The 72089-nt window shown below is 44.6% G+C and overlaps 1 protein-coding gene and 1 long non-coding RNA gene across 3 annotated transcripts; one reads left to right on the top strand and one right to left on the bottom strand.

Moving 5' to 3' along the window:
• Positions 1-14649: 14649 nt before the first annotated feature.
• Positions 14650-39732, bottom strand: SP3 (Sp3 transcription factor; the record flags this gene model as incomplete). Of its 2 annotated transcripts, XM_081164355.1 has the most annotated exons (7): positions 14650-16373; positions 17245-17441; positions 17770-17962; positions 26927-28280; positions 38312-38416; positions 38652-38812; positions 39306-39732. In XM_081164355.1, 7 exons carry the CDS (start codon positions 39310-39312, stop codon positions 16057-16059), a joined length of 2334 nt encoding a protein of 777 aa, XP_081020481.1. In that variant the 3' UTR covers positions 14650-16056. The 2 variants fall into 2 exon arrangements, with proteins under 2 accessions (XP_081020481.1, XP_081020480.1); XM_081164354.1 differs by lacking the exon at positions 39306-39732 and having other exon boundaries at positions 38652-38822.
• Positions 38272-47301, top strand: LOC308581803. Its single transcript, XR_014005293.1, has 2 exons — positions 38272-38378; positions 45986-47301. It is a non-coding gene; the product is annotated as an uncharacterized lncRNA (long non-coding RNA).
• The last annotated feature ends 24788 nt before the right edge of the window (positions 47302-72089 follow it).

The following is a 72089-nucleotide window of genomic DNA, read 5'->3' as shown; positions in this document are numbered from 1 at the left end:
GCTTTCTTTCTTTTTGCAAATAAGCATTAAATTTGCTGAGCCACTTAATCAAACAAATCTCATTTTAACTATTCAGCAAATATTTGCTAGCTGATGACCTATATTTGCAGGTATAGCTAATTTTGGCAAGGTAGCCGGAAAGATGAGATGGCCCTCTCAGCATTCTTTATAATGAGCTCCTCTTATTTCACCAAAGACACCTCGAAAGAATTTAAGGAGCATTAAGTAGATAATGTAAGTTCCAGTGGACCCAATAGTTAGCAACTCACCTTCCAAGCCTGCTACCCAATTAAATGCAGGTATGTGGAATATGGAAACACAGGGAAACAAAAGTCATGTTGAAATTTTTGAATATAATCAGTGGCATGCAGTCACATCTTTTAGATTACCTGGCTGATGAGAATGGGAACTTGGTCAAGAAGTCGAGATGAGACCTCTCCCAATTCTATCTCCTGCTTGTAGCCAAACTGGGATACTTTGGTTACTGTCCTTTTCCGCAAAACATAGAGAAGCTTTGTTTTCCAAGAAATCGATGTCTGGGGGACAAATAAAACAAGAAATACCAGCCCTTAAAAAATTTAAAACATTCTGTACACATTTAAGAAAGCTGCACTGTTAAGTCTGCCCTTGTTGTCATAATCATGAGAAAGTGGAGCAATCTATCCAAAGCTGGGAAAACCCAGATTGTTGTTGTTGTTGTTGTTGTTGTTGTTGTTGTTGTTGTTGTTGTTGTTGTTGTTGTTGTTGTTGTTGTTTCAGATTTCCCAGAGTTGTGCAGAGTATCAGATGAATTATGGCGATCTTACTGCAGCAGGATAATAACACAAACACTAACTTGACTTAATAACCCTCCAACAAACAGCAGAAATAATGTGTATGCATTGTTCATGCACAACAATTTGGTATAAGAAAGTAGGAATACACAAATGGACATTTCCCAGTCCCCAGTTTTGCTGTATTTAGCTGGTGGATTAATACATACATTTGTCAAAAGCTGCTGTATATATCAGTCTCATCAGCTTTTTTATGTCAGTGTATTTTCTTGACACCCAACTCCTATAGGACCTATAGGACCACCATAGTCTTTCAGATCAATGGAACAGGACTGTGTTTGCTCGCTCAGACATGTGCATAGGCAGAGGGCCTTCTCGGTAGTGGCGCCCACCCTGTGGAACACCCTCCCATCAGATGTCAAGGAGATAACTAACTATACAACTTTCAGAAGATATCTGAAGGCAGCCCTGTAAAGGGAAGTTTTCAATGTTTGCTGTCTTACTATGCCTATATATTTGTTGGAAGCTGCCCAGAGTGGCTGGGGTAACCAAGTAAGATGGTCAGGGGGTATTATTATTATTATTATTATTATTATTGTTGTTGTTGTTGTTGTTGTTGTTGTTGTTGTTGTTGTTGTTGTTGTTGTTGTTGTTATTATTATTATTATTATTATTATTATTATTATTAGATACACACCCTTTGTGTATAGCAGCATAGTGAAGGAAACTATTTACCTTCCTGCTGAGATATGAAAAATGTTATAAAACAGCAGAACAATCCTAACCATGTCTACTCAGAAGTAATTCAATGGGACTTACTCCTCAGTAAATGGAGTTAGGATTCCAGCATGATTTTATAGGGCCCAAATTCATTTTTTCAGAATTTGGCACCATGCCATTCACCTTTTTTTAGTTCAGTTAGGGCATCAGAATCACACACACACAAATAAAGGTTTGGAAAGAAATCTTCATAATATTTCTCCTCTATATCCTGGCCAACATTTCAGCAAAAAGCTCACTTTATTCTTGAGAGCTGCCTCCTCATAACCACCACATACCACAAAGTGGTATGAATTATTCCTATCCTCCTCTCTGAGCTTCACACATCTGGAAACAACAGCACCACCACGTCCTTTAATATTTGACTCCTAAAGTGAATGACCTGTCCTTAGCTCCCCAAACCCACAGGTCTTTCCACTTCTGAACACGCCAACACTTTATGTATTTTGCTCCTACCTGCCCATCACCTGCATACAGATTGCCCCCAGGGCCGGTGAAAAGGACCAGCGATGGATGTTGACCTTCATCCAAGAAATCCAATAAAAGTCTTTGGTTCTCCTCTGTCGAGATGAAGCGATTCCACTTTTCAGCCTTCAGCTTAAAGGACTTGAAAGCCTGCTCCTTGATGAGATCGATGCGCTCATCTTTGGTCAAAGTAGAATTCAAGTTGAGGGGAAGGTTTAGGGCAGTGTTGGGAAAGGAATCAGAGCTGCTGTGGGCTGCCGATCCCAACATGCTGGACCTTTCTAGCCGACGGCTGTGGCTCAGGGGAGAAGGAAACATTGTACAATGGAGGCGCAGCGAGGAGTCGTTCTCTCTCTGCAGGACAAATCCCAAAAGCCGGCAGGTCAGTAGCTTCCATGACAAGGTCTACTGGTAGGGGTTATAAATGCCATGCTGTTCTCAGAGGCTTCCAGACAGCAAAAGCAAGCAAATGGGTACAATAGCTTTCAAACTCCTAAAAAACCAAGTACGATCCTCTTTTGCCCACCTATGCAGTGTCACCTACTCCAAGAAAGGCACAGCAGTAAATGGATCTTCCTTGTGCTTGAGAGAGAGTGACAGCTGAAATGCGAAAGGCCTTTTGGTAACTGCAACCTGAGCAAAACAGCCGCCTTGGGTTGCACTGTTTCTTTTATAAGTATGGGGTCATTTGTTCATGAAAACAATGGAGAGGCCTTCTGCTTGACGGTGGGTAATTATTGCAGGATCTTCCTGCAAACAGAAAGCCAGGACCACGCTGAACCCATCGCTCAGAGAGCTCGATAAAAGTTTGAAAAACCGTCCTGTAATTAGGTGAATCGGATGCACAATGCGGCAGCTAGACTGGTGACTGGGAGCGGCTGCCGAGACCACATAACAGCGGTCCTGAAAGACCTACATTGGCTCCCAGTACATTTCCGAGCACATTTGAAAGTGTTGGTGCTGACCTTTAAAGACCTAAACGGCCTCAGCCCAGTATACCTGAAGGAGCGTCTCCACCCCCATCGTTCAGCCCAGACACTGAGGTCCAGTAGCAAGGGCCTTCTGGCAGTTCCCTCACTGAGAGAAGTGAGGTTACAGTGAACTAGGCAGAGGGCCTTCTTGGTAGTGGCGCCCGTCCTGTGGGACACCCTCTCTTGAGATGTCAAAGAGATAAACAACTATCTGATTTTTAGAAGACATCTGAAGACAGCCCTGTTTCGGGATGTTTTTTATGTTTGATGTTTTATTGCACTTTCAATATTCTGTTGGGAGCTGCCCAGAGTGGCTAGGGAAACCCAGCCAGATGGGCAGGGTATAAGTAATAAATTATTATTATTATTATTATTATTATTATTATTATTATTATTACACATTTAAAATAGGTTGGAGAAAGGTTTGGGGGGCTAACAGGGCTCTGCTAATGAGGGATGCATGCAGCTCATGTCAAAATGTACGCTCTTAATCTTGGCTATTAAGCCATCAAGCATAACTGCTGGAAACCAACACAGACATGAATATTTGCACAGGGGGCAGAAATTCCAGGACCCATTTCAAAACAATTATTTGTCACATGCGTGTCAGTCTTTGCATTTTCATGAGCAAAAATGCCTTTCATCAGCAAGAACTCACACATGTCCAACAGAAAAATATGCATCCCCATTCAATAGTCAAGTTACAGATCCCAGAACAAATTTAGGCTGCGATCCTATATCACTTCCCTGAGAGTAAGCCCCACTGAACTCAACAATACTTCCTTTTGAACTGACTTGCACCATAAACCAGGCATTGTTCTCTTTTCAGTATATTGTTCTCTTCTCCCCAGCCCTGGCCTGAATGCTTTTCCTGAACCTACAACCTGAGTGCTTTCTCTTTTGAAATTTCACACAAAATTCCAGAATTAGGTGTTTTGTGTCAAATTATAGGTTCCTCAGCAAACACCTTACCTCTTTTTTTAAAAAAATGCCAATTAATTTTTATTAGTTTTCCAAATTTTAAACAAATTAACAATTTGAGTTGAGCACCAATTTAAAAATTGACTTTCCGCCCCGCCTCAAAAAATGCTTTTTTCCCCTCCCTCCTTTGCTGCTCACAGTAAAATACCTTTTCTTAATTTCAAATACTTTTCCATCCATTCCTATTTCCATCGACTGTGCATGTTCAATTCCTGTTGAAACGTTTACCTGACCATTTCCTCAATTAATCAAATAGAATTAATCTTCCTTCATTGATCCATCTAAATCATTATTCATAATTTTAAATCATATATCCTCTAGTACAGCTTAAGTAACTTAATTAAGCAAGTGTCTTATCTCAATGGTTGCAATCATGTGAATACAATTGTCACAGAACAGGTGTACATGATTGTATAAAGGTAAAAGTGCTCCCTGCACTTAAACGCTTATTCCTACTTAGTAAGGCACAGACCTTTTGGAAAGATACTTACATGGGGTAACATCTTGGGGGATCCTTCAAACTAGTATTTTGTGTGAGGGGGTATATTCTGTAACATTTCCTTAAAAAAAGAAATTAATTGATTTTTCAAATATTATCATATATTAAATGTATGTCACATTTATGTCACATTTATGCCACAGCAACTCAAAACCTAACAATATTTTAAGCAAAAACCAACCATTTAACAATAACAAATAACCTTTGTTGATTTTCAGATTTTAGAAAAGAAAATGAAAAAACTTGTAAAATACAAAACATAATGCAATGAAACAAGAGGAGGTCATAAGCATATTGTACACCTTTCATATTTTTCAAGGGCACCAGTAAAGCCAAATAAATAATATTGTTCCGAAATGTTATTTGTTTGTTGTTGTTTTTTACATCAGAACCATATATTCCAAATGTCCAACAAAGATTGTTGTAATTGTTCCAAAGTGGTCTATGAAATAAAGTCTCACCATGTTGCTTGAAATTAAACTGCTTTTGCTGTATCACATAAGAGTTTGAAGAAGAAGAAGAAGAGTTTGGATTTGATATCCTGCTATATCACTACCCGAAGGAGTCTCAAAGCGGCTAACATTCTCCTTTCCCTTCCTCCCCCACAACAAACACTCTGTGAGGTGAGTGGGACTGAGAGACTTCAGAGAAGTGTGACTGGCCCAAGGTCACCCAGCAGCTGCATGTGGAGGAGCAGAAATGCGAACCTGGTTCACCAGATTACGAGTCTACCGATCTAACCACTACACCACACTGGCTCCACATAAGACTCTCGCATGCGGTGTTACTTTTTCTAGTGTCCTGAACTGCTGGCCTACCTGGCAAATAGTCAATATGTCAGTCCAGTATGTCAGTTCAGTCAGTCCAGGGTCAATCCATGTTTCCAAAGCCCAAGCCGAAACACAGTCCCACAGAGATGCTGGAAAATCCAAGCTGAGGCCTATCAACGTGAGCAGTTGAGGAGACACAGCCCTCAGCTCTGCTTCCCTGTTGGACTTTGCAGGCTGATTGCAGCACCTGGGCCTGATGAGGCAGGTGACCCTCACCTGCTCCAAGGGAGGAAACACACCCCTCCTGCCAGAGCTAGCGAGCTCCACCTGGCCAGCTAGGGAGATGGGCTGTGGGCCTTTGTCTGCCTCAGCCTCCTGGAGCACCACTGCTCCCTACGCCCCTCTGGCTCTGGTGATGGGTCCTGCTGCTCTGGTTCCTGTGCACTGACCCCCAGCCCCTCACCATCCTCCATCATCCTATGAGTACTTCCTACTCCAACTTCTCCTTCCCCGTCCCCAGCTTGCCCTGGTATGTCCCAGTCACTACACCCTTCACTGCAGTCCTTTCCCTCCTCCCCATTGTCCTGCCAGTTCATGACATGGAGCCATATTCCAAACAGTATGCAACCAAGAAGAAACAAAGTTTTTCATTTTTGTACAACTGAGAGGCATGCAGCCGCGAACCAAAACAAGCCTGTTTTGGGGATTTTATGTCATTATGATCCCAATCGTGCAACATGCCACTGTTGCAAAAGATAGTGCATTCGTGACGGATTTCTACTGGACTGCCCATGTTATTGTTGTTGTTTAGTCGTGTCCAACTCTTTGTGACCCCATGGACCAGAGCACGCCAGGCACTTCTGTCTTTCACCGCTTCCCGCAGTTTGGTCAAACTTATGCTGGTAGCTTCGAGAACACTGTCCAAGCATCTCGTCCTTCGTCGTCCCCTTCTCCTTGTACCCTCCATCTTTCCCAACATCAGGGTCTTTTCCAGGGAGTCTTCTCTTCTCATGAGGTAGCCAAAGTATTGGAGCCTCAGCTTCAGGATCTGTCCTTCCAGTGAGCACTCAGGGCTGATTTCCTTCAGAATGGAGAGGTTTGATCTTCTTGCAGTCCATGGGACTCTCAAGAGTCTCCTCCAGCACCATAATTCAAAAGCATCAATTCTTCGACGATCAGCCCTCTTTATGGTCCAGCTCTCACTTCCATACATCACTACTGGGAAAACCATAGCTTTAACTATATGGACCTTTGTTGGCGAGGTGATGTCTCTGCTTTTTAAGATGCTGTCTAGGTTTGTCATTGCTTTTCTCCCAAGAAGCAGGTGTTATGGATCCCCTTTATTATTATTCTGCTTTATTAGTGGCTCTTTGATACATCCCAAGAGTTATTGCATTATTGCCTTCTGTAGAGACTACAGTGCAATAAAAGCAGAACTGAAACCAACAACGATCCAGAACATTTATGGTATCAAGTTACAAGGTTTCAGCAAGAAGCTACAGGATTGGCACTGACTGGAAAGGAAGCAGCTGTCCCTCTAAAAATATTGGGGTGCACATAACAGTACTGAAAGCAGGATCATGTCTTAGTGTGCCAACAGCATCATTAGCACATCTCCTCATTTGTTCACAATAAACATGATATATGGAGAACCCCTTATATTGTTTCAGGGCCGGATTTAGGTTTGATGAGGCCCTAAGCTACTGAAGGTCATGGGGCCCTTTACATGTCCAGCTGTCCTTTGTCAACAACAAATTGTCGCTGTTTTTTGTGTTGAATATATGCTATATGGTAAGTTATGGACCTAATAGGTATCCAAAGCCATTTGCACATAACAAAGTATGTATTTTATCAAAGTAATTGTTGAACTGAAATACAATTAAGAAGTATATTAATAGTGAAATAATTACCAGTGATATTTTTGGGAGCAGGCTAGCAGGCGGGGCCCATTACTTACATCATAGGAGCTTATACAACACAAAACACTGTTGCTGTATGTAGGTTTTATTTTTTTATCTTATACAGTGGTACCTCAGGTTAAGTACTTAATTCGTTCTGGAGGTCCGTACTTAACCTGAAACTGTTCTTAACCTGAAGCACCACTTTAGCTAATGGGGGCCTCCCGCTGCCGCTGCGCCGCTGCAGCATGATTTCTGTTCTCATCCTGATGCAAAGTTCTTAACCTGAAGCACTATTTCTGGGTTACCGGAGTCTGTAACCTGAAGCGTATGTAACCTGAAGCGTATGTAACTTGAGGTACCACTGTATTTTGGAACTGTACTTCTAGTTTTTTCCCCTTTAATTTTTTTGGGGGCCCCCAAGAGAGTGGGGTCTTAAGCTATAGCTTGTTTAGCTTATATGTAAATCCGGCACTGTACTGTTTAACTGAAATGGATCCCGAATTGGTTTTGTTGCATGGGATAGAATCCAGTCATCCCCTAACCCTGCACAAAGCCCTGTTGCGCTGTTTATTTCTGAGAGCTTGGTAAGCAGCTGGAAGCAACAGGAAACTCTGAGTCACAAAGAAAGGATGTCTGAAGTATGAGATGCTATGATCATGCACAAAGTGACTTGCCATGTCTGTGACGCTAAAATTCAGAGAGGAACTACTCTTTTCTAGAATCCTTGTACTGATTATTGGGGATGATTCCCTAAGGTTGTTTGATTGCAAATCCATGTAATATTTTGCCTTTTCTTTCTCCATATTTCTGTCAATTATATATATTTTTTGCCTTCTGAGATCTTTATTAAGCTGAATATTTTGTGAGTTGATCTAATTACCAGCCTGATTACCAAACTGCTGAATTTCAGTGTGTATATTTATTGTCCCTATTTATCTGAGTCACTAACTTGCTGCAGAGAATTGGAACAAAGATAATTTTAACAGTTTGCCTTATAACAATACAGTATCTGTCCAACAAGTTTTTCCACTTCAGCTCAGCATTTTGAACTATGTACGTTTGTGGGTCAGTCTGCATGTTCCCCATTCAAAAACAAACCTAATAGAAAAAGAGTTAAATTTGCTGCAAAACAATGCTCAGAACTGGAAAACTTAGTTGGAAGAAAATGTCTAACATATTCCATTCTGAAGCCATCTGCAGGGCAAGGAGATCTTACTTATTGTGGTGGCTTTCAATCAAAGCATGTTGTTTGTTTGGTTTAAAAAAAACCAGAATGGGGGACTGGCATTGCAAAATGTTCAAAACAGATACGGGGTTTTACATTATTATACATAGTTCAATCCAACAACAATAACAAAAACTAAAGAAAGGAAAAGAAAAATTATGCATATTAATCTTCAGAGTTCTTTTTCAGCTGTTTCATCTTTTTCACAAGGTTCAGAAACTGTTTCAAGGGGAGTTGCAGATAGGTAGCCGTGTTGGTCTGCCATAGTCAAAATAAAAAAATTCCTTCCAGTAGCACCTTAAAGACCAACTAAGTTAGTTCTTGGTATGAGCTTTCGTGTGCATGCACACTTCTTCAGATACACAGTGTGACCATAGTGACTGTAAGTCTGTGTTCTCTGGAAATCACTCGTTCACAGGCCTAGCAGTCTGCCAGAGCATTCATTTTGCACAACCGATCAACTTCCTGTCCAAAGTGTTGCATAATAATATGAAAAAGCAGCGCATGTTGATCTGTTCCCTTTGCACAGCTGCCACTATGTCTTCACCCTGCTGATGACACAATATGTTTGGTGAATTCCCCAGAGACACAGGCAATTTTATCCTAGCTTTTAAAAAAACAATCAGGTGCTTTTTTCTTCTTCTGTTTTCCATTATTCTGTGACCCAAAAGCATTTTCTGAAAATGGCCGTATAATAAGTAATACTATATGTAATATGTTGTATGAGATCTCCTACAAATATCACATTCCCACAGTAATACAGAAGCAGCACTCCGGTGTGCAAATCCATCTTAAATCGCCATATTGATGTTTGCAAGTGTAAACATCAGCTATTCTGCCACTTAGGAAACTCACGACTTGCAGAGTGCATAGCTATTTGGCTGGGTATTGCAGACTCCATGAATAGCCAACGTTTACACAGTACTTACAGTGCATAGAAAACAGTCATGCACCAAGACCCGTGACCTACCCTCTTCAAATAATTTCTCCTTTTATAAACATATGGCTCAGCCCAATGCCACATCAGAATGTGTATTGCAAGCTACCTCTGTGACTTCTAGATTACATTTGCTCGGCATCTTCTAAACTTGGCTCAGAACTTATTTCAAAAGGTTAGCTTAATTCTCAAGGGTGATGTTGCAAAATGGCAGCCCAACCTCCTTTCAAAGCTTCTCACAGTTATCAGCAACTCTTTATAAAGAATTAGCACAGTATGGTGTTGTAGACTAAAAACTAGCCCAAATAAACTGTCCATTAAACTTTAATTAGTTTAATGTTAAGTAAACGTCCAGTGTGCTTCCAACGCCATAAGTCTTATCTCAGCAGAGAATTTCGTGCAGCGGTTGAAGAAGGCAGGAGAGTCAGTACCTTTCAATGAAGAATCCTGGAGCAAGCAACTTTGGAACTCAAAAAAAAAACTTTATTTACAAAAGAAAAAACCCTGGCGATAAAGCACACATGCTTTTATCTCCGGCATAAAGAAAACTTTACTCTAAACTTAACTCATACTAGCAAACATGCCCATGGCCACAAACTGAGTCTGCGAGTCAGGTCAAGGGGGGGGGGAGAGAACACACGGGTGAACTGACTATTTATACAAACTAACTCACATTCCTGGATGCTTAATGACTTCCAGCTGCTCAGTGATTAGAGCGACTTGTTACCTCGTAACCCTTTAGTACCAACATAAACCAAACTGAGAGCTACATAGGGAATTAGCCTTCTGATCAGTAGATCTGATAGGCTGTTGAAATTGCACTATGTTTGTTTTTAAATCAGAGAACGTTACAATCGAAAGAGGCCTTAAAGGGCATCTCGTCAAACCCTCTTGTCAATGCAGGATCTCCAACGGATGATGAAAATATAGCATCCCTCATGGGTGCTTGCCCAGTTCCTGCTGAATTGCTCCCAGCGAAAGAGAGTGCACTGCTGAACAGCTCTTATCATTTGGATGTTTCTCCTAAGGCAGAGATGGGAAAACTGTGGTCCTTCAGGTGCTATGGGACTTTCTATCAGCCTCAGGCAGCATCAGTGATGGCCAGGGTAATAGAAACTCTGGAGGGCCACAGATTCTCCACCGCTGCATCAGGTTTTGCGTCTGCATCCGGGTGCCCACTGCTAACCATTTTTACTGTACCATTTCCAGGAGTTCAAAACTGAGTGCAAAATAAAATAATAAAAAAAGGAAAAGCCAGCTCCCCTAGTGCAAGTTATTGATTGAATGGCTCTGAGATTTTAACATTTTAAATTAAACCTATATAATAATGTCATGGACTCAGTCTGAGTAAGTACATAATAACGTGGCTAATTAAAAAATTAGAATTAATTAACCTTTTCAAAAAAAGTAGCCCATTTCAGTGCCCCAGGTAAATATTCAACTAATTAAAGTAAAAATAGGGCAAGAAACAAAGCTATTATTTGCAAATGCATGTTTTGTGCAACGGGGGCTCCTTCAGCGCCATTCCAAGCTGTTAAATAATTATATATTTAGGACACACTGCCTACATCAAAATTGGTATGAAAACATATGGAAAATCTGACAACGTACCACAGTGCAGTTAATTATTAATCACAGCACCTCAGCTATTTCACTCCTTTACCTTTTTTCAAAAAAGGAGGGAGGGAAAGAACAATCATATTAAGGACTAATCATCAGCCCTGTTTTTCTTCGTTTTTTGTGGAAACCAGGATCACTTTAACACATTTTAACATTGTTAGCACCATTCAGCAACGCAAATTCCTCACCCGTGTTCCTCTCTCGAGATCACAGGCTGCTCAGCAGTTTAAGTACTATAGAATCCTAATGCACAACATGACAGAGAGGGATTGTACACCGAAGGGACAAAATGTACCTTCCCTTTGCACTGTGTGTTTTGTGCTTCCGCCTGACTCACAAAGTTCTGCTTGCCACCAGCGCCGCCATTTTGTCTTCCTGTAGAGCACTCTTATTTATTTCCCCATTGACAGCAACTCACGCACTTTATTGGCTTTCTGATTTTGGGAGGTGAGAGTCCATTTTGCCTCCTCTCCCCTTGCTGCCTAAAGCTCATTTAAAAAGGTAAAGGGACCTCTGACCATTAGGTCCAGTCGTGGCCGACTCTGGGGTTGTGGTGCTCATCTCGCTTTATTGGCCAAGGGAGCCGTACAGCTTCTAGGTCATGTGGCTAGCAGCGCACAGAAACGCCGTTTACCTTCCCACCAGAGCGGTACCTATTTATCTACTTGCACTTTGACGTGCTTTCGAACTGCTAGGTTGGCAGGAGAAGGGGCCGAGCAACGGGAGCTCACCCCGTCACGGGGATTCGAACCGCTGACTTTCTGATCAGCAAGTCCTAGGCTCTGTGCTTTAACCCACAGCGCCACCCGAATCCAAAGCTCATTTACTTCATCTTATAAAACTTGATGGGAGATATTAACAACTGTATCTGCTCCCAATTGCACAGTCGGCTTTGATTTCTTTATCCCATTAGAATACGAGGCAGGAGTGTGACCTACGTGGAGCTAAAGAACAAATCTTATTATGGCGGATGGTTGGGTGCATGGAAGTAGGACAGACATTATCTGCTCACATGCATACTTCCCAACCTTCTGGGATGCCTGTTGGCCAACACTATTCCATCTATGGTTGGGAGTGTTGTCTGTTGCCCCTGTGAGCACTTTTAACAGCAATACACCGGTTCATGTTCTTACACAGAGCCTATTTTTTTTTTACTGTAAGCACCTCAGGACTGGTAGTGATTTCTGCTTAAATAGAACAACCTCCTGAGCATTTCAGCTTCCAATCAGGCATAGAACCTGGACAAACGATGCAGATACCTTGATGAAATTGAGGGTTCAGATCTGGCCAGTGCATCAATATGAGGCCACCTGAGAGAAGGTGGCATAATAAGCAGAGACATCACCTTGCCAACAAAGGTCTGTATAGTTAAAGCTAGTTTTTCCAGTAGGAAATGAGAGCTGGACCAAAAAGAAGGCTGATCACCTAAGAATTGATGCTTTTGAATTATGATGCTGGAGGAGACTCTTGAGAGTCCCATGGACTGCAAGAAGATCAAACCTATCCATTCTGAAGGAAATCAGCCCTGAGTGCTCTCTGGAAGGACAGATCCTGAAGCTGAGGCTCCAATACTTTGGCCACCTCATGAGAAGACTCCCTGGAAAAGACCCTGATGTTGGGAAAGATGGAGGGCACAAGGAGAAGGGGACGACAGAGGACAAGATGGTTGGACAGTGTTCTCTAAGCTACCAACATGAGCTTGACCAAACTGCGGGAGGCAGTGGATGACAGGAGTGCCTGGCATGCTCTGGTCCATGGGGTCACAAAGAGTTGGACACGACTAAACGACTAAACAACAACAACAATAATAATCTCAAATTATTTTAACTTCCTAGAGATTTATTGCTCAACAACCAACTTGGCTTGGGAAATTGTGGAGTCATCCTGTGATTGGACAGGCCCAAGTGGGAAAGGTCCTAGATCAGAATGTAGACACAATCAATGGAGATAATGTGCAACATCCTGGAGAAAGCAGCCAACTAGAAAACCTACCTTAAGTGTATCTCAAAAGGTTTTCAACCTTTTTGTGTCCACGGCTCCCTTGACCAACTACATTCTTTCTGTGGCACCCGTGGGGCTCTGGAGCCCAGTTATGCCACCCCTTGCCTACAGAGCTGGCAACTTCTAACCCTTTTCCAAACACCCACCCTTGTGGAGTGTTCCCTCAGCTTCCTCTCCTCTCTCAGGGCAGCCGCAGCTGTCACCTCTGGTCTCTGAGCTGTCCCACAGGGTCTTGGGAAGCACCCCATCGTCAGCCCACGGGTACCATTCGCGTCGGGGAGTTTGAAGCCAGGGCTGTTGCAACAGACAGCTGTGCAAGCCTTTGGGAGGCAGAAGGCATCAGAGAAGCGAGGGAAAGAAAGAGGGAAAGAGGCCAGTGTTGCCTGCGGCAACCCTGACCATCATTCAAGGCACCCCAGGGTGCCACACGGCACACTGGTTGAAAACCACTGGTGTATCTCATTAGTGTTTTTGGCTTGCGTAAAAAGGTAAAGGGAACCCTGACTACTAGGTTCAGTCGTGGCCGACTCTGGGGTTGCGGCGCTCATCTCGCTTTATTGGCCAAGGGAGCCGGCGTACAGCTTCCGGGTCCTGTGGCCAGCATGACTAAGCCACTTCTGGCGAACCGCAGCAGCGCACGGAAACGCCGTTTACCTTCCCGCCAGAGCGGTACCTATTTATCTACTTGCACTTTGACGTGCTTTTGAACTGCTAGGTTGGCAGGAGCAGAGACTGAACAAAGGGAGCTCACCCTGTCGCGGGGATTCGAACCGCCGACTTTCTGATCAGCGAGTTCTAGGCTCAGTGGTTTAACCCACAGTGCCACCCGCGTCCCTTGAAATACCATTTCAGTTAAGATACGCTGCTTTAAAAACATTCAAAACGCCTATCAGGAGTGAACATAGACCAATGACACCAAAAGGTATGGGAAACTGCCCTACTAGAAAAGTTAAACAAACTTAAATGAGCATGGGGACAAGCAAAGGAGGATACAGTGGTACCTCGGGTTACAGGCACTTCAGGTTACAGACTCTGCTAACCCAAAAATAGTACCTCTGGTTAAGAACTTTGCTTCAGAATGAGAACAGAAATCTTGCAGCGGCGGTGCAGCGGCAGCAGGAGGCCCCATTAGCTAAAGTGGTACCTCAGGTTAAGAACAGTTTCAGGTTAAAAACAGACCTCCAGAGCGAATTACATTCTTAACCTGAGGTACCACTGTATAAGCAAAGGTTATATCCAGACCTACTCCCTCCCTTTGCAGATAGGTCACAGATTCTGGTAAATATCATTACTGGCTCAAGCTATTTCACCAAGCATTTTTTATTTTTATTTTGCCCAGAATGTATGTATCATGGCATGTCAGAGACCGTGTGACGGTGCCAGTTGTATGTACTGGTGCCCCCAAAGTGATCCCTAAAGAGAAGCTAAAGAGGTGATCACCTTAGGGACATCAAATTTCTGAAAGGGTTTCAATATTTTGTGGTGAAAGGCCCATTGAAAACATGAGTAAAGAGTTCATTCCAAAGCAAAGTATATAACAGGAGTCCATATGGCTACATTTGGCAACACTGCTTAATTCTCCAAGTGAATAAGGTGTGAGGGAAGAATTGTGTGGGTCTGTTGTCATTTCAGAGATTAGTTCCGTTGGAAAACTGCAAACACACATACCGCAACAGGTCATTTTTCATTCTTACGGAAAAGGCCAAGAAAAACCAGAAATCCCAAGTCAAAAGGAAAAAAAAATAGTGTTTTATTAACTACCACACTGTTATAATACATTTTAAACGTACAATAAGGTAGCCTTTAAATTTGAGGTGGTTTGAACAAATAAACAGATTCCCAAATGTTTGTAAATAGTGAACAGGTGTTAATTATTGTTCTTTTCCTTGTAAAATGGGTAGCGCACTTACAGACTGGCTATGCAAATTATGTGTGTACATATTTTTTTCTATTATTGAAAATATAAACAGTAATTAAAAAATAAAAAAGAATTCAGCGTAATAAAAAACATATATGTTTATCACTTAAATGTACTGGATACATACAATTTAAGGAAGAAGCATAAAGGAAAGATGTGGACATTTAAATGTAGAGCTAACCAAAAGCTTGGCAGAAGAAAGCGTTGTAAAAACCCTTATTTCACTATTGACTAATATTAATATAGTTTGGAGTACTGTCCCTGTAGGACTGATTTCTATTATTTGCATATGTTTGTTTTTTAACTGGAAATTTACATGATGGCTTTTAAGGCCCTGGCAGACAGATTTTTTAGAGACAAGATTAGATAAAAACCAATGTTGAAACGGACACCCCTTAGTTTTTGGTCCTCCAATATTCAAGAAAAGGGCACCTTTAATTTTTGCTTCACCACCCAAAATGCTGCAACCTATTTTCTTTTAAGCCTTTGAATAATTTTAAATATTGGTTATATTGTCCAAATTAGTTACTGAAAGAATATTAACAATACATTATTTTGGCAAAATTAAACCTTTAAACATGGCTTTTCAACAGGATTTAAAAGGTAACTATCCCTAGAGTTCCATGTTAAAATGTACTTCTCAAAATCTTACAAGAGTTATGCTTAAAATATTGTACATAGTTAACCTAATTAAAATAATTAGCTTCAAAATGACAACTTGATGAGCTAAGTAAAGCCTATACAATGAAACATTTGCTTGGAAACTTGATTTGTCAGTTATGCATAATAAAAATTCCAGTCATCAAGAAAATTACAAAATTTCTTTCTTTATCATAACATGATTTCTTTCACCAATCAACTTTTATCTTACAATAGATAAATACCAACATGTTCTCATTTTTACACTAAACCACAAAGGATTGATGCATTTGATTAGACTACCATTTCCATCGTTAAATTTTTTTTTTATACAAGTTGGTAAAATTTAATCTCTTCTAGATTCCAAAAGTACCTACAAAACCCATGCAATTTTACCATTTTAATATACTATGGAATATCATACAAAGTAAGGCATTTCAGTGTCATGTATAACCAAGTTACTGTCAATCCAAAAATTTTTGCACATCAATAAAAAGATATCTAAGAACTTAGGAACAATATTCTTCTCACTACTGTATAAAAATAACCACAATTAATAGGTATCTTGTGTAATATTTATTCCATTGTCTCGTTTCCAGAAACAGTAACAAGCTGTAAAGGTATTTCAGCGTTGGTAAGAATATCTTGATTGCTGGTGCCAGAAGTGTTAACAGTCCCTATCCCTGAAACAGAACCTTGTTGAATATTAGCAAGGATAAGCGTTGTTCCGCCCGCAGTAATCAAAGTATCCTCCGGCGTTGCTTCTACTGAGGCCAGCACTGTACTGCTAGCGTGAATAGCCTTTTTATTTTGATGCGTTTTAATATGTTTGGCAAGATGGTCACTTCTCATGAAGCGCTTTGAACATTCTGGGCAGACGAACTTCTTTTCACCTGTTGAAAACATAAAAGTCAGAAGCATTCACACAAAACACACAAAATACCGTAGGGCACATTGTAGCCAAAAGCTTCAGCTTATTTCAGATTTGCTTCTTGGGTTGAAAACTGTGCACTGATTTAAATGCACCGTTGCGAAAAGGAAGCGACAGTAGGCTAAATTTTGACAGGCAGTCAGATGTTAGCAGCAGTGCTTACAAGCCATATTTTAATCTGGATTGGTGTTTTGCTCTCCCTCCCCATCCCTGCTGACAGGTGCGAGTCACACAGAGTAAGTGAAGCAAACTCTTTATTAGAAAAACAGGATCTGCACAGGGCTGCCAGGTCTTGCCCCATGAGGCAGTTGCGTAGACTGAAGGTCCCTGCCTTCTCACAGCTGCCTAAATTCCCTCTTCTCCAGGGTTTTCCCTAAGCAATCTGAGATGGTGCTTGCATGACGCTAATTTATCCTCCGCCCTCTTCATGCCTCTCCTGGTTCTGGGGCACTAGCAGGGACGGGAGCTTGTCACAGCCGCAGGAGGAGGCACCTGTGCCTCTTCACCAGCCAGACTCATGTCTCTTGGCCTTCCTCATCCCACTTTCCTGTTTCAGCTCCTGCCTCTGATTCCGGACTGCTCTCTGCCACAGACTCCCCCTGCTCACTAAGCCCTGTTACCACTCCAGCTTCTGACACCTCCTCCTCCCAGACTTCTCCATCTGACCACTCATGGTCATCCCACCACCAATTCCCTGGGGCTCTGAGCCGTCTTGCCATGGGGGTTCCCCAAAGGGTTCCTTCACACCATTCCTCTGCATCCAACCAGTCCACAATATCCACGCCCTCAAAAGGAGCAAACAAACAATTGTAAAGACGCCAAACGTTGGTAACCTGTATGTGTCCTCCTGTGCCGCTGTAGCTCATCACTGCGGGTGAACCTTTTCCCACAGAACATCCAAGTACAAATGAACGGACGCTCTCCAGAATGCCAGCGAAGGTGAGCTCTCAGGTGCGATGTCTTCCCGTACACTTTCCCGCAACCAGGTATGTGACAGATGTGCTGTTTCTTCTTCCCCAGATTGGTGCCTCTGTTAAAATACGAACCGACACAAAGGTTCCTCAGCATAGGCAGACGCATAGGGACAGTTTGCTGAACTGTAAAGAGGCGCATTCCAAACATCTTGGTACACACATTTACAGGGATCAATGGCTCAGAAGCCGCAGGGGCTGTCGCCGCTGAAACTGAGAACCGTAACACAAGCCACACCCCTCAGTCAGTCATTTGTCTGCTCGCACTGAAAAGTACCAGAAGCATGCATTCCCCACAGCTACAGGTGCTGAAATTAATGAGCTCCCTCACTTTTGCCTCATTTATTTTAAAGACATTTACCACACGGGAAGTCAAGAAGTGCGTACCTTCCACCCCCTTCTTTACAATTAGGACAGGTGCAAGCGACTCTTCGCAATCTTTTCCCTTCTTGATGTGGCTGGTCCCCTTCCTCGTCCACCACCTGCACTCTCAAATGTGTCAGATCATTGGTATTCAGTGTAGAATCACCACCAAGCTGCCATTCTTCTGGATCAGGCTCCTCTTCTTTAATCCTGATATCTAAGGAGAAGAAACACAGGGATTAGTTATCTGGCCTATTAAAAACCAAAGGAAGCAACACATAATGATCTCATCCTTTAACGTACTTAGCACTATGTGCATGCCAGTTAAAAAGTCGGGTGCTTTTACTACCTGCCATTGTTATGGCTATCTACTCCCCTGTTGCCCATTCTGCATTTAAGAGTCACGATGATGAGCCACAGGTTTCAGATCACCAACACGGAGAAGCTTCACAACACCATTAGAAGTTCTTTCTGACGGGGGGAGGAAGTACATGCTATATATGCACACCGTATTTGACTTGCTATAAAGGTTATTAAGCCACCCAATATGAAATTATCAGAAAAAACTGTTAATTATTTGCACGTAAATGCCTTTTGTTGAAAGCAGAATGGCAATTCAAAAAGGCCGAAAGAAAGTTTCAAGAATGCTTGTTTAAAACAACCCTGCAAATTGTGCTTTGCAACATCTATGGGATGTGAACACAACTGAAATGGGACTGTCTCTGCCCAAACAGCTGTTTTATACAACACGGCATTTCAAAAGTACACAATTTCAAATTGACTGACGTATGCAAGCAAAATCACATACTGCAGATATCCTGAAATTAGATCGAAGAAGTCGTCTTGAACCAGTACTTGCAGCAGCAAGGATTTCTGGGTTCCAGGGAGCAGGGTTAGAAACTCAGATATATAAGCTAGGTGCCAAATGGCTCCTTAAACCAAGGTTGCAGTCACCAAAACAGGATGTCTAGTTAACATTTTTGGGCAAGACGCCAAATACTTTTCAATGACTGTGACTGGTTATCAGTTAAACATCTGGCTAGTTCAGATGACAACCTTGAGCTAGCTTAAGAATTTTGAGAACTTAAAGAAGAAAAGTCACTTGATCCAGGGACAGTCCACATATATGTTGGCCTATTCCCATCTCTTTTTCTTAATGGTGACACGGACCATACATAATGTAAGAATATTCACAACTGTGAGCAGGGCAGGGGGGAGAAGTGAAGACAAGCTACAACAATTAACTACAACGCTCACTGCTCCTGCTCAGGTTGCACAGAAAAAGCATTTTGGTTCCTGAAATTCATTCCAATTGTGCGGATAAAATACAACTGATAGAATTCTACAGGATGGGGTATTAGTGTGTGAAAACAAGTCAAGATCCAATGAACCTCCAGTTGGTGGTGCCCAGGCATCTTCACTTGGTTGCAAGTGGCAGTCAGTCAGATGCAAAATGCTCCTGGCGCCTGGCTAATTTCTAACACTGCTAGGGAGAGCAGGGAAATGCCAGAAGCCAAGCTAGCTAAATATGAAATCGCTACTTCCTGGGAAGATACGGCCAAAGCAAAGCTGCCTCTAATGGTTGTCGCACTCGCACTTGCAAAAGAAAGGGCAACTTGCATACATGCAAAGTTTGCTCCTTGCTTCCTATATACTTCTTGTGCCTGGTATTTTCACCTGTTCAATTCTTCCCTGCTAACTGAAGATTCAGAACGATGTTAAACCCCAGCTTAAGGCTTTATCAATGATGAATGTGGGGTTGAGCTCTACTTCTTTCATGACTCTGCACCGTGGAGTTGGGGAAGAAGTGAAGATTGAACCAATGCCCATCCAATCCACGACAAAGCCAAACATGGGAAAGTTATGCTGTTGTTACTCCTAACGAAGAACAATAATGTAGATGCCAGTAGCAGGTTTTCGGTTGTGACAATGCCTAGATTTTTCAACCCAAAAGGCTTTTTAAAATCTCACTAACAAACCCAGGCTGTTCCCCTTACTTGCATTTATAAGCAGTAAGATAGCCATGAGACTATTTTTTGTCTATTACCAATCATATTTACCACTAGCCTCAGATGCAGCTTCCTTGATAATGCACTCTCTGCCATTAAATGTCAGTTGCTTAGTAAGTTACTTTCTGCAACTCAAAGCTGCTGAAAGTTTGAAAAGCACTCAGAAATAAAAATCATCCTAAGAGTACTGCTAATTTATGGTACCATTTGCTAGCAAATGGCCCGCAAATGGAATTCCAAGAAGAAAAATTACAAACTGACAAGAAACCAAGTCCAAGAAATATAGCAGCAATAATTTTGGGGAGGGGCGAGAGATAATATAATTGTTACAGGCATTTGTTTGGTTAACATATGGCAAACGGGTTCACCTCAATCTCTTACCTAGAGAGGCAACCAGTGCTAATAATCTTCCTGCTTGTATGTTTGGTTTTGAAATGAAAACGTCCAGAGATGGTTCAAAAATCAGATACTTGGGCTGTTTCTTCTGCAGTGCAATTCTATATACTGAGAAGGAAGTTCCATTTTATTCAATGGGGCTTAACTATCAGAGAAGGGTGCACTAAATTGCAGTCTTAGATGTGCCAACAGAAGTCCTCATGTAGGCACCTAAAGTGTGCTAGTTTCTGTTTTTCTCTTTATGGGACAGTTCCTCACATTTTGAACATGGCCAAAGAAAGCAAAGAACTGTTGCTCTATCTCCTGAATTTGCCTTAACGCCAGGTACAAACTACTGATATATGGCCCCCCCATAACCCCGAAAATAAAGGGAAAGACGTAATGTGTCTTGTTCCATTTATCGTTTGAAATATAAGAGTGGTTCAGATAAGCCGTAGCCCAATAAAAGTTAAAAGTATTGATCAGGGGAATAGATAAAGCAGGTTTCAAACTAGAGCAATTAGGTAAAATTGCCATTTGCTCCTATGCAAGTGGGTGCAGAAATACTATTCTAGAGGCAAAAATTCACTTTCCTTCCTCAATTTGTTAAATATTATTAAGAAAATTCTGGAGATGCACTATTGGTGCGGGCAAACAGCTGGGACCCAAAATATAGCAATCCTAGGCACACGAAATCAGCCCTGAGTGCTCACTGGAAGGACAGATTGTGAAGCTGAGGCTCCAGTACTTTGGCCACCTCATGAGAAGAGAAGACTCCCTGGAGAAGACACTGATGCTGGGAAAGATGGAGGGCACAAGGAGAAGGGGGCGACAGAGGACAAGATGGTTGGATAGTGTTTTCGAGGTTACCAGCATGGGTTTGACCAAACTGCGGGAGGTAGTGGAGGACAGGGGTGCCTGGCGTGTTCTGGTCCATGGGGTCACGAAGAGTCGGACACGACTAAACGACTAAACAACAACAAAGGCACACGCCAGGCTTCTGAAACTTATCTTCTGACTGCAGCTGTTTGTTTGTGCTGATTCAAATAACGAGAAGGAAGACCTGAAGTTTCAGGGGTGGCTTTTCAGATGCCACGGAAGTGTAAAGAGAGGCTCATCCTGTGTGGCTCGAAATCCGCTTGCACAACAAACATCTGTACATTTATCACATACTACGGCCACGCTCATTTATTTCGCAGTTTATACCTTGGGGGTCAAGGCAAATCCAGGAGATAAGAGCAGCCATTCTTTAAAACTTCATTGCTTTATTTGGCCAGGGTCCCAAAGTATTGCATGCACTGAAGTTTCCCATGGGACCAGAAGAGAATGTAGCATGTTGGGAGGGGCTATAGAGGCAAGGGGGAAACCAGCAACTACTGTGGAAGCATCTTGGAGGCATAGGTGAACCTTGCCATTTATTTCACCTTCTGGGCTGTCTATTTGTCTGTCTGTCTGTTTGTTTATAAAAAGGCTAGATCTTTCAATCACTAGTAAAAGCTGTGCTTCTCAGAAGGTACACCTTGCAAGTGACATAGACGGAAACAGGCAACGCGAAGTCTAGTGCCGCTCCTCGTGCCTATGAAGCTCTTTTCTTGCTTGGCCAGCCTGCGCAGACTTCTGAGTCGCCCCTTTGCTTTAAAGGCAATTCTTCTGGTAAAATTTAGCCTTACTGCTGTTATCTCGTGGCCTTCTGATGTCCAGGCTCAGATTTTTCAAAAGATTAAACTGAAAGGAGAATTTCACTAGGTGTTGCTTATTTTCATAGTGCTGCAGAGATCCTGTCAAACGATTCCCTCCATACCTTATTCTTAAAGGTACTGGTACTCTCTTTAGATTTGGGCCCGGCAATGCTACACATCTTGGGCTCCCTGTTCATGTTGCTCTCTTGCCTATGCACTACCTAGAAATAGCTCAAAGCCACAGCAGTACCTAGGCCCCGTATAAGCCCAACTTTGAATATAGCCTTTTTTCCCAGCCTTATGTCTCTACTAATTATTGTAGCCCTTTAGCACTATTTTTTATAATTAAAACAGGCCCCCAAATAATAATCACTTCCTACCATGCCAAATGGGCTCCTTCACATTTTGCTTTCTGCGTTTGAGGGCAACTCCTAAGAAATTTAGGGCTGTATTCACTTACAAATCCTAAATAGATGTAAGACAGAGGAGTTTAGTGAATAGGAGGGTGCAGCAGGTTCAGACCTATAGGTACATCTATAGCATAACCGATAGAATTGTGTTTGTCTTGAGAAAATAAAGACAATTTGAAATTAAACAAAACACTGTATATTTTTAAACAGTCCCTATTCCGTGGAAGTAGGATCCATACTTGTGAGGTTCTAAATCACAGAAATTTCCAAATCCAGAACTGGGAAACAGATAGCAAATCAGGGAAACCTATATAAAGGTCCATGCAAGTGACTACTGCTTTGAATTAAGCATTCTAAGCATTGAACTGAACATTTATACCTTTCCAGGGTTAGTTTGGTCAACAACTGAGCAAGTACTTTAGATAATTAACTATGATTGTATGACCCTTAACTGGGCAGGATGGGAAGGAAGGAAGCTACGGGTGGTGACAATGTTTACCCTCGTCAATGGAAGTTATGTAAAGCTGAACCAAGACTTAACAATCATGGCTGCTTTAAGCTAGGCTGATCACAAGACCACCAACAATTTAGTACAGTAATGCTTCCTTTGATTGGCTAAAGGCAGCCAAGAACTCTTTCCTATCAATAATATAGTGTCTCCTGATAGCCCGTTATCTCAGCTCATTTCTGGAAAAAGACTTCACACCAATAGCTTATGGTGTTTGATCCAAGACTGGCACAGAAGCACCCATAGTTGCTACTGGAGGAGCTGTTAGCATAAGGGGAGAAAAGTGCCCCACTTATGCTAGTGTTAGGGGCTGCACAGTATTACAGTCTTGATCAGAGGATTGATTTCAATGAGTCTGATCTGCTACAGAGGATTTTTGACTATCCCCCCACCCGTGCAACCTAAAGGGTTGGAGGATTCTCCAGAGCAACATGGGAGGTGATGCTCAGGGCTGCAGGAGAAATCAATGGAAATTATTTCCTCCAACTTCCTCAAGTGTGAGCCTACTCTCGATGGAGATCCTTCTGTGACTGGAATCAGGCCTTCAATTTTTTTCGAAAGGACACATCTGGATCCAACCCAATGTGCACATTTCATTCTTAAGATAGATCAAAGAATGAGACAGTTTGCAATTCTTTCCACTTGTTGTTTTTACCCTGATTAGAGTTCTTGTTAGAGGGACGCGGGTGGCGCTGTGGGTTAAACCACAGAGCCTAGGACTTGCCGATCAGAAGATCGGCGGTTCAAATCCCCGCAATGGGGTGAGCTCCTGTTGCTCGGTCCCTGCTCCTGCCAATCTAGCAGTTTGAAAGCACATCAAAGTGCAAGTAGATAAATAGGTACCGCTCCGGCGGGAAGGTAAACGGCGTTTCCGTGCGCTGCTCTGGTTTGCCAGAAGTGACTTAGTCATGCTGGCCACATGACCCAGAAGCTGTACGCCGGCTCCCTTGGGCAGTAAAGCAAGATTGAGTGCTGCATCCCCAGAGTCGGCCACGACTGGACCTAATGGTCAGGGGTCCCTTTACCTTTACCTAGAGTTCTCGTTTCAATTTTCCACCCAGAAACAGCTCTATTATTACCTGTTATTGCTCCAGGAATGCATACTTACACAGGACAATAATCAAGCAAACAGCAACGTGCAAAGGGTAAGGAAGAGATTAACATTTCATTTGTAGAAAAATTATTTACACCACTAATAAGTTTGGGTTTGCTTATTTCTTGTCTCTATACTAGTGCTGGGGGACACCAACAATGGCATGGGGGGGCACACTAACCAAGGCCTTTCCTTGTGCCCACAGCATCCCTTTCTTGTGCCCCTTCAAATCTCCTGGCTTAGTCACAGGTAAGCTTTTGCTCCTCACCTGTGATGTCCCCTCCCCTCCAAAACATCCCTTATGCCACAATACAATTAGGCTTGAAAAGAGCCTACTTTCCCTAGCTTTCTCTTGCACACACCTCTGTCCAAAAAGCCCCCCCATGCCAAAAATTTCACTTGAAGTAAGCATTTTTGTTGGTTGCAGTGGGCTTTATAAAAACCTAATTGTTGCAGTGGGGCATCTTCCTGGAGTTTGCAAAGTCCTGCAAGTTGCACTCTGCAGGACATTCACTTCCCAGTAGGCCTGAAAAAAGCCAAAATACTTTGTTCAAATCTAACTGCCAGGAGTTGGGGGGGGGGGGAGAGAAAGAGCATGCGGCGTGCAAGCGAACATTGTTGCAGGGTGAGCATGTCTGTGCCGCTGCAGTGTGTATGCATGTTTGGTGCCCACGGCATTTTCTTAGGTTTCCTGCTACATCGCACCAGGGAGATCATCCTTATTCTTTATTTTGAACTTCGTTTTCAAAGCAGTTAATGCAATATGGAAAGAAATGACCACATTTCCCAACCACCACTTAATGAGGCTCTTTGTTTTCACTATCCAAAATAAGAGGTGGCTCTGACATAAAACACTACTAAATCTAGTACAGTTGTTAAAGAAAACACTATGGACTATCCTTGTAACCGCAGCTGGTTTATATGGCAAAGGGATATCTAACATTAACTCAGCACTGAACTTCCATCCGTAAATGATCTAAGTGTTTTACCGATATATGTTTGCTAGGCACCTGCAGAGAATTCCAAATTCTACCTATCTGTGCATATCCAGGCCAATAGCTATACTGTTAGGTGGCATTCAGAAGAAACGGCTTTAACTGAAGTGGATGCAAGGGCTGGAATATGCCCAGTGGTTAGCTTGTTTTAACTTTCTTTATATAAATGAATGACTTTGTAACATTCTGCAGAGTTTCTAAAGTGGTTTGCCATTTGGCAAACACAAGCCTGGATTCCACTGGACATGTCTCTCTCTTTGGATCCTGGCTACTATTTGCATATGCGAAGTAAAACAAGAGCCACAAATCAACGAGGGGTTCATTTATTCGTATTTAACGATCTTCAGCCTCTAACTGAATTCTCAAGGGGGTGTGGGTTATGTAAGCCGTGCAACTCAGTTCATAAGGTTACTGAGAATTTGTACAGTATTAATTTCTCTGGGTTGTATCTAATTGTGTGGTGGAAGGAGTAAGCGTCTTTGACCTAGCAGAGACCCCAGTGAACAGAAGGGGGTGGCAAACTACAGTGGTACCTCAGGTTACATACGCTCCAGGTTACTGACTCCGCTAACCCAGAAATAGTGCTTCAGGTTAAGAACTTTTGTGCTCCGGCGGCAGCAGGAGGCCCCATTAGCTAAAGTGGTGCTTCAGGTTAAGAACAGTTTCAGGTTAAGTACGGACCTCTGGAACGAATTAAGTACTTAACCTGAGGTACCACTGTATACCAATTTCTCCTTCAGTCTTCCAAAGAACTGGTAAATGATTCCCCTCCTTCTATTAGCACAGGGCTTCTCAAACTTGGGTCTGCAGCTGCTTTTGAACTACAACTCCCAGCCTCCCTAGCTAGCGGAACCAGTGGTCGGGGATGACGGGAGTTGTAGTCCAACAACAGCTTCAGACCCAAGTCTGAGAAACACGGCAATTAGCAAAAACATTCACTGGATGGAGAGGAACAAATAGATTCCACTCTTCAACTGCAAGAGAATTGTCTCTCTGCTTATCAAATTGGAATGTCAGTGGCACTGACAAGAGTAATTGATTTGCTCCCACTCTTAACCCAAATTATTTTGCCGCTGTACTGAAAACCAAGAAACTGAATTGTACTTTTGCCAAAACTCAAGCCTTTGATCAGTAAATGAACCCATTAACCACCAGTGTTTCCTTCTGGATTTAACACCTTCTTCCTTGTACAATATTGCACATTCTTTGGATTCAAAATTTACACTACAATTTGCACTGCACTTGCTTAATGTAGTACTGCCGACGGAAAAAACTGCAGTCTGAACCCATGCTTCAAAATTTGCATATAGGCTCTGGTACAAGTTTTGTGTTCTGTAAAAGCCAGCAACAAGTATTGCAAAGTTTGAGTCTCAGCAACTCTTCCAATATCAGGCTCATTTTCAAAACACGCTGAAGCTGCTTTGTAAATCAGTAGAGCAGCTAAGTTATATGGCAGATCCTAAACTGGATACAAAATAGCATCATTTGTATTGTTTAGCCCAATTGATCTTCATCCGTCAAAACTTGTCCAAGGTTTTTTGAAACATGGCCTCTGTACTACAAGCCAATGAACAACTAACCTTATCCCGTGTTGTCTTGCCATTGTTATAGATATATTAAAAAAGTACTTCATACAATTAGATTTATAAAGTAAGTTACTAAACCATGGGAGGCATTCAATTATATTCACTGGTGGGAAAAATGGCACTTGCAGTTTCTCTTAGTCCCCCTCCAGCCCCCATTGGTCCCCCATAACATCTTATAGAGGGTCCCTCCACTCCTCTGGAGAAACCTTGGTGCATCAGCAGAAGCCCACTCGCGCTTATGTTGCATCTCATCTCTGACATTTATAATCATTTGAAACATAAAGTTCAGAAAAATGAATTTCAGACATCGCGGACAGTGATATAACCAGTTTAAGGAGGACAAACTAGAACTTGACATTTCAGAAAGTGAACTATTCCCAGCTGTTGCAAAAGTATTTCTTGGGGAAACAGCAGCACGAAGTCTTGTATACTTCCATGAACCCCCAAAAATATTGTGAACGTTTATCAATGTTAAAAGCATTAAAGGGACTAGTTTCACAAAGACGCGTTATAATGATATAAATACCTGCAGGACTGTCGGCATTTTCTCCTGAGTGCAGCTGAATGCCACCAGAATCTATGGAATTTATTGTAACTGTCTGTAGATTTGGCAACTGAGCAGTACTTAGGCTAACAGGAGTCGAAGTCAAGCCCCCGCTTGCTGCAACTTGACCCAGAGTGAGCGTCTGCACAGGGGTCAATGTTATTTGTTGGCCAGGGGCATTCTGCAGCTGCAAGTTCTGCAAGTTCTGTACTCCTTGCACTTGAAACGTCTGCCAGGTTATCTGCCCGGATGGGGTCACTGTCTGCGCCTGGATTAAAAACGTCCCAGGGTTCAACTGAAGCTGAAGATTCTGCAAAGCCTGTTGCGATATACCTTGGCCAGCTTGCACCCCGTGGATTGTCTGCTGCGCGATACCTTGTACAATTTGGGCTTGACTGGTTGTTTGCTGAGACTCCTGAAGCTGTATGTGCTGCACAATAGGCTGTGCTGTGGAGACCTGAATATTCTGAGCCTGTGTCTCTTCCGAGACAGATGTTTGGATATAATTTCCCTGAAGATCAGAACTGTGTACTTGCCCAGTATTAGTAGACAGGCTGTTTGCATTCTGCTCCAATATACTGGTACTGTCTATAGTTACAGGCAGTTGTGATGAAGAAGATGTTGGCACAAATAAGTCTGTATCGGTGGTGGTTTCCGTCATTTCAGGAGAAACCTGTTCAGCAGTCCTATCAGAAGTGTCCGAACTATCCATCGCCTGTGAAGTACTTATCAAATGCCCGTCGGCGTTAATGCCTGCAGTCATGGTTTGAGAACCACTTAGTCCCAGAGAATCTAGATCAACACTATTGATGGGAACAAAAGCAATATTTCCCGGCAGTCCAAGAGGAACGTTAGCAACTACCTGTGCTTGCCCAGGGAAAGACGAACTGCCAATGGTAACCCCTTGGACTTGGCCAGTCTGTGATAATATATTCTGAATATTACTAGAAGATGTTCCAGAGGCAATGATGGTTTGACTGGAGCCAGGAATGATTTGAATTTGACCGGTTTCTTGATTTACACTACCGTTGTCAGAAGAGGCTGCAAAACCAAGCTGAACTTGCTGGCCATCAGCTGTCTGAATCTGGGGTATTACTTGATACTGGACATTGGGCACTGCGCCGTTTGACGAATCCGATCCAGATGCAACAGAAAATATCTGTTGATTCTGCAAACTCTGTAGGGGAAGAACATATTGCCCACTTGAAGTTACTGTGGCAGTCCCCGGGATCTGTACTATATTGCCAGCTTCATCTTTGATGGTTGTTGGCGTAGCAGACAGCACCTCCCATCTATTTGGAGTTCCTGCTAACTGTACAGATGACAAATCCCCTGCCTGAACAGAAGCAAAAAGAACAGAAAATCAAGACATGTAGATTTTACATGTTAGATTACATACAAACTGTACATCAATACATTGCAAACATACATGTGATTTACAACTTCCATGCAACCTGGACTCAAATGCACTTAGAACTAATTTACCTCAGTAGACCTGAACACACGCAGCTCTGTGCTCCATTGTGGCCTTTAACTACCATTTCAACACACTGTTACACTAGTCTAGTACACTGAAGGTGAAATCAATCAACGGTTGAAAAACATCAAGAAACTCACGTCAAGTATTTTATCTTTTCGTCACCGGATCTTCCAATGCTAATCCATTATGCTGATCTTTGATAAAACCATTCTAACGATTTAAGTCCCCGCCATACTCCAATAAATGTGTCATACATGAATTTTAGGTTGGCTACTATGAGTTACATGAATATACATACATACACACAGAGAGAGAATTCAGTTCTCATGGTCAAAAGCGTATTTTGCATGTATACAATATTTCCCCTTTTCTGTCCTCCAGCCCCACCTCTTTGAACTGAGCTGGATGCCCCTCTACACAGCCTTTAGAGTCAAGGGCTACACAAAAAAGAACTAATATAATTGACCCAAATATACTCGAATAAGAAACAATAAGTGTTGAAATTTTGATATATAACCTTATTTTCACATTGTTAACGCCTGCTAATTCCTAGATGCTTTACGGGAGCAATTCTATCCGCTGTGGCAGAGTGGCTATGGGGCCGTTACATCCCATGGATTTCCTTCTCCACGAGGGCCTCCTTGTCGCAGTGGCAGAAAGCTCAGCTGCCATTGTTCCTCTGCCAGCTGTACTGTGACTGCAGTTAGGGAGCTGGGGAAGATTCATGTCAGGGACACTATAGATTCACAGGCCTGCCCATTTCCAAGAGGTTGATTAGAGAAGAAAACCTATATACCATTTACTATACAGTCGGACCTTGGAAGTTGAATGGAATCCGTTCGACTTCCAAATGTTCGGAAACCAAGGAAGCTCCTGCAGCCAATCAGAACCCAAGTCGGACATTCAGGTTCCAAAGAAAGTTCGCAAACCGGAACACTCACTTCCGGGTTTGCGGCATTCGGGAGCCAAGGCGTTCGACTTCCGAGGTACGACTGTATACGTTTACAATTTACTATATACATTTCTGGATGAAATGTAGTTCTATTTTTAGAAAGCAAAATGCGGCGCCTTCTGTGCCCTGGCTGGCCCAAGCCCAGCAAGGCTTAGGAAGTGGCAGTTTTTCTGTCAGACACCCAACCACACCACTCACCAGGATTGCTCTGCCCAATGTTTCATGGAGAACATGTGCAGATCAGCACTAGAAGGTGGTAATAATTCATTTTGGAGATTATGGAAAAGGAGTACTAAATTAATTCGTGACAGACAGAAAGCATTTACCACGTGCTATCATTTCGGCTTGAAAGATACTTAACCTTCTCTACTTAAACAGCAGCAGTGAGACTACAACATAACACTTTTCCAAGCATCCCCGCGGCATTGTGGAATGTTGTCCTGACTTGGATCCTAGCTGATCAGATGTCTTAAATCATTTTAGCTGCTTTTCTTGTCTTCCCAATGCGCGCTTTAGAAGTTAAGGAGGTTTGAGATAATACAATCAAACTGTTTGATTGCAAAATCAAAAAAAGCTTAGGCAAAGTAATAGCGAAGGAAAAAACAAACAAGTTTAGCACAATAGATCTAAAGCTTAGTTACATTGCTACAGCATCCTAATAAATAGCTGCTGTATTCATTAGAATGCTAAGTACTCCAAGAACAGATTCAGAAGCAGCAGCAGCTGCAACTCAACCACTGAAGTGCTTCGAAGGACAGGGTGTTTTTTTCGGTTGCGGCACCTACCCTAGACCCTTGCAGAGTGAGGCCCATCAGGCCCTATTGTGGCACTGCTCCAAAAGGAGAATGAAGACCTGACATTTTTTAAAGGCCTCTGGTTAATTGTGAACTTTTTGATGGCTCAGTTATTTTTGTGCTGTTAAGATTCCTTAAATTACTTTGCACATTAATATTAATTTCAGTGAATAAGGAAGGGAGGTTGGGTTTCATTCTGTTTTTACTGGAGAAGTAGGTGAGATAGAATTGTTTAAAAGGATGTCGTAGAAAACAGACGACGCTAAATTTTCAAAGGCCCAAGTCTCCACTGTAATGAACTATTAAAGTTCACATTACAAACGATCCATTTCAGATCATTTTCCGAAAAGGATTGGCAATGGACAAGACTGGAAATAATAACAAACCATTTCTGGTCTTAGCCATCTGCCACATACTTGTTTCTTTAAATTCAGTATGCTTCTCTTCCTCAGCCCCCAGTCAGAAGGCGGGCCTCTCCTTTATAAGGGCCCCTTCCTGCACATTATTAGGTTGTCCTTTTTTTATACTTCATGCACCGACAACAAAAGTCAAGAAAGGGACATGTGCTTGAACAGGGAATCTGCTCTCTCTCTCTCTCTCTCTCTCTCGTGCTCCTTACAAGATTTCAAACATCCCAGGGACACCCTGTGCTCCAAGGAGCAGAATGGCACTTCCTTGCGCTCAGCAGCAGCCATAACGCAATGGTTTCATCATAGCTAAGCAGAATAAAGCAAAACTGTAGAGTGCTGTGATATCAGAACACTCCAGCTAGTCACACATCTTCCAAGACTCCTTGGATCTTCTCAAGTGTCTTTAATGCTACATCAAACATCGGATATGGCTACCAACCCACTGTATCTTAAAAGTATGAAATGTCTCAATATTTTTCAGCAGATGAATAAACAACGAATCAGTTCTCACACTGGTGAGATACAAGTCCCAAGGACTTCCTGTCACAAAGGATCTGGTCGCATGCCTCTTACCCAGGCATAGGCAAACTCGGCCCTCCAGATGTTTTGGGACTACAACTCCCATCATCCCTAGCTAACAGGACCAGTGGTCAGGGATGATGGGAATTGTAGTCTCAAAACATCTGGAGGGCCGAGTTTGCCTATGCCTGCTCTTACCAATCTCAACGTTCTGACGAATTGTTTTCCAAAAGTCAAAGTATAAAATAACGGAAAAGAACCAGTCAGTCAGGGACAGGCATCTTACAGCAAAGCATTTGCTGCCACTTCTGAACACAAGGAATTGTCCTTCATTCCAACTACAGTTAAACAAACTAGGATGAATCCTTGGAAATAATCCTGGTTTTCTTTCAACTAACTAGTCCTCAAAGACCGGACCCTGCTGTGGTCAAAGGTGAATCTGAAAGCTTTAATTCTTCGCCTCTTCTCATGTGAAGGAAGACAGAGGCGTGTGTGAACCTGGGAGTCACCATAGCATGCTCAAGCAAACATCTGAACCAGGCCAATAAAAGTAATTTATGTTAAGCTCAGTTAATTTGGAGTGCAACTGGACTTTGTTCGTGCATCTTTTTAAGCGGTGGAGCGCTAAGAAAAAATAACTTCAAAAAGAAAAGTGAGAAGCCATTCTTTTTGGAACTTAAGTTTTGAAAACTTATTTCCAGATATTTTATAGTTTAAACAGCTTCTAAACAAATTGTTTCTACGGTGTTAAACAACTTTTATCTATTTCAGACTAACCACCAAGGCATGAATAACTATTTTCAAACCAAATTCAAGAATTTCAGCTGTATTAAGAATATTTAAAAACTCATAAGAGCCCCCCCCCCATTTTTTTCAAGGATTAATTCAACCATTGGTCTTACATGAGATGAAAAGCACTCACTACATTTACACAGTACCTACTTGGGGTTATGTTTACACTACAAGCAACCCTCATTTTGCACAGGGGTTACGTTCTGGACCCCAGCAAGCATCAGCAGGGCCTGCATAAAGTGTTCCTTTCTGTCCCTTTAGGGACGTTTTAGTGATATTTTCAGGTCAATTCCGGGTTCAGTGCTTTACGCGCATGATCACGTGTAAATAGGTTGTTGCCTGTACTCAGATTTCTGATTCTTAAGTCTACCAGAGATACCAGCAGTCAGATTTAAGTTACCTACAGCTCCTTATGACAATACGTAATTAAAATGCCTACAAAATGCCTACATATTGCCACTATATAATTGGGATGTGTACAAAGTATTGCATTATTACAGTGCGCCGTAAACATCATTAGATTTAACCTCAATACTGAATATATTTAATTAGAAGTAAATCCCACCAAGTTAAACAGAACTTAACTTCCCGGTTAAGTGTTCTTCAAATCACAAGCACAGGGAGCTATTTATATAAACACATTAGTTTCTCTTATAGTTATGGTATACAAATGCTACACCAGTACACTTATAATATTTCCAGTTCATAAAAATATTGTCTTTCCCCCTAACATCAACAAGTCCTACTTCTGAAGATTATTCAGTTTCAGAAACATAATATTGATTTCTAAAACTTCGCTGATGTTATTATTGCTACCATCGCTCAAGCTTTTGCTTATATTTTCAGTGGAACATTATCTATTCAAACAAGCAGGAGGGCAGCCTACGCAATTACAGCAAAAAGCTCATCACGGGTTTCAAGAAAGGCTATGCACCTATGTAAAAGTTGGCATTTATTACACAGTGAAGCAGTTCTGTATCAATATAAGATCCGTATTAAATCTTCTATAATTTGGGATCCTGCAAGGCATTTCGAGAATCAATTATTAGGAAATCCCCTGCTCCCGACTGTACAATAGCACAAGACAGCTAGGCTCCAGGGCAGCAGGAATACTCTCGTGCAAAACCTCATACAGCATTATTACTGACGCTCAGGGCCAAGTGAGCAGGAGGCACAATGTTCATCAAGTCTTGAAACACGAGCAAAAAGTGCCCTCCCTTCGCCACATGAGCTTTTTTCTCCCTCATTCCAGATACTTCAAGCCGCAGAGCTTTCCCCCTTGTCTTAGTTAACCCACCCACCCCGACACAAGATAATCCTTTTAGTTTATTGCATCCTAGGACACGGGGGAAGTGAAGCTGCAAGATTCACACCTCACCATTTTTCTTTTGGGAAGTCCCCCCACAGCATGTAGAAACTCTTACCTTGTCTCTTTATGGATCCTTCTTCTGAAGCCTACTTGGTGCCCTGGGGCAACCAGTCTTCTCTTAGAAGGAATAAGGTGGGGCCGAGATGATGAATTTGGAAATCCCCTTTCAGCTTTCATCTAGCCCTGCAGTTTACCACCACAGTACAATGCAATTTTTCTATTGAACTGACTGCTGAAGCTCAGGGTTAGGTGAGCGGGCATGGCAAATACATGCCATGAGGAACATGTTCCCTGTCCCCAACTGCCTCCTCCAGTTAATTTTTTTTTTTTTTTTAATGTTTGATGTCTTACTGTGTTTTAATTTGTTGAAAGCTGCCAAGAGTGGCTTGGGTAAGCCAGTCAGATGCACGGCCCATACATTTATTATTTATTTGTTCTAGATACAGGTAGGCAGCCTGTTGGTCTGACGCAGTCGAAATATATTTTTTAAAAATTAAAAAATTGTCCAACAGCACCTTAGAGACCAACTAAGTTTGTTCTCGGTATAAGCTTTCATGTGCATGCACTATTCTTCAGATACCGAGAACAAACTTAGTTGGTCTCTAAGGTGCTACTGGACATATATATATATATATATATATATATATATATATATATATATATTTGTTGTTGTTACACTATTATATGTTAGTAGCTCAAACAGGCCAGTTCTGTCCCCTCCTTCCTATCACCCCCACCCCAATTCAGCTGACACCCACAGCACAATTTTAGCCCTGGTTATCTGGCTGTTTTGTTTCCATCCCTCCTTTAAATGTACAAAATCATTTGGTTCAGCAGATCTGGAAAGTCCTGCAAATATGCACAAGCCAGAACACTGTTTGTGGATGTTGCCATTTCACTGCCAATCTGATAGGAATGGGACCACTACGTTCACCATTTATTTTTTTAAAAAAGTAGAACTACAGTCAGGAACACCTAACAGTGCTGTTTGGTGATCAGTTCTGTTATTTACGCACCTTCTGAAAGCTCCTCTTGCTGTGTTATGTACTACTCAGGAACAAGGATGGCTGTCAGCCCCAGCCTCTTAACACGGGAGGTGAGTTGGTTGCTGGAGAAAGACTCATTTCTTCCTTACTCAATGCTATGTCTCCATGTAGCACAGAAGGAACATTTACGACATAGGGCACATACTCCCCAGCCGTTATCCCTACCCACTTCTGAGATGCTGTATGTTGTTCCAGACTCAGATAGCTCCTGCTCTCCCAGTTACCACCCTCAGCATGGCCAACCATGTTTTTTTTTTTTTGGGGGGGGGTTATTTACAACCTTGTATTGTTGTGAATAGCCAAGGAAACCCATAAGCATGCGGAAACCCCCACTATGCGTGTGAATTGCTGCCAAATATTTAGATGCAGGGCCACAAAGTTCAGTATTCGGAAGGATGGTAGTGATGCAATCCCAGGGGAATCGGTAGAGATCCTGGAGGTTCAAAAAGGTTGTACTCTTTTGCAGAACTGGCAGAGAGACCTATGTAGAGATAATGTTTAAAATGGGGCAATAATTTGGGCTTGCTATATTCAGAACAAATTTCCAATTTGCTATTGTTTGACCAATTCAGATACAGCAACTGGCCTTGTTCGCATGCCACATGAAACCACCGATTAAAACAAGGTGCAGTTAATAGCAATACTCTCTCATTCCTGATGCCATGCCAGAGATAAGCCAGAGTCTTAGGCTGACATGCCATCTAAACCACTAGAAACAAACAAGGTTTGTCCTTGGTTCTGGGAAAACAAATCATAAAAGAAATTACAGATGATGCAACGAATCAGACTTGGCTTATTTTGTCTGTGGTGCATATCCAGCACTGGGAAAGAAATACCATGGGAACTTTTGAGTAGCAGGCACCAACACATTTCCCTTTCACATTAAATCATAACTTGTTTTCAACTATTGTGATGTGTTAACTAGGAATCAGAAGTGATCACAAATTCTGTTCACAATGGCCGACCTGCTGTGATACCTGAACTAGACTTTAGTGTAAAGCACACTCTACAAAATTAGTCCTAATTAAATGGCCCAGTAAGTCAGGGAAGGAAATATTAGCATTATATCTGCGGCAAAATTCTAAATTCTGGAAGACAATTCTCATAATTTAACTTCCTGTTAAATATCTGAAGTATGGCTAGACTATAGTAGTCTAATCCAGAAATCAACTTTGCAAGTTATTAGGGTGAGGTCTAAAGTAAACTGAATTTGGGAATGCAAATATTGTGACTTGATCCTTGCTGCATTGGAAAGTTTGATAAGAAGTTGGACATAATTTAAATCTTAATCTTAAAAGGCTTGGGGGGAACCCAGTTCCTTTTTCCAATTATTATAAATGCTGACAATTACTTTTAGCAACAACTCATTGTGGATGAGAGATTTGTGGTAGGTGGCTTGCTTTCTTATCTGAGTGTGTAAGAATGTGTTTGCAATTTCCCTTCCCATTCACAGGAGAATTCATTGATACCAGAGATGAGACACAAAGATGAGATCATTTTGTTGCTATTTAGTTAGCACTTTTACTTGCAATGATTCATTTCGTTAAGAAACATTCCATTAAATGCCATTAAGGAAGTATCTACTCTAGAAGATTCCTTTCAGGAAAATTCATGCCAATGCTTCTCTTCTCCAACTATTTTCATCTACTGCCATTATTTATATATTTGATATGTAGAAATACAATCAGAGGTCTCAGAATTACTAGTATTATGAAAAGCACAAGAGAACGCCATGTGTGATCAGCTACATCCTGGATTAGCTATAGTTGGAGAAAGGCACACTGAGAGAAATGGTTAGAAAAAGGGGTGGGAACCATAATTCTAGTCTGGATCCGAGGCCTCTCCTCTTTGGCCCTGCCTACCCCCAAATGGAAATTAGGCTAAGAAAAAAGCTCCTATTGGTGCCAAACTACCATTCAGAGAGGAGCTATTGAGTAAAAAGAGGTATTCCTTACCCATTTTTGGCTTTGGCCGTGACATACAGTCATTAAAAGGTACCAAACCAATTACCACCAAGGAAATGTGGCTGTCAACATAAAAAGGACGCCCACCACTGATTTAAACCATTTATCCAAACATATAAATATTTGCAGGGAACCATAACATTTTGTGGAAAGGTCTTTTTCATTTGTGCTCTTTTTCACTCTCCTTTTTTTCTGTCTCTGTCTCACATGCCTGCTTCTTGCCTGCCCACATTTCCTGTAGCCAATTCCCAATTACCTTTTAAAAGCTCATCCCATTTATAAGGCTAAACCATTATCAAAATAAGTGTTTTAACGTTACCTGAGTGCCATTTTAGATCCTGTTTTAATAAATTTATTGTAGGATGGAGAATGTGAAAACCTTGCTTCAGGCTCTCTGAGAACCAGAGACTACATTGCTGCATTATTTTTCCTTTGCGTCACACATTTGGAAGGACACAGATGAGCAAGTTAAAATTTGGCTCTATTCCAGGCTCTGACACTAACTCACTGAGGCTGTGGACAAGTGATTAGCTTCAACTACATCTTAGCTTCCTGGTGTGCAATGAAGATAATAAATACTTTTCGTTCTGCTGTGTGAGGCTACATTCCTTAATCCACTCACATGGCTTTTAAATGCCACTGAAATTGACAGGGCTCATAAGCACTCAAAGGGGCCACAGAAGCATACATTAAAATTAAGAAGGGGCCATCAGATGCCAAATAACCTAGTTCAAGTTATCTAAGATGACACTGGAACAGTGTATGACTGCGAATGTTTACTCAATAGTCCCGCTGAATTCAAAGGGACTTATGCACATGTATGCAAAGGACTGAATTCAAACAGTCACTGAAGCTAATGAAGGTTCTCCCATGCTATCCACATACAGCTACCTAATCACTCTATTCCCCTCTGCCGCAATACTCATTTCCTATTCACACCATAAACACTATCTAGAGAACAACCAGGAAGCCACAGAAAAGATGAAGATTTTCATTCGGCATCAAACATACAATTCCCTATATCACCCACGTACAGACGCGGTCGAAATTAAAGAGAGTATCCATTTCTGGCAAACCCATGGAATCAAATCTGAAAGGTTAACGTAAAATGCCAAATCACCCCACCACTTAAAACTTGCATTTCAATTAACCCCCCCACACACACCTTCAAACCTGCTCCTTTTTAACAGCAAAGCACTGACATGTTGTTTTCCGTCACATCCTATTCCTAGCAGGCACCTCTAAAAACTAGTCAGGGTATTTACCGGGCAGATAACACACAAGGAAAGAAAGCAAAGTGGTGGTGGTTTGAGTGTCAAAACTTCCCTTTTTCACACACACACACACAAAAACACTGATCTGCAGTGTACTGTTAACTGCGCCCAGAAACAGCGTTCAAAATAGCTCGCTTCCGCTAGGGAGTACAGGCTGCCTTTTCTTTTCTCCTTTCCCCCCCCCCTTCCCTCCAACCAGCCATTTTGCCCTTAAAGTGTCTTCTCGCTTCCTCCTCTCCTTCAACCCAGCCTACATTTTGTGCTGCTGCGGGGTTCTGGGGTGACAGCTGACATTCAGGAGCAGGAAGGGGGGTGGGGTGGAAAGCCCAGATAGACCTCCCTTTGCCTTGGGGTGGGGAGGAGGAGGGGTGAGCGGGAGAAACCAAAGCTTCCCGCCTCTCTGCCTGCCTGCCCCCCCACCGCCGCCCCGTCAAGCCCCGTTTGAAGATGCAACGAGAGGCGCCGCGGCATTCAGAGGCTCGAGGGGATGTCCCGGTGCCGCCTCCTCCTCCTCCTCTCCCCCCACCCACCCCAGGGAGCCCGCCCGCCCGCCCGGCTCCTCCCGGAGAGGCAGGGGAGCTCGGGGACCCCCTCTCCCCGGCAGGTCGGCCTTGCGATCGTCCCTCCCCCGGGCGGGCGGGCAGTGCTCTGCGGTGTCTCTCCGCGTCCCTCCCCCCGGGCGGGCGGTCGGTCTGCGGCGTCTCTGCCTCTCTCTCCCCCCCCCCTTCTCCGGCAGGCCGTGCGAGCGCGGCGGGGCGGGCACTTACCGCTCCGGCAGGCGGAGAAGCGTCGTCGTCGTCGTCCTCCGGCGACGGCGGCCCGATCTTGCTGCAGGTAGCCGCCAAGAGCGCCAGCGGCGACGGCTGGGTGTCCTGGGGTGGGGTGAGGGGGGGGGAGCGGGAGACAGGCGGCGGGAGAGGTGGGTTAGCGCGGGGCGCGTCTCCGTCGGTCCCCTTCCCTCCGCCCGCGCAGCAGCAGCAGCGGCGCCGCCGCAGCCACCGAAACCCCGCGCTCGCGACGTGTCACCGCCGGGGGGGTGGGGAGGAGGGGGGAAAGAAGGGCTCCGGGCCCGAAGCCTGCTGCTTCACCCGCCCTCCCGCCTCTCACCTGCGGGGTGCCCGACTCGTCCGAGGCGTCGGCCGAAGCCGCTGCAGAGCCGCCGTTCCCGTGCTGCAGATATTCGCCGTGGGGGCCGCCGCCGCTGTTGCTGCCGCTGCTGTCCACGTCCAAGGCAGCCATTTCCTCTTGTTTCACGGGCTTCTCCGGAGCTGCGCGCATAACCGGGGGGGGGAGTAGTTGGAGAAGGGGGGGTTAGGAAAAAAAAAAGATAGGCCGGGTTGTTTGGTGGTGCGGGGGGGTTGGAAGGAGAAGTTGGGCGGTGGGGGGGGGGAGGCGGAGAGAATCGGTCCGAGGGGGGAGGGGAGGAGAGTCACTGGCGGGCGCGCTCGCCCCCTCCCTTCCCCATCACCCCGGCGCTTGCTCGCTCGCTGGCTCGCTCCCTCCCGCGCAAGGCGAGCCCGCCCTGCTTTCCCTCCGCTCCCCTCCCTCTGTTCCCTCCTCCTCCTCCTCCCTCCCTCCGCGCCGCTGCCGCCGTCCCTGCTGCCCCTGCCCCTCTTTTCTCCCTCCTCCCCCTGGCTCTGCTCCTCCTGCTCAGCCAGTGCCGCTCCAGCCACACTCGCAGGCAGACACGCGCGGCGGCGGACGAGCAGCAACCGAGGCGGCGGCGGCGGCGGCTCCCCAACAACAAGGCCCCGTACGTACCGGTCATGGCGGGAGGACGAGCGAGCGACTTGGCAGGCGAGGAGGGAAGGGAGGAAGGAAGGAAAAGCGCTGGCTTGAACCCCGCTGGTCTCTGGCGCGCAGGCCCCGCTGGCGGCCGCTGCCGCTGCTACGGCTAGGCAGCTGCCGCCGCTGCTGCTGCTGCTGTCGCCACCGCCGGGGACATGCTTATTGTGCGCGCGGGGTTGAAGCGGCGGCGGCGGAGGTGGTTCTGCTGGTGGTGGTGGAGGAGGAGGAGGCGGCGGCCTGGCTCCCACTCCGGGGTCCCCCCCCCCACTTGTTTTGATTGACGGTGCGAGGAAGCCGAAAGGTGGAGCTTGGAGCAAAAGGGAAGAGGGGGCCCGGCCGACACCGCCAGCACCACCACTACTACCGCCGCCTTGCGCGCGCGCGCCCGCCCGCCCTGAGAGCTGGCCCGGAACTCCCGCCTCCCCCCCTCCACTTTGCTCTCGCGGCGTTCCATGCAGCTCATTGGCTGCGACGCCGCGCGGCCCGCGCTCTCACTGGCCCTCGCCTCTTGTCGCTCAGCCCGCTTGCGGGAGCGGCCCCCGCTCCCCTCCTCCCCCTCCCTTGCCGAGGTGGCTTCCTGTTTGCCAGGGTTTGTGTGAGAGACAATGAGCGAGGCCTTGCTCGGGTGGGCTCGGGCTGAGGTGGGGGGGGGGGGAGAGCCAGGCCGCGGCGGCCGCCTAAACCGGCGGTTGGAAGGGCCGCGTCAGGGCTGTTGGCCTTTTCCCTCATGAGAGAGCTTCGCTTTATAAAGCGCTTGAGGCCTGCTCCCCTCAGAGCGGTTCTCTCCTCGGGCCCTGCTCGATTTCCGTGGGAGACTCGGCAGGGTTTGAATTCTCCCTCGTTCCGGCTGCCACTCAGCGTTTTGTGACAGTGGCTCTAGGGAGGAGGAGGAGGAGGAGGGAAAGTTGGAGGCTGCGCTTATGGACCGAAAACAAAACCACCCCCTCCCCCCAAAAAATCTCCAGTTAAAATGTCGGCGCGCTGCGGGCCAATCAGGCCTCGCTTGCGAATGTTTTGAAGGCCTTGAAGTGCCAGACCCGGGCCTTGTGCCTACGTGTTAATGTCATCTGTTAACTTTTTTCCAGAAGCGGGTTTCTTTTTAAAAAATATTTCAGGCCTTAGTCCCCACGAGCTAAAAGGACATTGATTTCCAGTATTTAGTCTCTGGTTAAGAGTTTTGAATATGAATGGGGCTTCGTCTTGGCGAATGATGAGCTTAGTAAAACACTTGAGTTTTAAAATTATAAACAGTTGAGCATCTCTAATTTCTCTCTCCATGGTTTTAAATAATCAGCTTTTACATTGCTTACTGTGAGTTCATAGAGCAACATAAAAAAAAATACTGCTTAAAGCACAAAAGCAGTAAATCCACATTTCTCAGTGGCAAAACTGCCGTGATTATAGTGAAATTCCTTCCAGTAGCACCTTAGAGACCAACTAAGTTTGTTATTGGTATGAGCTTTTGTGTGCATGCACACTTCTTTAGATACCTTTGTTTTTATTTTGACTACGGCAGACCAACACAGCTACCTACCTGCAACTGTGATTATAATGGTTCTGAATTGTTCCTGAAGAAAGCAATTCCATCTCCCACTGAGATCAATGGCGAAATATCCATTGATTTAATTCTAATGGATCGGGCGCTAATCCTCAAGCATTTCTTGAATTAGGATCTGTATAAATTTGTCAAAATTACATGGATGGTTTTTTTAGATGTGTTTTGGATTTTTGTTATTCATATGTGTCACACCAAAATGCACTTCAACTATAAATAGCATAGGGATTGTTTTGTATATTTTTGCGTAGATCCCTTGTTGAGTTTGAGGTTGGCTTGAAGGCAGTGTTGAACTCTTGAAGACATGCGTTCTGATACTGTCCATGTTTGCTAAGAATTAACTGATACTGTTAAGTGGTGCTTACTTTCTAGTAAGTGTACTCACAGGATTCCAGCAGCTATTTTACTTTGGGGTGGGGGACTTCAGCATACAATCTGTGGTTAGTTCAGGACTTTTTAACATCTTAGTGAAAAGCATTTAGTGAGCATAATAACTGACACAGCACATGATGGGAATAAGTTGGATTCTATATGTTATGAAATACAGTGTTCATCAGACGTAGAAATTGCCAGGATTTGGTCATTATGTTCTAAGTGTAGGTACAATAGACCAATATACATGAGACTTCCTCCTTTTCTATGTCTATTTGTGGCTGGCCAAGAATGGATGGTGTTCATGTTATCAGATGGTGTGCAGCTATAAAACTGATCAAAGCAAAATAATTTTTCTGTTTCAGTTTTGGATTACTTTCAGTTAAGGCAAGGGAATAGTCATGAATTCATCCATATTTAAAATATTGCATATTTTCATTTTAAAGCACAAGCGAGTTTCCCCCTTATTTTGGTTGTGGGTGCAAGAAAGCTGAAATGAGACTTGCAGCAGAAGAGGGAGATCTGGCTTGACATCACCATCACCACAACTACCTCCACCTTGCCTATCAGCTCAGACTCCGCCCCCTCCGCTCCTAGCGACTCATTGGCTGCAGTGCTCTGTGGCCTAGACACTTTCTGCCTCAAGCCAACAGGAAACCATGTAAATGAATAATGTGAGGTTTTTTGTACCCCTGAACATATTGCATTAACCCATTATCCTGACTTAATAATAATGTAAACATGAAAATTAATTCTGATTTATGAGACATTTGGGGCAGCTAATGTGAAAGTAGCTGTTGGGCACTGTTCACTGAACCCCAGTTCATCAGTGAAAGGGAACCGTGGACACACACAGCTTCAGAGGTTAGATGTAGTAACTACTCTCAGCAGAGGGAATACAGAAATCAAAAGCTTGCAACCAATTCAAAACACTGAAAATCTTTCCTAAAAAGGGTTGTCTTGGTAATATGGCGAACTGCCATTAGGGAAGAAGCAAGGCCAGCCTTGGGAGGGATCAGTTCAGGCCGCAGTAGCGAGAAAGGCCTTTTCTCTTATCCCAACCAGATGTGTTTTCAGGAGACGGAAGAGGGCTTCCATTGATAGTTCTTAATATGTGGGAAAGGTTGTGTGGGAGAAGATGGTCCTTCAGATAGCATGTTCACAAACAGTAATGGTTAATGGATGTTTTTACAATCTTTGAAACTGCCAAGAAAAATATTGTCCCTGGAATATATAAATAACTGTAAGCAAACAGGGTCATGTTTGCCCCAGTTTGTTCTTTTAGATAGAACTTCTTCAAGTTTGATAAAACGTCATGGATTCTATTTTTAATGAAGAGTGAGAGTAGATTTGAATGTGTCTCTTTGTATTATGTTTTCTAGGGGACACTATATATATATATATATATATATATATATATATATATATATACACACACACACACACACACACACACACACACACACAGTGGACCCTCTGGATACGAATTAAATTTGTTCCGGGGGTCCGTACTTAACCTGAAAAGTCTGTAACTGGAGGCGCTGCTTCTGCGCACACACGCAGCATGATGAGCACTTTTGCACATGCGTGCGCGGTGAAACCCAAAAGTATACACTTCCAGGTTTGCCGCGTTCGCAACCCGAAAGTTACATATCCAGAGCAGTATGTAACTCTGTGTGTGTGTGTGTGTGTGTGTGTGTGTGTGTGTGTGGTGTTGTTGTTTAGTCATGTCCAACTCTTTGTGACCCCATGGACCAGAGCACGCCAGGCACTCCTGTCTTCCACTGCCTCCCACAGTTTGGTCAAACTCATGTTAGTAGCTTCGAGAACACTGTCCAACCATCTCGTCCTCTGTTGTCCCCTTCTCCTTGTGCCCTCAATCTTTTCCAACATCAGGGTCTTTTCCAGGGAGACTTCTCTTCTCATGAGGTAGCCAAAATATTGGAGCCTCAGCTTCAGGATCTGTCTTTCCAGTAAGCACTCAGGGTTGATTTCCTTAAGAAATATTATATTATATATTATTATATTATATATTATTACATTATATTATGTGTCCCCCAGAAAACATAATACGTACAAAGAGACATATTCAAATATATATACACACACATGCTCAAAATATCTGATTAAATGGAAAATGGCTTTAATATTTTTTTTATTGCCTTTCATCTATCCTGTTAAAGTTTTTAGTATAGTGCCTGTCTGACTGCAAATCTGTCTACGCTACTGTGCAATGGTATTGTGTTACACACCACCTAGATAAAGCTGTCAAACTTGTGTTTTGAATACATTTTCAGGATTTGATGAGTAGGGCTTTTCAAATGGGGTTGAGACTCTGCATGTCTGGTGCATGCATACACTTTCAACACAGGAGCAACAGTTTTCAAAGGTTGCTTATAGTGATACACACTCTATACATGTATAATGTTGAGAACCACAGTCATTTGCAGATATCAAACAAACACCAAAGAACAAATTAAACTCCAGATCAGAGAAAAGGTCCAACAATGACATGAAAGCGGAGTTCAATTTTTATTTAACCAACTGAACCCTAGGCCTAGCCTGTGCTGTGGTATAGAATAATACGGAGCCATTAAAACACTTGAGCTTTGAGTGCAGCTTTCAGTACAGTGATAGATGTCACTGGCAATTCATGGTATCTGTTTCATATGTATTTTTACAGCCATCCCTATAGTAAAGTTTCATTGTGGTTTACATGAAAAGAGCCTGCTACATCAGGCACATGGCTCACTTAGTCCAGCATCCTGTTTTCACAGTGCAAACCAGAGGCATGTGGAAAGCATGCAAGCAGGGCATGAACACAGCAGCACTCTGCCCATTTAGGACTAAAGGCAAAGAGTATTCAGAAGTGGAACACAGCTATTGTGACTACTAGCCAACGATGAGCTTTATCCTCCATGAATTTGTCTAATCCTCTTTTAAAGCCATCCAAGTTGGTGGCTCCCCATTTATAGAAGGTTCTCCCCAGGGAAATTCTGCTAGTGCCTTTATTATGCACATTTAGGTGCCAGGCTATAACGTTCCTCTTCAGCCTGGCTGATTAATACCCAATGCCCTTCTAAATGTGTTTGGGGAGGGGAGGGGCGTTCATTGGTTTGTGTCTTTAATGTTCTTGCTTTTCGTATGTATTTCGTATTTTTATGTTGGGAACCGTCCTGAGATGAAGGCGGGTATACAGATTTAATAAATGAAATAAAAATAACTGCTTTGGTAGTATTTGTAAATCTATATAAAGATTGTATGTTTATGTCAATTGTGGCAGAATAACAAAAGAATTTGATTTTTTTAAAGATAGGAATGGTTTGGTAGTACGTTAGGTGACAATGAAAGCTGAATAGTAAAGCCATGCCACCAGTTAAATGGGACAAAGGTCTGAAACCTAGTCCTTAGAGTGGAAAATTCATCAGCCATGCTGAAACTCCCTTTGCCCCGAAAAAAATAATAAGGAAAATTAGCTAGGTGGAAAATGTAAGATAGCAGACATTACCACATTTTCCCTTATCAAAGGCCCAGTAAGGTGTTTTTGATACCTTAAGTCAGTGTTTCCCAACCTGTGTTCCGCGGCACACTAGTGTGCCGCGAGACGTTGCCTGGTGTGCCGCGGGAAAAATTAAAAAAATCGAAAGATAGCTTCATATCCGGAGAGGCGGCCTTCAGGCGAGTTTTAATTTTAATTTTCCTTCTCCCACTTAATGCCCCACGCTCGCCCGAGCAGCTTGCAGTCCTCGGTAACCACGGCGACCCGAGGGAGGTGAGGGAACAGGGAAGTCGAGGGCGGCGGCGAGCCGCGATGACGTCAGTGGGCCGCGCCGCCTCACCCTGGCACGGTGTGAGAGCCCCGGCTAGTGGCGCGAGCTTCGGAATAAGTGGGATCCGCGTGCGCGAGACCGAGATCGCGGGTAAGGAGCTCAGCCCTGGGCAGGAGGAAGCGGGGCCGCGCGTGCGGGCCACATCCCCACAGAGAGCGAGCCTCCCCCGGCCCACCACTCCGGGCAGGTCCACTCGCATGAGGGGGTGGCGATGGCGACGGCCGGCAGCTTGCCTGCAATGCCATCCCTCGAGCAGGCGAGGAGCCCGGAGGCTACCAGATGCGAGTCCTCTTTCCCACCCTGCTCGGGAGTCCAGAGCACTTGGTCGCATTCAGGATCTAGAGTGGGGAAGCGGGGCTTGTGTCTGGGCTGGACACATTGGGCTGCCTGTGCCGCTCGACCTGCGGGGAGAAATCAGGGTGGGAGTCACGACCGTGAGGCAGGGCTGCCAAGTGTGGCAGAAGAGGACACGGCCGTCGCACCTGTCCTTAGGTAGGAGCTTCTTCCGTGTCGACCTGCTGCCCTAAAGTCTTGGCTTTTTTCTTGGCTTTTTGGCGGTTGGCACAGAAGGAAGGCAAGGGGGAGGGGGGGAAATTGAAACTTACACTTTCGTGCGTCCCTCCTGGCGTGACGCTGCGCGCTGACGTCACGGGGCTGTAATGGTGGTGTGCCTCGAGATTTTTTTCATGAAACTGTGCCTTTGCCCAAAAAAGGTTGGGAAACACTGCCTTAAGTAGAAGTAATTGTGATAAAGGAACCCATATTGTTTGACATTAAACATAAGTTGGCACTGTTAGATCCCCCAACATATTTTTTAAAAAAAGCTTTTATGGGTTATTGTGAATATATTTTACTTGAAACATTTGTAATTTTTTACTTTTTTACTTTTTTTACAGTGGCATGTGTAATGTACGCAAATCTCCCAGCAGCCAAACAATGCCAACCCCTGTACTGAAAGTAGTTCCAGGGGCTCGGCCAGAAAGAGGAGACGGGAAGACTTGATGCATGGCCTGTGTATATTAGTTGATGAAGAGTATAAGGATACCAGAAGTGCCTTTCACATAGACTTGTGGAATAAAATGAATGAAGAGTCAAGCACTGGAGCGCACTGTATAAATACGGAATTCGTATGAGAACGTGGATTGGGATAGTAGTCCGGAAGGTAATGTATTTTCACAAAATACGCAAGGCTACCTTTGCATCTAGAAGGAAGCTGGGTCAAGCTGTACGTAGGAACAAAAAAGAAGACAAAATGGTAGTGCCGTGTGCTGAGCAATGCAACAAAATTGTCGTAGTCCATCACCACTGACTCTGTATCAAGAACCAGATGTGATGCCCTTCATAATAAAAATGTATGTGTATTTAAGGTGCAAGGAACCCCAAGTCATGGCAATATTGTCTCTATATCACCAAGTGATTTAACTCCAGATGACAGCAATTCCAGAGGTTCCACAAATGTTTTTCAAGCATATTCATTATGGTGCATTTGGTTGAAAGACCCAATAATATTAGAGGGCTTTCTAAAATACTCTCAGGTTTCTTACAGGCTTTATTTATGGAACAAAATTAGCCACAATAAGGGAGGTGTTTCCAAACAAGCAACAAGTGGACAGTGATAAACAGTTATTCAACAGGGTTGCCATGTGTTTGCATGCTATTCCATTTACTGAAGCTGGGTTGATGTGACAAACACACATTGAAGCACAAAATAATTCAAAAGAACCCAAGGGCCTATGCAAACATATAACATAGCTCCGAAATACTGCTGTTAAAGGCTTTTGAAATGACTGTGATGATCCAAACAGATTATAACATGGACATCACTGGTGTTTTCCATCATTACTGGGAAGCAAATATCATTTCAGGCTCAAGTTTAAAACACTATTTTAGAGGTTTGGTAAGAATGTTATTATCTTGACAGAAACTGATTAGTTGACTCAGATACCCCTATATTGAGAGATCAGAAATAGCAAAGGAAAACATATTTTTCACCTAGCAAAATTTTCCTCAAGTTTTGGGGTGAGTCATCTTGGCCCAATATACTCTCCACCCATTTAAGGTACTAAAACAACCTTCAAAAACGCCTTTTCCTTTTGCTCAAAACAAGTACAAGCTGAAAGCTGTTTCAATGCACATGTTGGAGATCCTTACCACTTTGTATTGATACTACTGATGATACATTCTACTCAATAAAATTATATTTTTATACTTACACATTGTTTTCGCTGTAATATGCTTACCTGTTTCCATTCCTCCGCTTATTAGTTCATGGCCTAGATCAGTGTTTCCCAACCTTTTTCCGATCGTGGCCCCCTTCCAACCTTGTTTCCTTCCTATGGTGTGTCCCCCCCCCCATGGGCGTAGCCAAATAAGTAAAAATCAATACAAATCTGAGGTTCTGTCCCCACCCCTAACAAAAATCCTGGCTATGCCCATGGCCCCTCCCCCCATCTTACTGGTAGAAAGGTAGCTATTTAAAAGTTTTGTTTGTAAATGGCACATGTTTTCTTTGTAATTCATACAAAATACAATCACATAAAATGATAGGAACATAATGTGTAATGGGAATTGGGGTTGCTTGTGCGTAAACTGCAAACTGCTCCAAGCTGGTCGTATAGCTAAACCTTTCCCTGTTTGACAGCCCTTACAACGCGACTGTCTTAGTCACTGCCAGAATCCGTGAGTGGGCGTCTCCTAAACTTCCTCCAACATAGAAATTCTTTGACGCCAAGTCTCCTCCTAGATTCACTGCGCGGAAGCCTTCTGCGCAGCGTGGGCGTGCCAAGCAGAGGTCCTGTGCGCTCTCTGCTGATTTCACTGGAAGAGTCTCGGAGCCTCCCCTCTGCAGTACTCTCAGCCTCCCCTTTCTCCCTGGTGTCCCCTGGATTTCCTTCCCCAGCGGAAGCTCTCTCTCTCTCCTTGCTAGTTCCCTCCCCTGCATCACTGGAGCGTCTTACCTCTCCTCTTGCCTCTGATGGCAGTTCCCTGACATCATGAAACATTGAAGCAGAAAACCATAGAATCATGGAAGGGACCCCATGGGTCATCTTTCCTAGTGCATGAGGGCGATCCATCTTCCGTGTATTAAAAAAAGTAAACGACACTTGCTTGACCCCACTTATTTGACACACATGGGAAAATCTACAGACACATTCCAAAAGGTGCACAGGGAGTTCTGTATATATGGGAGAATTTTAAAAAGCAAGTGGTCCTCACTGATCTACTGCAAAAATATCTTGTCATCCGGAGGAGCCCTGGCTGCCTAGATATAGCCCCACACACCCTTACTTGGGAGAAAGTCCCACTGAAAGTGTGGCTTCTGAGTAGACAGCTATTTACTAGATGCACGTCAGCAGCACCAGACTTGGCTAGGCGCTGGGGTGAATTTCGCCCCACGCCTTGCAGATCCAGGCTGACACTGCTGATGGGCCCTTTGCCCCTCTGCAACATCCAAGGCCCTGATCCACTAAGCATGGGTGGATGGCGCCCTGCGCCTTGCAGTCAGGCCCAGGCTGCCACTGGGCCCAGCACTAGTGGGAGCAACAAGCAGCTCTGGCTTGCCCAACCCTACCCATACCCCAGCACCGAACTTGCCTGACCTGGGGGCTCTGGATTGTGGGATGCACTGGTCATAACTGGAGCCTCAGTGATGGCCCTCTCCCACCGGAAACAAACCAGGACTGCTCCAAGAAAATGCATGTGGCAAAAAGGAGCACCACACCCTGGTGCCCCCCTCCCTTACCCACTTATGATTGACCAAGCAGAGAGCCAGCCAATCAGGACTTTTTTTAAAAAAAAAAAAGTTGGCTTATTTTTCACCTGTGGACCTGACTTCCTCTTCTAGAAGGAGGTAGGGCGATTCCAAGATGGCGATGGCTTAGCAAGCGGGCTTCGGATCTCTGCTGATAACAGGACTGTAATTAGTGCTATTTGCTACCCAGGGAGGTAATTTTTCCTCTCTTTTTTTCTTCTCTACTTTTAAACTTGCTGATTAGAAGGTCGGCGGTTTGAATCCCTGCAACGGGGTGAGCTCCCATTGCTCAGTCCCTGCTCCTACCAACCTAGCAGTTCGAAAGCACGTCAAAGTGCAAGTAGATAAATAGGTACCACTCCGGCGGGAAGGTAAAGGGCGTTTCCGTGTGCTGCTCTGGTTCGCCAGAAGCAGCTTAGTCATGCTGGCCACAGGACCCGGAAGCTGTATACCAGCTCCCTTGGCCAATAAAGCGAGATGAGCGCCGCAACCCCAGAGTCGGCCACGACTGGACCTAACGGTCAGGGTTCCCTTTACCTTTACTTTTAAACTTACCAACCTACTGAGATTCTATCAGCACCTTCTTATCTATGCTATGAGAAACACCTTGGGCAAGTTCTGTGAAGCATCCTGGGAAGGCTGCCAGCTATTAGCCACCAGCTCCCTTTTATACTTTGTTCCTGGAACTCCTGGCAGTCACCTGTGGCCCTCTTGTAATATCCTGGGGACCGCAAGGAGGCCATATGGCCTTCGGTTGGGAAACGAGCACTCTAGATCCTTTGTCATGGAGTATTCCTTGTATGGCCATTTCGTCACTTGAAATAGCCTTCTGGCAAACCAAACTGCCACTCCCCTTCATCTGGAATGAGAAGGTGGGACGCAGCAATTAAGGAGAAATATGAGTGTTGCAGCCCAGTCTCCATTCCTTCTGGTGTGACTTCCCTGAAAAAAGGTGACAGGGAGAATAATTGGAGCACACCAGTTAAAACGAGAAGTCCTCCTCTTGCTCACAGACTCAGATCTATGTCTTCCTCCTTTTGAGCTGTTTCACAGCTCAGATAGGAAGGAGAAAAGAGATAGGGGCTGGACAATGCTGCTTTGAAGACTGGATCCAATCAGGGCTACCAGTTGCCAATCTCTTCTTTACATTCATGTTTTTTCATCAGGGAGGGCGACGATATGCTATGGGAGACGAAAGGCAATGAAAAAGCTAGAGTTGAAATAGGCGTCAACGTGAGCTAAGAAGCTATAATTGGTGTAGGGTTGTAAGGGTGCCGCAATGGGCAAGGAGGAAATCGGTTATTTGAACTTCATTTCTTAGTTTCAAAAACAACCAACTTCAACTTTAAAAAAAGATCCCCTATAAGCAGAATAGGACTGTTGCTGTTTCCTCTGGCCTGACCAATTTAGAAATCGGGGCGATACAAAGAGATGTCTAATTTCCAATGAATGCAATGGACTGATTTCAAGTTCGGTTCTCATTATAGTCTTACCTTGGGAAAGAAATATAGAAAAAGAAAGCTGTTTCTAAAACATCTCGTGTGCTTATCTGCTGCTTCAACAGCACCAAAAAACAAACAAAGCATAATATGGAGGGGTGCCACATAAAACTTGCCCCAAATTTACTGCCTTTAAAAAGAAAAAGTTTTGTTTTAATCTTTCACTGGTTGGGTTATAATAATGATCAGCTCTGTAAGAGGAATCACCAAATCTCACAGCAGTGAAATGAAACTGCAACCTTCCCAAGCAGTTACATTTTGCAATTTTATGAGCAAATAAATACCCTCTTTCAGCACATTATGATTGTCATTCCTTATTTGTCTTTCCTTCTTTTTAAACTGAAATAAATCAGAAAAGTATATATTCTACTCCCCAATCCTATAGTTCCAGCTTCAGTAAATGATTGCATTTGATCGCATCATCAGTGATTTAATTAAACAAGAACATTTTTATCTTTTCCCCAGTTTAAAGGAGCAAGTACAGTAACTTAAAGCCTTGAGAGGTGTAACACTGATAATTTTCTTTTTAAGAGAACAATGATATTTTAAAGTAAAAAAAAAAAGTATTTTTCAGGACATCTCTGCCCTGAATTATGTTGTTAACACCACACCATAAAGTATTAATTTATTGGGCAATTAATCAATAAAGAACGTTCTATCCAGAAGTGAACATGTATTTTGCTAAGTACTCTACTTCAGCCTTGCAAATGGCTATGGGCAAATGTTATTTCTGTTTTAAGTACTTTATTTTAAGTTCTGAGTTAAAGTGTTTACTTTAATCATGATCAGGCAGCTTGGTGTTATGGATGGCCCACTAATAATAATAATAATAATAATAATAATAATAATAATAATAATAATTTTATTATTTACACCCCACCCATGGCTGGGTTGTCCCAGCCACTCTGGGTGGCTTCCAGCAAATACAAATGCAGAATAAAACATCGAGCATTTTTTTAAAATTCCCTATACAGGGCTGCCTTCAGACGTCTAAAAGTTGTATAGTCACCAAGTGCGTGCAACAGACTCACTATATTTGCTTTGTGTATCTGCTCATATTGTCCATGAAATAGGGAAACCTTTTGGCTCACTAAGAAAAAAAAATGTATATTCTAAATAATGATGTAACAGCACTCTATGCAGTGTTCACTGGTTGCTGAAAAGAAGGTGTAAGGAAAGGAAAACAAGGAATAACATACCCTCCAACATTTCTCTGATGAAGATTGGAGGAAGGCAGAGAGCCTTCCTGGTAGTGGCACCCGCCCTGTGGAACGCCCTCCCATCAGATGTCAAGGAAATAAACAACTATCTGACTATTAGAAGACATCTGAAGGCAGCCCTGTTTAGGGAAGTTTTTGATGTTTGATGTTTTGTCGCTTTTTAATTATTATTATTAATATTCTGTTGGGAGCCGCCCAGTGTGGCTGGTGAAACCATGCCAGATGGGCGGGGTATAATTTGTTGTTGTTGTTGTTATGTGTCCTAAGAAAAAGCGGGGCATTTCAGGATCACATCAGAAACCTTCTGTAAATTGGACTATCCTTGTAAAATAGGGGTACTTGGTGGTCCTGGGATAAGGTAGGGTAATTGTTTCTCAAGAGACTTTACAGTGGTGCCTCGCAAGACGAAAAGAATCCGTTCTGTGATTCTCTTCGTCTAGCGGTTTTTTCGTCTTGCGAAGCAAGCCCATTGACGGATTAGCGGATTAGCGCTATTAGCGGCTTTTAGCGTCTTATCTGCTGATCGGATCAGCTGATAAGTGGCTTAGCGGCTTAGAAAAGGGGGGGAGGGGAAAAACCAGCAGGAACTCGCAAGACATTGTCGTCTTGCGAAGCAAGCCCATAGGAAATTCATTTTGCGAAGCACCTCCAAAACTGAAAACTCTTTTGTCTAGCGAGTTTTCCGTCTTGCGAGGCATTCGTCTTGCGGGGCACCACTGTACTATTCACATTTAGTAGGCACAAGTTATCAGGCTTCTCAAGACTGTCCGGCAGTTTATCCTTTTGAGCCTTGCAGCTCTTGAAGTTACAATCAGGAATTTCAAGGTCCCCTTCACGGAATTTGTAACTCTTTCTTTCTGAGGTAGCGCTTTGCTCTCAAATCGCCTTCCTGCAGTTTCAATGCTAGCCGCCCATCTAAGTTCTTTCTCTCACCTTTTCCTTCCTTCCTCTTCAAGAGACAGAAGAGGGCATGTGGAAGGGTTTGCATTGTGCAGAATCGCAAGCGGTCCTCAAATTGATCCATCACAGCAAAAGGGCAGCACATCTCAGGGGCAGAACACAACTGTGTTTGTTAAGGTGCCTTGTAAGCCAGGGGCCTGCTGTTGGAAACATGCACACACACAACCAGACATATTCTTGACTCACAATTACTAAATATAGAACTGGCACTTTCAAAAGCATTTAATGTCCCCCATCTGAAACTGTCAGGAAGAATGGTGACGAAACAGTCTTCTTCCTTGGCGATCACTCGTAGCCGAGTAAGATTGTCTTCCTTGAACACGGTTTTAACAGTGAGTCCGTAAGTGACTGTGGAGGCCAATTCTGGATCCCCACGTCCTTCCACCGGGGATATAGGTTTCCGGGTGGGAGTTGATCAAGGTGAGGGTTTGCCAAACGTGCCTTCCTCTTAGCTCATTTCTCCCTTTCGTCCTGAGTTCAAACGTCTTTAAAGCCCATGGGTAAAGGCTGTTCTCCAACTGGAGCGCTCGCAGGCCAGTGTTTCCCGGTTGTTGGTGTTTATACTACAACAGTACATCAGCCTTCGCCAACCAGTGTCCTCCAGGTGTTTTGGACTACAGTGGTACCTCGGGTTGCGTACTTAATTCGTTCCAGAGGTCCGTTCTTAACCTGAAACTGTTCTTAACCTGAAGCACCACTTTAGCTAATGGGGCCTCCCGCTGCCGCCGCGCCACTGAAGCACGATTTCTGTTCCCATCCTGAAGCAAAGTTCTTAACCCAAGGTACTATTTCTGGGTTAGCGGAGTCTGTAACCTGAAGCGTATGTAACCCGAGGTACCACTGTACAGTTCCCATCAGCCCCAGCCATAGTGGCTGGGGCTAATGGGAGTTGTGGTTAAAAACAGCTGGAGGATGCCAACTATGTTACAATATGAGAACATCGCAGCTGCAGACAGTCAGCTTGTTGACATCATGTGATATGGCTAGCTGTGGGAAAGAACTTTCCCGGAAGTTCACAGGCTGGAAAAGACTTTGTGAAGTGTGTAATTTGAGACCTTCCTCTTGGGTATGTACAGGAAGTCTTCGCCTCTTGCTGGATGGAGTCTGAAGTGATTGGACATGTTTTCTGTAGGGCTGCAAAGTCAGAAATAAAGCGATGTAAATATATTTCTGGCTATCTCCTTTCCCTGCTGGGAAGCAAGGAGGGAGGAGGTGTGCATTTTCCCACGCTGGGAGATGTCGCCTATTGAGACCTATCCTGGACTTGCGGACAAACTTCCTGTTCTTACTTGTTAATCTTCTGTCCTACATTTCCTCCCAAGGAACTTCAGGTAGCAAACAACTAAGTAATTTTTTTATTTTTATTTTTAAAGAAAGCATATTTAAAGCGTTATCTAGAAACACTGCCCCAGGGGGGACAGCTGCCTCCCTAAATTAAGTAAATAAATAAAAAATACTTAACTAAAAGTAGAAATAATCAGAATATTGGAAATTGAAATGCTTGTGGAGGTCACATGGATGCTGCTGCGGTGGATTCTAGCGACACAAGTGGCAACGAGACTGAGCGATAGGCGTGGCTTCCGCAAACTGACCAATCACGTCGCAGGTAGCTCGGTTCTGGAACAGGACAGGTGGGTGCCCTGCCCACCCTATAAATCCTGGCTGCACCTGTGCAAGAATCCTACCACTAGGCCACCTTTAAATTATTTTAAGATAAAACAGAACTAGAAACAAACCCATTCTCTCCCCCGTCTCCCCACAAGCACAGTTTGTGAGAGATTATGGAGGAAAGTTAATTCCTTTTGCTTCCCTGTGTGAGTGCCTGAGGGCCCTGCTCTTGCCACTTACCATCTGGCCTGGGGCGGGGCCTGAAGCCTCAAAAGGACTGCTCTGCTGCCCAGGAGGACTCCCCTGTGTGAGTGCCTGAGGGCCCTGCTCCTTCCTGCCACTTACCACCTGGCCCAGGGTGGGCCCTCACAAGGACGGTTGTTGCCACTGATGCTGCTACTGCCCAGGAGGACCCAGAGGGGTGCAGAGTTCTTTTTAACATGTTTTAAAATTTTCCTTTCCCTTTAGATTTTTTATATATTGGGGTGGGGTGGATGTTTGGGTGGGCTTGGGAATTTGTTAGATTTTGATGAATTTGTAATTTTTGCAGTTTTTATTTGTATTGTTTTATTGTTTTCTGGGTTGTTTTTTGTTTTTATTGTTTTAGGCTGCGAAAGAATAACATTAATTGCCATCAATGGAGGCTACTATGAGGCTTAGGATTGCTACCGTGGAGGGGCGAGGGAGGTATGGCGGTGGGGGCAGATGTTATAGGCGAAGGGGATCGAGATATGGATATGCTCGTACCCCTTCCAATCTGCGCCTCATCCTGAGGGACGAGGGTAGGGTGAGCAAGGATTACTCACCTCTGTCACTGGTGCTGTGCAATGCCAGGTCTATAGGCAACAAAACCACCACCCTGCGAGATTTCTTTACCTTGCAGGGGGTCGACCTGGCTTGTGTGACGGAGACCTGGGTGCGCGAAGGGGCAACAGTTACCTTACAAGAGATGGCGCCCCCGGGTTTCTCCGTCCTCCACCAGTCGTGGACTGTGGGCCGGGGGGGGAGGGTGGCATTATTAATCCGGGAAGATTGTCCTTTCAGGGCTCTACCATCGCCAACGATCCCCAGCATTGAATGTGTTGGCCTAGTGTGGGGTCCCGAGGAGAGCTTGGCTGTCTGGCTGGTGTACTGGCCACCTAGCGCGCCAGCAGCCACCCTATTAGGCCTATTGGAGGCTGTGGCCGGCTGGGCCTTGGAGTTCCCTAATCTATTGGTATTGGGGGACTTCAACATCCATGCTGATGCCACTCCCTCCTCACAGGCTCTGGACCTGGTGTCTTCCATGGCAACACTAGGGCTCTCCCAGTTTGTTTCGGGCCCCACACATCAAGCAGGCCACACGCTGTATTTGATCTTTGGCGTAGGTATAGATGTGATCATGTCTCCTTCGATGAAGGTGCCATGGTCTGATCACTACGCTCTGAAAGCCAGGATTGACTTTCCACCCCCACCCTGCTTAGGTGGCGAGCCGATTTGGGCTCGCCCGCAGAGGCTGATGGACCCTGATAGATTCCGCCAAGCCTTGCGGGACCTTGCTCCCCCTGGTGACTCATTGACTGAGTTTGTGGGGGGCTGGAATATCCAGCTCCTGGTAGCCATCAATGAGATCGCACCTAAGCGCCCTCTGCGACCCCGCAGAAACTGGGCTCCCTGGTTTACCGAGGAGCTCCAGAAAATGAAGCGGGACCTCAGACGGCTAGAGCGAGTATGGCGGGGTGCCCGTGACGGAGCCTCAAGAACATCTTATAGGGCTTTTATGAAAACCTACGAGATGGCGGTGAAGGCTGCTAAGAAGTCTTACTTCTCGGCTTCCATTGCATCCGCTAGCTCTCGCCCGGTGCAATTATTTAGTATAATCAGGTCTTTAACATCCCTTGAGGGACAGCCAAATGTAAATAACATTTTGACACACAGCTGTGAGGCATTTGTGAGCTTTTTTGCGGAGGTCTTGTTGCGTCGCCATGACCTCCCTGCCAATTTGGATACAATAAAGGAACTGGAGGCCCCTCAACTGTCCTCGGGTCCAGTATTGGACCACTTCGACCGGATATCCCCAGCCGATGTGGACAGACTCCTCCGAGCTGGAAAGCCCACCACCTGTCCTCTTGACCCGCGCCCGTCTTGGCTGATTAGAGCGTGTCCAGACAAGGTGCAGGCCCCCCTGGGGGATATCATCAATTTGTCCCTTGGCACCGGGACATTCCCAGGGGAACTGAAGGAGGCAGTGGTGCGCCCGCTCTTAAAGAAAACATCATTAGATCCTTCAGATCTATCCAATTACTGCCCGGTTTCGAATCTTCCGTTCTTGGGTAAGGTGATTGAGAGAGCGGTTGCTGAACAGCTTGGTGGGTTTCTGGATGAAACATCGGCTCTGGATCCATTCCAGTCTGGCTTCCGCGCTGGTCATGGGACCGAGACGGCTCTGGTTGCCCTAACAGATGATCTTTGTAGACAGCTAGATCGAGGCGGGTTGGGGCTGCTGATTCTTCTAGATCTGCCAGCAGCTTTCGACATAGTTGATCACGAACTCCTGGACCATCGCCTTGCCGACGTGGGGATCCAGGGCACAGTCCTTCAATGGCTGCGCTCGTTTCTCTCTGGTCGGGGACAGAGGTTGGCGCTTGGGGGGAATTGTCATCGCGCCACTCCTTGGTGTGTGGAGTACCTCGGGGTGCGATACTCTCCCCGATGCTTTTCAACATCTTTATGCGCCCCCTCATCCAGGTTGTCCTGAGTTTTGGGCTGGGTTGCCATCAGTATGCCGATGACACCCAACTCTATCTGTTGATGGATGGCCATCCTGACTCGGCCCCAGACACACTGACCAGATGTTTGGAAGCTGTGGCTGGATGGTTACGTGGGAGCCGGTTGAAGCTAAATCCTTCGAAGACAGAGTCCTGTGGCTGGGACGGGACGATATGGGATTGGGGGGGCAACTCCCATCTCTTGTGGGGGCGCAATTAGTGCCAGCGCCATCCGTTAAGAGTTTGGGTGTAATCTTCGACACCTCCCTTTCCATGAAGGCGCAGATTGCAGCTATAACAAAGGCAGCATTTTTCCATCTCCGCCAAGCTAAGCAGTTGGCTCCTTACCTCTCTCGCCCTGACCTAGCCACTGTGATCCACGCGACGGTCACCTCCAGACTGGATTATTGTAACTCGCTCTACGTGGGGCTGCCCTTGAGACTGACCCAGAAACTCCAGTGGGTGCAGAATGCCGCAGCAAGAATCCTTACGGGGTCTTCGCTGCGAGATCACATTCACCCGGTGATATACCAGCTGTACTGGCTCCCGGTGGAGTACAGGATCAGGTTTAAGGTGCTGGTTTTAACCTTTAAAGCCCTATACAGCCTAGGACCCTCGTACCTACGGGACCGCCTCTCCTGGTATGCCCCACAGAGAAACTTCCAGTCTTCAAATAAAAACATCTTGAAGGTCCCAGGCCACAGAGAAGTTAGGCTGGCCTCAACTAGAGCTAGGGCTTTTTCGGCTGTGGCTCCGATCTGGTGGAACACTCTGCCACAAGAGACTAGGGCCCTGCGGGACTTGACATCTTTCCGCAGGGCCTGCAAGACAGAGCTGTTCCACCAGGCCTTTGGCCAGGGCACAGCCTGACTCACTCCCTCGGCAATTTTCGTGGAGCTCTGGCCCAATGGTTGCCAGTGGCTTGATTTGAATTAATTTTATAATGAATGGTTTTAGAGTGTTGTTTGTGCTGTACTTTTGTACTGTTTTATTGTTGTTAGCTGCCCTGAGCCTGGCTTCGGCTGGGGAGGGCAGGATATAAATAATTTTTTTTTATTTTTATTATTCCTCCCACACAAAAAAGCCCATGGATCTATTTGTCTGTAACATGGCAGGCAGAATCCACTGTAGAGTGCCTTGTAAATTTCATCCATTTTGGTCCAAAGGGGGGAATATTATTGCTATATTCTTCATAACGGTGAATGGGGATCTTGTGCCGATTGGCTCAGAACCCAAAACACACACTCTCTCAAAGCAGACAAAGCCACTAGGAAACAGATCAGAATTTTTAAAATTCCACAAGTCCAGATTCCAGGCAAATCTTGGCGCTAAGTGCAAACTTCTATTATACAGTGGGAAATAGCTATTAACCAAAAACTGCCAAGGAAAGGTTGAGAAACAGGTTGAGAGGGCTTCCTTTCTCCTTCCCACATTGCATTGCATTGAAGAACATGTTTGGTATGGCTTGTGACACAATGAATGTGTTTATCCTTAGCAGGTTTGCAGCAGCAGCAGCAACAATAAAATGCCAAGCAAAAAAGAAACCCAATGTACGAAAACAAATTTGAAGCGAAAAGCTGCAGAACTAGAATTCAGTGGACAATTCTGTCATTGGAAAAAGAAGCTGAACAGAACACATATTAGTGGAAATAACATACAAAGAATCAATTGTATTAAGGGTAATTGCTTTCCACAAATGTGTCTATTGAGCAAAATTGCATCTCAAAATGTGTCTATTAGGAGAAATTTGCCTTGAAATGCCGGTGAAGTTTCATGAGAACTTGGGTGGGGGAGAGAGAGAAAATAATTGCAAACTGACGCAGAAATGTGGAGAAGTGAACTTTGATTTGTTTAGTCGTTTAGTCGTGTCTGACTCTTTGTGACCCCATGGACCAGAGCACGCCAGGCACTCCTGTCTTCCACTGCCTCCCACAGTTTGGTCAGGCTCATGTTTGTAGCTTCGAGAACACTGTCCAACCAGAACTTTGATTAGAAAAACGAGAAACTGGGAAAACTCCCAAATTTCCCATTCCCCAATCTAAGACCAAAATGTCGTCTCCTAACAATAAACATGGAAAGAGCAGCTCAGTCTTTTTCTGATTACCACATCTGCATTTCCTGTTTGGGGGAAAACAGCCATTTAAACATTTTATTCGTGCATTTATTTCATATATTTGTATCCTGCACTATCAGTCCAAAGGGTTTCAAACATAGGTGTGCCATGCTCAATTGACAGAAGTGCACCTATATAAGTTTGGTGAATTTTCAACGCGGGTGGCACTGTGGTCTAAACCACAGAGCCTAGGGCTTGCCGATCAGAAGGTTGGCGGTTCAAATCCCCGCGACGGGGTGAGCTCCCATTGCTCGGTCCCTGCTCCTGCCAACCTAGCAGTTTGAAAGCACGTCAAAGTGCAAGTAGATAAATAGGTACCGCTCTGGCGGGAAGGTAAACGGCGTTTCTGTGAGCTGCTCTGGTTCGCCAGAAGCGGCTTAGTCATGCTGGCCACATGACCCAGAAGCTGTACACCGGCTCCCTCGGCCAATAAAGCGAGATTAGTGCCGCAACCCCAGAGTTGGTCACGACTGAAACTGAGAGAACTCTCACCTTTCTTGGTCTACTTGTTACAATCTGATAGCATTTATGCTACTATAAACTGTTTACACCTATGGTGCTTGAAACGTCTTTCTCATTTTTTGCTGCTGACTCACATGCAGCACATGCAGAGCATCAAGCTACATTCTCTTGCTCTCTCCTCCTAGTCCAGGCATAAGCAAACTCAGCCCTCCAGATGTTTTGGGACTACAACTCCCATCATCCCTCGCTAACAGGAATAGTGGTCAGGGATGATGGGAACTGTAGTCCCAAAACAGCTGGAGGGCCGGGTTTGCCTATGCCTGTCCTAGTCTATAGGTGTCACTGAGGTTCTGAACTACTGGGTGCAGTTTCGGTTGGCTGCCCTTCCAATGGGAAGGGCCATAAGTGGTACAGCCTCTGGTTCTCAAAGAGCAGGTCTTCAGACTCTGCAGCGTCTCTGGGTAGGGCTAGGAGAGACCCCTGCCTGAAACCCAGGACATCCTCTGCCGGTCAGTGTAGACTATATTGAGCTAGATCAGTGTTTCCCAACCACTGTTCCGCGGCACACTAGTGTGCCGCGAGATGTTGCCTGGTGTGCCGCGAGATGTTGCCTGGAGGGAGGCGGGCGAGTCGGGCGGCGAGAGGCGGGGCGGCGAGGAGAGGCCGCCCAGCGCGGGGCTCTCGCCGTCTGCCTGCCTGGCTGCCTGCGAGCTCGGCGGGCAGCGCCTCCGTCCACAGCGCCCGCCTCGCGGCTCTCATTCCCTGCCAAAGCTCACCCAGCCAAGCCGCACTCTCCTTCCTGCCTCGCTTTGCTGCCTCCTCCCCCCCCCACCCCCAAAGCTTGGAGGTTCCCCGGCAAGGGGGAGGGGAAAAAATTGAAACTTACACTTTCGTGCGTCCCTCCCGGCGTGACGCTGCGCGCTGACGTCACGGGGCTGTAATGGTGGTGTGCCTCGAGATTTTTTTCATCAAACAAGTGTGCCTTTGCCCAAAAAAGTTTGGGAAACACTGAGCTAGATAGACCAATGCTCTGACTCAGTATGTCAGTTTTCCATGTTCCTAACTTTAACAGCAACATGCACCCTGAGCAGAGGAGATTCATGGTCCGCTGTTTTTATCAAAAAGAAACATTCATCATCCAAATCTCAGAATGGAGAGCTAAAATCACAGCTAGAGCATTCCTTCTGTGCAGCAAAGCCCTGCTAGTTAGAAATTTCATGGAAGCATGTTTTTCCCCCAGCTCTCCCCCAGGAACCGTTCATTCAACACACACAATAACGATTGTTCCCTTTACTAAGGCTGAACACAATAACCAGATCTTTATAGAGGATAATTAACAGCCAGCAGTAAGTCTTAGCATTAATTCAGTTGAGTATGAATGACTTATGAAAATTCTCTTTGCTGTCGAAATAATAGGCTATCATACCATTCACATATGTTTGGCTCTTGTGCAATATTGTATTTAATGGATTTCATAATTCAATATGAGGAATTAAATGGGCAATGATATGATTTTATATACATTCGTATTTATAGAACTATTGATGAATATGTTTCTCCTGCTGTCTGTTCTTAATTAAATCTATCATTCATTTGTACTTGTCAGATAACTCTTTCCTGTCTTGCAATCATTTACCAAGGTTTTTGCACAAGGAGAATTGAGTTACAGTGAACCAAGAGATGCTCAGGGAATATTCTGGATATTGTGGAGGTGCTGGAGGTAGGCAGGTGTAGACCTGGGGGCATGGTCTGGAGGAAAGACTTCCTTGGTCCCCTCCCTTGTAGGGCCAGATCATCAACAAGTATTTTGTTGTCCTCATTTTTAAGCAAACAGACATATATTCGCACCTCCTGGGCTACAACACAAACCAGAAAGTAATCATCAGATATTGCACTTCTCTGCATTTTGCAATTTTTATTATGTTTTTGTATCTTTTGGAAGCCACCCATATGGGTGGGGTAATAATAATAATAATAATAATAATAATAATAATAATAATAATAATAATAATAATAATAATGTTCTTGTCTCTTTAAAAACCCCATATTTTAGGATAACATACATACACACACTTAGAAAAAACATATGCGGTAAATTTTGTGATAAACCTAAGTGCATGTTTAAATACACATTGTTGGAGTTTTCCTTTCTTTAAAAACATGCACACACATGCTTATTATTTATTGAATTTATATACCACCCTATACCTGGAGGTCTCGCAGCAGTTCACAAAAAGGTCACACTATATGAAATAAAAATGAAAACAGTAATCCAATAACACGCCACCACTCCAAAAAAGAGCCACATTTTAAAGGGTATAGGATGTTGATCGGGTCAGCCAAAGGCCTGGTTAAAGAGGAATGTTTTTGCCTGGCGCTTAAAGGTGTATAATGAAGGAGCCAGGCAAACTTCCCTGGGGAGAGCATTCCACTGCTACTGCTTTGTTGCAGCAGACGTACGGGAAGTGGAAGTATCTCGCTGAAAAGGAACAAAGTGCAGGTCAGTGCTGCATGCTATTGTGCCCCCTTCCTTCACCAGGCAGTTGGCAAACCTCACAATCCTCTGACAGATTGAAGCTGTGACCTGACCACGCTGTGAAGCACAGTTGCAGCAAGAAGGGACACCGTTGGAGGAGCAAGGTAGCATCTGCCTGCAAAAGCACTGCCATTTGAAGGTAAAGGTAAAGGGACCCCTGACCCTTAGGTCCAGTCGTGGCCGACTCTGGGGTTGTGGCGCTCATTTCACTTTATTAGCCGAGGGAGCTGGCGAACAGCTTCTGGGTCGTGTGGCCAGCATGACTAAGCCGCTTCTGGCAAACCAGAGCAATGCACGGAAACACCGTTTACCTTCCCGCCGGAGCGGTACCTATTTATCTACTTGCACTTTGACGTGCTTTCGAACTGCTAGGTTGGCAGGAGCAGGGACCAAGAAACGGGAGCTCACCCCATTGCGGGGATTCGAACTGCCGACCTTCTGATCGACAAGTCCTAGGCTCTGTGGTTTAACCCACAGCGCCACCCGCGGCCAATTGAAAGTAGTCACTAAAAACTGGCCTGTTTTTAACATTAAAAAAGCCTTCCCTATACAGTGGTACCTCGGGTTACAGACACTTCAGGTTACATACGCTTCAGGTTACAGACTCTGCTAGCCCAGAAATAGTACCTTGGGTTAAGAACTTTGCTTCAGGATGAGAACAGAAATCGTGCTCCGACGGCGCGGCAGCAGCGGGAGGCCCCATTAGCTAAAGTGGTACCTCAGGTTAAGATCAGTTTCAGGTTAAGAACGGACCTCCAGAATGAATTAAGTTCTTAACCCGAGGTACCGCTGTACAGGGATGCCTTCAGATGTCTTCTAGAGGCTTGCATAACTTACTTATCCCCTTGACTCCATAACTCCATACCCTCCTATGAAAACAGGGACATCCTACCATACTTTCCAACATATCTCCGAAGAAAATAAGGACGTCCTAAGGAAAAGTGGGACATTCTGGGATCAAATCGGAAATCGGGACAGCATCTGTAAATCCAGGACCGTCCCTGGAAAATTGGGACACTGTTTAAAGTGGGGGGGGGGAGGAGAAAGGTTCCTCTGAATTCTCTAGTGGGGGGACGACGACACAGGTGCTACCAGGAAAAATCGGGGAGGGTACAGAAGGAGAAAAGTATATTTCTAGGTGGGTGAACTGTATCATACATATTAAGATCTCTGAAGAGTATATGTTAATAATAGGAGTCTAACACTGACCTTTTCTGTCCCCCCTGCCCCACTCAGATCAGATCCAGGAATAGATCCTGAGACATTTTCCAGGCCACGAAGACAAGGCAGCTCCAGTCATATAGTTCTTCCCTCAGACAGCTGACTATAGTTATAATTATAGTTAATAATGATAATAGTTAACATTATATAATTATAATAGCAGCTATTACAACTATTTCCCCATAGCAATTAAAATGTTTGTGAACATGCTGTGACATCACAGCAGTTGAGCGAATGCTTCTCCTAGTATTTGATAGGCCGCCCAAAGCATTTTCGGGTGTATAAACAATGCATTCTCTTCCTAAAGGATTTGCAATCGAAACACTTATTACATTGACTGCTGTCCCAGTTTGAAACATATGCTCTGTACTTACAACCATGTGCCACTGAATAAAATTGATTTACAGTCTATCTTAACAGTTCATGCAATATACTCTATCTCCTAACCATTTAGAAAAACACAAGGAAGGGGAGACATAAAACAGATAAAGGCAAATGGAATAGCTCTCACAAAGTTAATAAACAGGAAGCAGTGCTTTTTTCTAACTATTCAACGTAGTCACTTCACAAAGCAGAGCACAGCTCCACCAAACTCAATACATTAGTGCTTTAGGCTGCATTCTTGTGCACATTACCTGAGAGCAAGTCCCTTTGAACTCAACAGAGGTTCATTCTGAGAAGAACTGTGTAAGGTTGCCTGTTGATAGTTCATCATAACCATCACACACTTAAAAATAACGCTTAGTCCTTAAATGGATATGTTTCTATTCTATAATAAGAAAATAAATCGTGATCCAAACATGCCACCATAAACAGCAAACACCATGCACCATAATATTAAGGAAGTAGCATCAGGACTTTATTTCAGCTGCCCATTTAAGACCAGTCTCTTTACACAGGCCTTTTATGTTGATTTATGGGTGTGTGATGTCCACTGCCTAAACACTTTGTTTATTGTGCGGTGCATAAGCCTATAAAATGAATGAGTGAAAAAAAGAAGCAGCTATTTTTTGTTACTGCCCTCCTTTCAGCTGACAGATTTGATGTTCAAACTGTGTTTTATTTCTGGGCTGGCTAGGTACTTATTATGGGTGGTTTTATTACTGTTGTGGTTATACTGGAATGTTTGTACTGTATTTCATCTCATCACTGTGGAAATTTGTGTTTGTGTACAAGCCGGCTTGGGAGACTCCTGTATGTAAAGATGCCCTATAAATGTGAAATATGCCCAAATCAATAAAAATACCATATACTGTCATATCCTAGTTTTTAAAAACAGGTCAGGACTACTGAAAAATCTGCATCTCTTGACTACATGCAGATTGCCACAGAATAGAAAGACCTATAGCACAATCTTATGCATGTTTTTCCCCACCCTGAAGCTCCATTGACTTCAACAGGGCTGACTTCAAAATACAGTGGTACCTCAGTTTTCAAACGTAATCCATTCCAGAAGACCATTCGAGTTCTGAAATGTTCGAAAACCCAAAACTCAATACAGTGGTACTTCGGGTTAAGAACTTCATTTGTTCTGGAGGTCTGTTCTTAACCTGAAACTGTTCTTAACCTGAGGTACCACTTTAGCTAATGGGGCCTCCTGCTGCTGCCACGCCACCAGCGCACATTTTCTGTTCTCATCCTGAAGCAAAGTTCTTAACCCGAGTTAATATTTCTGGGTTAGCGGAGTCCGTAACCTGAAGCATCTGTAACCTGAAGTGTCTGTAACCCAAGGTACCACTGTACCCGACAGCGAGGCCTCAGGATCTTGCACTCAGTGGAAGCCACGTTTAATGTTCAACTTCCAAGGCGTGTTTGAAAACAGAAGCATTTACTTCTGGGTTTACGGCATTCGAAAACCGAAATGTTTGTCAACAGAAATGTTCGGAAGCCGAGGTACCACTCTATGTGTGTTTAGTTGTAGGTTCCATTTATAAAAGACTCCATTTTGGACCTAGAAACTGCACACATTATCTAGAAACAAAGCCAGGTGGTTAGGTTGTGTGGATTTATTTATTTTTTTTCCAGAAGGAAGGAGACATTGTTTTGCTCAGTGCGTTAGAAGGATCACCTCAACTGTGCGAATAATTGCTACATAGAAAGCGATACTCACAGATGGTGCTTACAGAAGCTGAAAGAATCCACTTTTTGAGGGGGGAAACTGTGGGAGCCTACTGAGCATCAGTCCTCCTGACAAGAGATGAGGGTAGCATGAGAAACTCTTGCTGTGACAATGACCAATATCACCTAGAACCAAGCACCTATAGCATATAGCAATCTGCAAAGTACTTATAAGACCAGGTAAGATTACCTGGAGCATTACAGGAACCTGCTATCATCAAAAGAAAGCAGTGTGATTGTCTGGTAAGCACAGAAATGCTGAAAATATGCTACTGTTGTTGTGAGGGAGGAAGTGGCCAAATCAAAGTAATCGCATCCTGGTTCATGAGAACATTTGGATGGATTTGTATTCCAATCAGATTTGAGAGTCAGATTTCTGAAGTGTTCTGTAATGTTCTTTATAGCGTTCAAGTGTTGCCGCTGAATTTTTATACTGTTAAGTAACAGACCAAAAGGAATGGGGAAAACATCTTTAATATAAGTGTTTTGATTTTGCTCAGCTCAGACTGCAGTAAAACTATTGATTTATCTACACTTTGAGAACGCTGTTGGCTGCTGTTTGTAAATTCTGTTTGCCATGCGAGAGATGGCACAGGCCAATTCACTTGGAAACACCGCAAATAGGTGCACGCCAGTCTGAACTTTCTCTGTGGCTTATCAGTGCTATTTTTCTAGAAAAAGAGGCATCAGAACTCACCATGAACGCCTCCCTTGTTCTCTTATAATGGCAACGGCGCCCACCTGAGAGGTACTGGAAGTGAGTTCTGGTGAGTTCCAGCTGAAGAAAAAGTCCTGCTGCAGATCATTGCATAAGTGAAAAGGTTGGCATAACTTAATATGACAGGAGACCCTCCATTTTGAATTTTCCTGACCCTGGTACCAGTCTGATCTCAAAAATTTATCCTGGAAGACATTTAGAAAAATCCTGAGCTCCTCACACCTTATACAGTATAAGGATCGGCACATGTAATTCAAGCTAGCATTAAAATCTGCTTAACACCTGAATGGATGCCATCATGATAATGGTGGGATAACTTTGAGACAGCTGCCTGACAAGCATGGCCAGTTTGGTCATTTTCACTAAAACCATGTTCTTTCCACTGTTAATTAAGCAAGATGAGCAAAGTGGGAAGGAAGCCAGAGACTCTGGGATACAACAGCACAAGGAAACTGTGGAAATTATAGGAACTGCTCATCTCAAAGCCCCCTCCCTTCTCCATTGGAGTGCACTGACTAAAAATAGTACGAAAACTCTAGTTTTTGAATGCTTAGTTACCTCTCAAAGGTCCGACGAGAATTCAAGGAACCCACACCTGCGTCACATTAAGGAAAGGTATACCCTCCCTCTCTCCCACCCACCATTTTAAAACTTTCTATTAGTGTGAGTTCTGTGGCAAAATTGTCCCGCTCACTTCTGTCAGCTTACAAGAATAGTTATGGATGCTCTCACTCTTTAGCTCAAGGCTTGCATGTGTTGCAGGATTTTGCTGCCTGCTTGAACTGTAATGTTGCTATCTGAAGCAGCATTTATCTATTCTGTCACTTTCATGTCCTATAATAGGCCAAACTTTCTTTATGCCTTTTGTGTGGGAACTTCTTCTGGGCATAGGATAATGTCGGCAGAGAAACCAACCCCCACGTCAGGTTGCCAGGAACAGACAAGACAAGGAAAAGTCCTTACCATCTGCTTTTATTCAATATTCAACAGCACTACCCCCTCTTACGGTTGCCACTTAGGACCATCTGTCTCTGAGCTCTTTGCTCTCCTACTTTCAAGGCCCGCCAGGTTCTGGGAGATGGTGGGTCTGGAATGCTTTCTAGTGATAATGTGTCAGCCAGTTGCTCCGTCTCTGCCTCCTCCTCCTCTCCTATTATTTCCCAGCTCTCCCCCTCATCTGCCTCTGAGCTGTCGCCTCCCTCAAACCCGTTGTAATTCTGAACTGTCTTCTTCTCTGGAAGGGTCAGGCTGGGAAGGCAGTCTCCACCATTCCTCCTCTGCCCAGTAACTGACAGATATGGGTAAACACATATTCATAAAAGAACTCATGTTGTAACTCTAGCAAAAGATCCCGAACCTTTTTTGTAGTGTGTGTATGAATACACAAGTGCTAGACACGCATGTGGGTTCAGGCACATACTTGTAACAACACCAGCTTTGTCATGAACGGTTGGGAGTGCAACATGGCTCAGTTCAAGTGTAACAGGAAACCATGGTTTTCTGCTATGTGAGCAAGCTTGGCTTTGCATGATTCTTGTTCTCCTCTCATCCAAATTCATAATCACACGGAGTTGAGCAAGAGCTCACACTTTAATGTTTATTTACAGGGGCATATACTCTGCCCTAGAAATAATCCCCAGAGCATCTCACAAGGAATCAAAATGACCACAAAGCAAATATAAAACTAAACTATTGAAAACAGCAAAAGTTAAAAAGTGCAATCTTTGAAAGCGATCAGCGGAACAAATATAAAAACAGCGTAAAAGTGATCAGCAAAGGTAAATAATTTGTGTTTAGAACCCTGGGAAAAGAAACAAGGTCTTAAACTAACACTGAAATTACATCAAAGTGGGTCCTGATGAGAGTATTCCATGACTGGGGTGCCACCACCAAGAAAGCCCTTTCCCCAGTAGCCACCCACCATAGATAGAGAGAGCACCCCCAAATAACCTCTGTTGATTATCTTAACCATATAAAAGCAGACAAATTGGGAGACAATAGGTCTTTTAAAAAGTTCCTCATTATATCCAAACTCAGGAAAGTGTGGTTTGTTTAAATGCGAGTTATTTCTAACTAGGATCAAATCACAAGTTTCTGATTCACCAGCTACAGTTTAAACTAACTTCGTTTCTCTCAGTTTGGATACAAAGTTTGGAGCTTAAAACTTCCACTCTCCTCCCTATAGCCGCAAAAAGAAATAACGACTCACTGTGGCTTCTTCACACAGTAAGGAAGGAAATCTTGTACAGTGGTGCCTCGCAAGACGAAATTAATTCGTTCCGCAAGTCTCTTCGTCTTGCGGTTTTTTCGTCTTGCGATGCACGGTTTCCCATAGGAATGCATTGAAAATCAATTAATGCGTTCCTAGGAAAACCGCCTTCAGACCAGGTCCGGGGACAGTCTGTCCCCGGACCTCTTCTGAAGGCTGGGGGGGGGGGGAACAAGGGCTTTTCTTCTCACCCCCAGCATTTTAAAAAACCCCGGGACAGCGGAGGACTTCTCCGCTGTCCGGGCGATCTTAAAATGCTGGCGGGCGGCATTTTAAAATCGCCCCGGACAGCGGAGGACTTCTCCGCTGTCCGGGGCGATTTAAAAGCCCCTGGGAAGGCAGGCAGGGGGGGACAAAGACTTTCGCCCCCCGCCCGCCTTCAGAAGGTGTTCCCACCCCCCCCGCCCAGCTTCGCAGCAGCGCTACGAAGCCCGGCGGCTGGGGCAGGTGCTCCCGCCCCCCACCCCGCTTCGGAGCAGCGTTCCGAAGCGGGGTGGCTGGGGCAGGTGTTCCCACCCCCCGCCCGGCTTCGCAGCAGCGCTACGAAGCCCGGCGGCTGGGGCAGGTGCTCCCGCCCCCCCACCCCGCTTCGGAGCAGCGTTCCGAAGCGGGGTGGCTGGGGCAGGTGTTCCCACCCCCCGCCCGGCTTCGCAGCAGCGCTACGAAGCCCGGCGGCTGGGGCAGGTGCTCCCGCCCCCCCCCACTTCGGAGCAGCGTTCCGAAGCGGGGTGGCTGGGGCAGGTGTTCCCAACCCCCGCCCGGCTTCGCAGCAGCGCTACGAAGCCCGGTGGCTGGGGCAGGTGCTCCCGCCCCCCCACCCCGCTTTGGAGCAGCGTTCCGAAGCGGGGTGGCTGGGGCAGGTGTTCCCACCCCCCGCCCGGCTTCGCAGCAGCGCTACGAAGCCCGGCGGCTGGGGCGGGTGCTCCCGCCCCCCCCACCCCGCTTCGGAGCAGCGTTCCGAAGCGGGGTGGCTGGGGCAGGTGTTCCCACCCCCCCGCCCGGCTTCGGAGCACGGGGAGATCGCTTCTCCCCACCGCCCCTTGCTTCAAAAGAGGTCCGGGGGCAGCGGGAAGCGCTCCCACTGCCCCCGGACCTCTTTTGAAGCAAGCGGCTGCGGAGAGAAGCGATCTCCCCGCAGCCGCTTGCTTCAAAAGAGCTCCGGGACCTCTTTTGAAGCAAGCGGCTGTGGGGAGAAGCGCAGCCGCTTGCTTCAAAAGAGGTCCGGGGGCAGCGGGAGTGCTTCCCGGGGAGATTTTAAAATGCTGGGGGTCGGCAGCGAACGCTCCCGACCCCCAGCATTTTAAAATCTCCCCGGGACAGGGGGAGATTTTAAAATGCTGGGGGTCGGCAGCGAACGCTTCGCTCCCGCCCGCCAGCATTTTAAGATCGCCCGGGGCAGGCGGGGGGAAGGCAGGCGGGGGGGGGGAGCAAAGACTTTTGCCCTCCGCCAGCCTTCAGAAGAGGTCCTCTTCTGAAGGCCGGCTGTGGGCGAAAGTCTTTGCTCCCGACCGCCAGCATTTCCTTATGGGCTTTCGTCTTGCGATGCAAGCCCATAGGGAAATTCGTCTTGCGAAGCGCCTCCAAAACAGAAAACCCTTTCGTCTTGCGGGTTTTCCGTCTTGCGAGGCATTCGTCTTGCGGGGTACCACTGTATGTCAATTTGTTTGGGGATTGTGAGGTTAACTTGATAAACCTGACCTGTCCAGGGTTCAAATTGTGAGGGAGGAAACCCATTTAAGAGATGATGGGTGCTTGCTTAGGAATGGGCTGCCCAGTTAAAATTTTGTTTAATTTTTATCATATCACGTATATATTTTCACTTTGTTTTATTATGTTTTTGATTTTTGTAAACTCAGATAAATTGATATAAATGTCCATCTTTAAGCTTAAAACTAGCCGTTTCTACATACAACCACCACATATGGGGAAATAAAAATATGTTTAAAAAACAACCACCTCTCAGGGACATTAAAAAGGTGGTTGGGGGCGGGGGAGTTCCTGCTACCCAGGTACAGGGAATTACAAACTTCCATAGCAATTACTTTGGGTTGTGCTTGAAAGAATACAACGGTGATACAACGGCGGTTGGTTTAATCACGGCTGGAGAGGGGGAGGCGGCTTATAGGAAGGAAGTTGAGCAGTTGGGGGAGTGGTGCAGGAAAAACAACTTACTCCTTAACTTAAAGAAAACAAAAGAGAAGGTACAGGGTTATAAAGACTAGGACTAGCTGCCTGAGAAATAGTTTCTATTCAAATGTGAATTTGGTTTTAAACACAGTATAAGGTAGTCTCTGTGGGAGTATATCATATTTAATTATGGGGTATCAGAGTTTTTAGGGGGCTAACCAGGATGGGATAGCTGGGATGGCAGGCTTGTTGGTTTCTGAATGTCTGATGTAGACTTTTTCAGTTTCGTTGTTCTGTATGGGACAATGACAATAAAGATTCGATTCGTATCATATCGTATTGTATCGTATCATATCGTATTGTATCGTATCGTATCGTATCGTATCGTATCGTAAGACATTGTTGCAATAGATTGCATTTTGCCATTTCCCTTCTCTTACTTTACAGCAAGCTGGGACATTTGATACCTTGATCACTTTGAGAAACTGTCAGCAATTTTACGCGGCCACCTAATTGGAGCTGCAAAATAAGTAGTCATTTACTCCTCTTATTATTATTATTATTAAAAAAAAGAAAGGCAGCCAAGGTACATTCTTCTGATTTTTTAATAGACACATCATACAACATCATTCAAGAAGTCCCCCCCCCAAATCACCAGGCCATTACAAAACTGAGTTTGCTTTGGAGCCTAATATTTAATTGAGTTTTTGCTATTAACATTTGCCGACACTCAAACATAGGAAATGTCAACACGAAGCGGTAATGCCATATAACGTAATGGATGCCTTTTGTCTATATTCTGCTGTAATGGATAGAAGACAGATGACAGCCTTACTTTTCAAATCCCTGCCATGTAATAGTATGATTCCCCCCCCCTTCCTCCCCGGTCTTGCTTCTTGACAGCCTCTCTTTTAGCTGCTGTAAAGCAGACTCCGTATTTGAGAGACTGTGTGCATCTTTGTAAGTTAAAAATGGTTTCTCTTAAATGGCCTTCAATGGAGCGGAAAGCCAGTAGTCTCCAGCCTCATGTCAAGAATTACTGTCAAGAAAGTGGACCCTGGCGCCAATTACCTTGTCCTACAAATGTTCCATATTCAAATACGAAGGCCGCTTCCCCCGGCAATTCTGCTTTATGATAAATCGAAAGTTCAATAAACTGGCTGAAACAAACTGGTCTCGTCAGAACAAATGGCACTGCTAGTCCTGCAGCTATACAGTCATACCTTGGATCCAGAACGCCTTGGTACTTGAACGTTTTGGCTCCCGAACGCCACAAACCTGAAAGTGAATGTTTGTGAACATTCTTTGGAACCCAAACGTCCAATGGGGCTTCCGATTGGCTGCAGGAGCTTCCTGCAGCCAATCGGAAGCCGCGCTTTGTTTTCCAAATGTTTTGGAAGTCGAACGGACTTCTGGAACGGATTCCATTTGACTTCCAAGGTACGCCTGTACTTGTTAAGGGGCATTGATGAAGCTGCATTAGGGATTCCTGGTGTGGTTAGTGTTTATGAACATACAAAGCCACTTTATAGTATGGCCAGATCACTGCCCATCTCAGTGGCCGAGAGTGGATCTCCAGGGTCTCTGGCAGAGGTCTTCTCTATCACTTGCTATCAGTGGCGTGCAGTCAGTTGACTATGGGGACTAGGCT

Source organism: Podarcis bocagei (genome assembly GCF_964188305.1).
Source record: "Podarcis bocagei genome assembly, chromosome: 1".
Taxonomy (NCBI): Eukaryota; Metazoa; Chordata; class Lepidosauria; order Squamata; family Lacertidae; genus Podarcis; species Podarcis bocagei.
Note: the sequence above shows the minus strand (reverse complement) of the source record. Positions and strands in the feature narration are given on the sequence as shown.